General features: G+C 43.8%; 1 protein-coding gene across 1 annotated transcript; it reads left to right on the top strand.

Annotated features, from left to right (window-relative positions):
* Nucleotides 1–13,009: 13,009 nt before the first annotated feature.
* AKR1D1 (aldo-keto reductase family 1 member D1) lies at nucleotides 13,010–47,558 on the top strand. The gene is made up of 9 exons (XM_063154147.1): nucleotides 13,010–13,176; nucleotides 29,138–29,305; nucleotides 33,663–33,779; nucleotides 38,185–38,262; nucleotides 40,620–40,742; nucleotides 42,473–42,582; nucleotides 43,058–43,223; nucleotides 44,001–44,083; nucleotides 47,397–47,558. Exons 1-9 carry the CDS (start codon nucleotides 13,084–13,086, stop codon nucleotides 47,437–47,439), a joined length of 981 nt encoding a protein of 326 aa, XP_063010217.1. The 5' UTR covers nucleotides 13,010–13,083; the 3' UTR covers nucleotides 47,440–47,558.
* The last annotated feature ends 24,531 nt before the right edge of the window (nucleotides 47,559–72,089 follow it).

The raw sequence follows: 72,089 nt of genomic DNA, 5'->3' as shown, positions 1-72,089 counted from the left end.
GTTTATCAAGCCTTGTCTACCATGATTTTCTACAAATTTAAACACTGTATCACACATTTTTTTGGAGGAGGCATGAAAATGGTATATTAATTGCAGTCTTCTCTTAATTGCTTTTCTTAAGCTAAGATAACACAGAAGTCAAACAAAACAAAGCAAAACCAAACCAAAACAAATTTAAAAAACGCGCTTCATGCTGAAATAAGAGTCCAGGCACATGCTCTAGTTTACTGGAAACCTGCTTAAACACCGAGCTTCAATTAAAAGGGTGTAGCTCTTTTTTTACACAAGCCTCAAGAGACAGCCTTGTCTAGGAATGGTGATGGGGACAGTGGTTGAAGGCCAGCCCAAGGAAAACCTAGCCATGTGACCACATGACCTTTGGAGCTGTCATTTTCCTCCCAGCTAGTTGTCCATCCTCTCTGGGAACCTGGCTGCCTCCCTAAGCACACGTGAAGAGTGAGCCATGCTCCCAGCTGGTGTGCTGCAGCTTCACTGACCTCACAACAGCCTCAGTCAAACCCTCCTTATCTTTTTTCTCTCTCCCTTGAAAAAGCAAATAAAACCTCCCAAGCCTCTCCAAAGCCATTTGCCAAGCAGAAATGAGGCAGAAACCCCAAACAGAAACATTGCCACCAACTAGATTATTTACAGGCTCAGGAGAGAGAAATGCAAATACATGCATGGCAATTGCTCTATCCTTTTAGTTTCTATTTTCTCACCTTTTTGTTTTGGCACAAGAAACATCCAGCATGTGACAGTAAGGTCAGGGTATCTCTGGTTACAGCAGTGCCTCAGGAGCGTTGTTCTAGTAAAATGACACCATGCACAAGCCACATTATATAAAAAGTGAAGGAGGCACAGGCATGGGTTACAAAGCACTTCACACACTACACTGAAATGATGTGACCACTGCCCAAAAAGCAGAATCTTAGCCCATGCTGAACTTGGAACCGCCACAGCAAAATAATTAGGGATAGCTGGAGAGGCAACCCCACTTCTGCTGCTGCTGATCTCATGCAGCCTGGGTCCCTATGCAGAGCTGATCTCCCCTGCTGTATTGCAGGGTGCTCACATGCCTCACAGACCTCTAGTTTGGGCAGATAATGATAACAGAATGAGGCAGCACTGTCAACATCAGCCACAGGGTAGGGGGAGAGTGAGTAGGATGTCCTTACCCAAAAATTTGTGAGGCAACCACTCCTCCTGCTCTGCACAGCACTCCTACCAGTGCAACACAGCAAACAGCTGTTCTGGTTTTTGCAGGTGTCTGTACAAGATTTCACATCCTCAGTGTCCTTGTCTTTTCTGTTTGGTCTGAATGCTCAAACTACTGATTTTCACCTGGTTCCAAAGAATCAGTGAAAAAAAAAAAATCAGTGTAGGCTGAACAAATGTAGCAGAGGCTCCCCAGAAGGTCCATAAACTTTTAACTAAGCTGGCCAGAGCTTCAACTCTCTACCACAGTGCCTGAAAACAACTTGTCTGCTTTCCCATTTCATCAGGAGGCTCTTGCACAGTTCTTACACTGATATTGCAGCAAGGACCTTTTGAAGCTACTGATTGGCATGTCTTTTCTGTTTATTTTCTAATAAAAAAGAATCATATGCACTAAGCTTTCTAAAAAGCAACTGTGCCAGCACTCAGCCACAGAGGAAAGCACTGCAAAAGCCCCTGATGCTTTTACTTAACAATAAATTCAGACAGCTTTGTTTACAAATGGGACTGACCTTTCAGTTAACTAACTTCTTAAAGAAAATTTGGGAAAATTTATTAGTCCAGAGTCAAATATATTCTCTGAGCTACAAACAGGCCTCTGATCCCTTTTACTTACATCCAGACATTTCAAAAGCAGTTCAGCAGACATGTTCCAGTTTTCATTTAGTGAAGGCTTATCATGGTTTATACACTGATCCTGTTCCCACTAAAATTAACCACATCCCCACCAATATCACTTGGGGGAAAAGTCAAAAAAGCGCTCAGAACTATGTGTTCCTACCAAAAATCTCAGCTTTTTCCTTCACAACTTAGATTCTCCCTGGACTCACAAATCTAGTTTCCATGGTATCACCACAGTAACAAAGTGCAAGACTTTACCAAAATCCCTCCAAAAATCCCAATTTGCCTTCCCCCCCTCCTCCATTTTTAATAGAAACTTTGAACTATACTTGTGCAAAAGACCAGAAGATGTTGGTTAGAGGCATAATCAAATGAGAACCATCTTCTTCAAATACTATTTGCATTCTTGCAAGTGTTGGGAAGTACTTTATGGGACCTTTTTCCCAGAAGAAGGACTCAAGTGGCTGCAAGGTCCCAGCCCCAAGGAAAGTCTGGCTGGTGAGAAACAGGATGAGCTTTGGCAGTCACAGGGATTACAGCACTGGAGGAGAACGTGAAAGAGACAGCTTAATTACTTTTTGTCACAGATTTCAGCAAAGGCTTGAACTTCTGTCTCCTACATCACACTCAGGTGCTCTCCTCCCATGATTAAGTTAATCACCATTTGTTTTCTCATTTTTCTTCTCACTTTATACATCTTTAAACACTGGTCAGGAGGGGAGCAGCCCCAGCCAGCAATCTCACAGAGGCAGGGCTTCAGGTATACATCCAGGTCCAGCTGAGCTGAGGCTTGAAGTCAGTTGCCCCCTCACCTCCCTCCCCAGCAGACAGGCTTTCATCTCCTGAAATCTCCCCTCCTCGGGTTTCTTCCCACCATCATTTACAAAACTCTGCTTTTGCTTTGATGAAAAATGAAAACCAGACGTGCCAATCCTCACTTTTTCATGAGAAAATCTTCCATCACCATGTCCTGCCAATTCCAATCGTTGCTTTATTAACAAGCAAGCGCTTCAAGGGTACAGTCTGTCTCACCAGCACTGGAAATATATGTAGGAATTGTGGTGCAAGGACACAACATGCAACACAATGAGGATCTAGGTGAGGAGAAAATTTGGGCTTTGAAGATTTATACAAATGGGTTTCTATAGTACAGATGATTATTCCTACAGAAGATTCCTGCAGAGAATATTTCCAAAAATGAAATTGTCCTGAAAAGAACAATAAATGGAAAAGTACAAATAGGAGAAGGAGACAAAATGAAGAGATTGGTAAAGGAAAGGGACCTTTAAAATGCAATGATGGGGCAGGCTACAGTGAATTTAAATACCAGCCTGCAATAAACTCCATGTAACATGATCCCTGCACACAGCCCAGCTCTTAGGGAGGTTTCAGCTGCACTTTCCAGGCATATCTCTTCGACCTTGTCTCTGTCACATAAACGAACTGAAATGAACATATGTTTTTAAGTTTGTTTCTAAAATAACCAGACCGAAGCAGAAATACTGCACTGCCCACACTAATTCTCCCCCCACCTTCCTCAGGGGAGAGAGCAGAGAAAAACCATGCGTGTTAGTCACATCAGATGAAGTGCTACAGTGACGAAGATTTATACAAAACAGAGACAAAAAAAGCCTGTCAGGTCCCAGCTGCGGGTGAGCAATGAGCTGTGAGACCAGGAAGGTGACATTGTGCCAAGCCCCGCTGACCTCCAGCCCCGATGGACTCCCCAAGGCTCACACATCAGCCCTGCGAGTGTGCAGGAAATCAGCAGGCACGCTGCAGGGACGTGCCAGCCTTCTGCAACACACAGAGCTCAGCATGTGCACCAAGAGCACCCTGCAAATGGAGCGGGCAGGAGGGGAAGGTGTTGCTGCCCCAGCCTCTGCTGCCCTCTCACAGACAGAGGCAGACCACATCCAAGGCACAAGGGTAACAAAGAGATGCTTTTGTCGCTCAGAGAATGCTACAACAGGGCCAAGAGGTGCCCTGACAGGCTCATCTAAAGATCAAGGATTCTGAAGTTTTAATCATAGTAGCAACTGAAAAGGAATTGCCCCTGGGATGAACAAAGGCTGGTGGATGAAGGGATAGGGAGCAGCCCTGAGGAGGACTTTGGCATACTGAAGGATGAAAGGAGGGACATGACCCAGCAGTGTGAGCTTGCAGCCCAGAAACCCAAGTGCATCCTGAGCTCCATCAAAAGATTCATATTTCTCACATGAATGCAAGTACAATGCTACCTAGGGAAGCAAACTGTGACTGCATCTACATTCACCCATCTCCTTTCTACCCTGGACACTGAGGCCTGCAGATCCTTTTCCTGTCATGGGCTGCTTGCTCCTTGAAATGTAGGCTGAATGCTCTTCATTGGGAAAAAAAAAGGACATTTTACATCTTATCATAAGGGGAACTATATACCTGAAATGGAAGCTTGGTTTTTAATGAAATTCAAGAATTCAGACATATGGATTTTCTAATAATCAGTATAACACTCAGAAAATGTCTCGCTTCTCTGTTTGGAGACTTGAAGGTTTTAAGAAATGCTTATCTGAAAGGCACATCATCAAATTGGTAGGAGAACCCAAACTTTCCTGTCCAAAATGTCACTTAATGAGGCTTCAATTAAGATTTAAAATACTTCTGTAACTGAAGGAAGATAGGAAAAATTAATTTCTGCTTTAGGAGCATTTGATTCCTTGTCTGCCCACAACAGTACTGTGCGTAACTAGTTGAATAGGCTCAGCATCAGCAGAGAGTATGTAGCAATTTACTTCTTAAATGGTTAAAAATTTCAGGATCTAGCACTTCAAAGGCACTTTTACTACAACAATGGAAAAATTTACTTTGTAAAATCTTAGAAAGCTCAAATTGGCAGTGTCTCTTTAATTGGCTTTAAAACATTTAATAAAAGTTTTATGATACAATCCTACCCTACAGCCACCATTAATCCCATATGGCAGTGAGAGATACCACGCAGCCTACAAAAGCTGGAAGAGAACATTCTGTTTTGTTTCCCATCTTTTAGTGTTTACTAAACCAATTACAGGAGATTTAACAAATCTTCTCAGAAAAAGAAGCTGCTGCAAGTTCCCTTTCTTGTTATGACAGGCAGTCCCATGACTTATTCTGGGTTCTAGCCCCAGCTCTGTCCCAACAGTTCTTGCAGTTTTATGCAAACAAGGAATTGTTCACCTCTTTCTATTTCCTAATCCCAAATTGGATCACCACCATTTGATTTGCAGAGATGCTACACAATACCTTGGAGAGAGGAGGTTAACATCATGTAGCCTCATTGCACAAGATGACAAAAGGCATGGAAAAGTGGTAGGGCAGAAGGATGAGGTTCTCATAAAATGTAGATATTTGGGCACAGGCTTGAGTAGACCTTACAATAAAGTTGCAAAAGAAGGTGGCAGGGAAGGTGATATGGAAGTGATAGGCTGGTAGAGCTTGGCAGAATATGATAAGGACATCTCACAACACATGAGGAGATTTCTCAATCTGCCAAAGTACATACAAACATCAAAAATTCAGTGGCAATTTGGGAAAAGAAAAGAAGAAGATGAAAAAAAAAATATCTGTCTGCAAAGCAGACAAAAGAAATGGCCACTGCAAAACTGAGAACCTACTGAGAGGAAAAACGTGCCCTGTGGTCTGCATGCAGCACCTTGGTAGGAAATGTGGAATGAAGAGCTGCACACAGCTGTAAATCCCACCAGCCCTGATACAACCTCTGCTCATAAAGCAAGGGTGCTCAAGTGGGGCTTCACATCCTTGGCAGCATGACTCTGCTCCCACCATCACTGCCCTCCTCCTGGGCTGCCAGCTTCAGGACAAGGACTAACCCACACAAAGATGAGCTTATCTGGCCTTTAAAAACACACTGGCACAATTTTAAAAGCATGCAGGCAGGCTAAAACAAATCAGTGTGATGTTTTAAAGTCTACTCTTCTAAATTCCCTGTTCCTTTTGACACAGAGCATTGCCCACTAGCAGGTGGCACCAGCAAACCCCGCAATACCATCTGTTTTTAAAGCATCCACAGGAAATACCTGCAAGCAAAGAAACCAGCAGGAGGTCAGACTTCACCTGTGGGGTTCTCTTTACAAGCTAATAGCTTCCTCCTCCTGGCATTGGCTCCTGCCCAAGTGAGATGTACTTCAAAGGGAGAGATTCCCCAGTAGGGACTTGAAGCTGGAAGTGCTGTGACCAAAGGGGACTGGCCACTTTGGGACGCTCATCTCCAAGCCTGTGTTGCTTTTGTTCTTTTGACTAGTAAAAGATACAGAAAACAGACTTGCAAGTGCCTGCTCCCTGTTATTTCATCTTGCAGCCAATTGACATGTGGTGTGCTGCATGAAAATGATGTGTGTTTTTCATGCTGTCCTGACTGCAAGAAGGTGCTGGTGCAGCCCTGCTGCAATTAGTCACTTGTGTCTGCTTGTGGCTGGAGGCAAGGAAAGAAACAACGTGCCAGTGAGGCTCCTAAAGCAGGTAACATGGAAAACAGCTGTTTACCCAGTGCAAGGAGGTAAAACGATCATTCATCAGAGCTGAACTAAGAACGCCTGTACAGCCCCGAGATGGACCCAAGGGAGCTGTGTGAGGTTACATGTCAAGTAATCATGGGAGCTGGCAGGAATAGTGCACTGAGGTGAACCCCTGACTAAGTTCTGCGTTAAAAAGAGGCAAGAGAAAGCTCAAATTTTTGGAACATGCTAAGATCTGGTGGTGAGTGTGACTCTGGCCCAAGAGCCTGATTCAAAGTAAGGCACTCTCAGTGACTCCCTCCTCGAGAATCGGGAGTTAAAAAAACCCAAACCTCAAACTCTCAAAATACCTGAGTTGCATGATACAGGCAGTATCCTCCCACAGTAGCTATCCCTACTCTGGATGAGAAAGAGAGGTTGAACAGAGGTAGCCACCACCACTGCTCCTTTGGGATGCAGGAGGGGCTGTTGAACAGACAATCAGCTCTTCCTGAGCTGCCCCTTATGCCACTGATTACTCAGCCCTGGGTGCAACACACAGGGTATCTCCCACCAGCATCAGGTGAATGAAAATCATCAAGACAGAGCTTAGATTTGCAGGATGCCAAAGAAAAGGGGTTTATACTGGGCAGGATCAAGTAGCAGGCCAGACTAATTGAGGTGAGATATGAGGACACTTACTCAGGGCCAAAGGTTAATGCCTCCCCACATGACAAGGGTCAGTATCCAAGGATTCCAGAGGCCACCATGCAGCTACTGACCTTTGGCTGGGGGTCTGAGAGGCAGGGCTCACCAGCTCCCAGGTTGGTCACGTGCCAGAGCAGAGAGTAAGCAGCAAAAACTAAGACACTGGTGCTAGAAGAAAGTGATAAATCAGTAAAGAGAGTGTCAGGGAGAGGAAATAAAGCTGGCTTCTGGCTCAGTTTGCCACAAGCCCTGCTAACACCAAACTTCTGGGCAGGACAGCGCCCAAAAAAGAGGGCAAGCTCATGAGACAGTGCCTGTATAAATAACACTGGCAAAGGACTAGAGCATTACCTTTCCAAAGGGTTAAGAGGATTACCTTTTCAAACTGAGCATCTCTTTCCCTTTCCCAGCAGTTTCTGATCCTCCACAGGGATTTTCAGCCCATAAGTAACACTCCCTGCATGCTAATGGAGCAACTCAAGCTCCTGAAGTGGACACCAAAAGGGGAAAAGGTGCATTTTAGGGGTTGTACTGCTAGTGCTGGCCCCTCTCCTGCTGTGCCATGGGAAACATGATGGTGCTGTATAAACAGCCTAGCTAATTTGGCTCCTGTGTTGTGAGATTTTACTTCCTCTACTGTCCATGTGGCTGCTGCTTCTGGTACAGCATCCACCACAGCTTCACCCAGGGACCAAAACCCAAACCAGAGGGAGGTTCAGCTGCTGAGCAGGCTCGGGGTATTTGCACAGCCACCCCCCTTGGAGGAGCACCCCACAGCAGCCAGCACAAGGGCTGTGGCTATGGCATTCTGGGTGAGGCCACAGCCTGGTGGCCTGCACCTGTCCCAAGGTGGCACAGGGACAGACCTGGATGGCCACGGGAGGCTGGTCCCTGGGGAAGCCCCTGTGCCTTGGTGCAGTGTGAGCACATCCCCACAGCCACAGGAGTGGGGAGAGCATAATCTGGAGCAGCTGCTGGCATTCTTCTTGTACCCCAGGAGTGATCAAAGGCTTGCAGAGGCTTCACTTTTCCAGTGTTACAAGATGCAATGGAACAGCATCAAGGATACATCAGAATTTCCCTTTAATCGCAGCTGTAGCCACAGAGCATTTATAGGAAGCAGAAGGGATAAGTGACCCAGCCATCAAGTATTTTCCTAAATCTCTCCACAGGCACAAGTGGTAGGCACATTTTCTCCCTGTCCTCATGATCTCCTTAGGGATCCAGCAGAAGTGCTGTACCAGTGCTGGAAAAGACAGGTCAGGTGAGGTCTTTGGAGGACAAATACTGCTTTGCAGAACTTGCAGTGAAGAGTTTCACTAAAAGTGTACATATATCATATTCACTGCCAAGCTGTAAGTCTTGAAAATTTGAAAGCAATCTTTGGTCTTTCAAGGAGGAATTTATCAAGAATGTAATTAGTTATTGAAATAAAAAAAGAACACATCACTTAAATGTTTCATTGTTTCCACGAAATTTATATGGACCAGTGGGAGCTAGGGAAAAAAAAGGTGTTTGCATAAAAACTGCTAGGAATGCCCATTACATCACACTTCTCAACAAAGCCCAGGCTGTTATCCTGGCAGTGATCAGCCTCATTGTGCAACAAACAATACCAAAGGGAAAAGATCACAAATGCTTCCATATGAGGAATCCCTTCATCACTAAATGAAGGAATCACGCAGGCAGTGTAAAGTACCACTCATCAGCTGCCCTCGAGAAGTATATTGGGATATATGTGATGATTATTGTGATAATTTGTGAAAATAGAATAAAAAGACTCTACAAGATTTTTTTTTTTTAAACCAGAGGTGTTCTCCAGGTCAGCTTATATCACTTGTGGCAGAAGTAGCAAGAACTAAAAAAGCAATCTCACTTCATGTATAGGCCCTCTACTAAGCATACACAGACCTTATTTCTTAGAGTTTAAAATAGAAGTTTTCCTTTATATGTGTTAGTTTATTTCAGGTAATGGCAAAATAGAAAATAAATATTAGTCTTGACACATGCAATCAAAATCTCTAAGCTAAAAATTTGAAAATACATCAGTAGATATTCCACATGCAGGATGGACACATGCTATTTTATGTGAGTTATTAAAGAACTAGGCTGAAAATATGCAGACTTTAGACCGTGTTTTAAGAAATTTTAACTAAAAACACATGCAGGGTATGCATTCTAGCAGATAATTACACAGAGTGGAGCACGACTCATAGAGAAAATAGAAACTGTAGCAATATGCATTTTTTATCGAACAAATACAAGTGTTATAAAGGTACTTTCAATTTTCCTTTTTAAAAAAAGTTCATTTTTAGGCAGTACAGGTCACCCACCTCTAGAATCTCACTGATCTAATCTACAATGTGTAACACACCTAGATCAAGAAGATTCAGGAGAATTTTTTTTTAACATGTTCTCTTGTGAAAAACAATTTAAAAAAAAGGGGGGGGGGGAGGGGGGCAACCCATGAATGTCCAAGGAAACATGAAATCTGAATGATGACAAGGCCAGTCCTTCTCAATCAATGACTCTTTCTCCTTCCTTCCAAGAACTGGGGATTCTATATTTAAAGGCTTCACACATTTTCTCCTGTTCCCAGGATACTTAGCAATTTGAGATAAAATGAGTAAAAAGGTGACCTCTTTACTTCTTTAAAAGATCCTTTACCAGTTTTGCCCAGGTAAGGAGGCCGTTAAGTACTTTCTTTACCTGAGATTTCAGCAAGTTTTTAACAGCAAAAATAGCAAGAATTCTCAAATGTCTGACCTACTTTTCCTGCAAAAAACTTAGATCTAATTTTTCTTTTTATTTTTTTAATCTACCTTATTTGTGTGGAGATTCAGGGGGTGGGGAACAGAACACATATAAGATGTTGCTTTTGAAATCCCTGATCTTTACTTAGGTCTGAGATGACTAATGCAATTCTAAAATCCTGCACCACCAAGACATGAATCACAAACCTACCTTAGTTGGTTTCTGAAGGTGTTTATGTGTGATTTAAGAGCTTCACTAGAGAAGGCAAACTTGCGTTGATAGGATGGCAGCACTCATTTCTTGCTAGTCAGGCCAGGCTGAAACTTATTGTTTTTGTTTCCTAGAGAAAGAACTGAGATCACATCTGCATTTTATAAAAGCTCCTGAATTGTTACTGATCGACAACAACCAGCAGACAATGCTTTGCCTCTAGAAACTTACATTGTTTTGCAGTCAGAGTTGCTAGATACCGTGTCCTCGTAAAAAGCCTGGTTAAGTCATTTATGGTCTGAAATCGAGAACTGTGCTTCCCTGAGCAGCTAACAGAAATTATAACTAACAAGAATTACATGTGACAGGCTCCAGGCTCTATTATTCAGCTTCCTTTGTTCTTTAAAGGATATTCATATTCAACTGAAAACCTGCTAATATTTCTAGCTTCTATGCAATAAGCGTTTTTTTGAGTTAGTAGCTTGGATGTAAAGGGGGGAAAATGCATTGTCTTATCTGTTTTCTGGGGTTTCATATAAAATCTGCAAAGGCCCTAGAACAATAGGGTAGGGAGCTAGAGCAGCTATGGGACTTTAAAAGTCTCATGTGTAAGATGTGTTCACACTATTTGCTGTCAGCTATGGTGTAGGAGTGGAGGGAAGGACTTGTAAAACACTCTGCCTCTCTCCAATTTCTGGGGCAAGCACATTGGCTAGTCTTGTAAGGACCAGTCTAGCAGTGAAGCTGGAAGTGAGGTGACTTTTGCCTGTTACCCTGATGAGTGCTGGGGGCTCATGCATGTGGCAGGGCAGGAGTGCCTGGTGTGGCTGGCTTGCCTCGCCAGCGATGGACCACTTTGCCTGCCTGCTCCTAGAAGCTCCTTCTCCTGCCCAAGCTCCCCCATTCTGTGAATTATGGCAAACCCATCAATCTTTCTTTCACAGTTGCTGTTGAAGGCTATCACATATCAGGCTCGTGTACTCCTGCCAGAGAGGCTCCTTGCACTTGCTCCTCTCCCCAGGACAGGCTCCGCAGACACAGCCGTGCTTTGCTTAGCTCGGGATCACGCGCAGCTCTGGGCACGGGTTGCTCTCTTGCCAGAGCACAGGAGTAAACTGATGGGGTCTGAGCCCAAAGCAAATGAACCAAAACTGTGCCTTAAAACTCCCCAAAAGATACTGGAATAAGAGGAATGATGGAAAAGCAGATTGTGGAGTGGATTTGGAGCATAGAAGTTAAGGCATAGGAATCGGCCACTGGGCAGCAGAGCCTCTTCATGGAATGCTAGTATGGGACTGGAAATAAGTAGGTCTCAATGTCCTCTGCCACATCAGACTCTTCTCTACTCACCCCACTTCCATCTCTCCATGTGTTTCCTCCTCTGTTGGAAATACAGCAGAATGATGGCTATAGCTTAGACATGCAGCTGGCATCGACTTCTCCTCCTACAGAGTGTGCTTGGCACAGAGAGAGGAGATGGGAGCTGCTCCTGTAGCAAGGAAGGGGTAATCAGTTACATGGGAACAACAGGGGAGCATGGAGGTGGTCTCTGGTTTTCCTTCCTCCTGCAGGTACCCACAGCTCCCTGCAGCACACAGACAGGGTCTAGCAGGATGAGCCTCCCACAGTAACTACAGCCAGGCTGCAGTCTGCCTCAGCTTCCCCCCTTGAGATGGAACTCAGCCACCTTTGAGGCAGCTCTTTGCACTGCGCTGTCCATGTAAAGCACAGGCTCTCAGAAAACCACAGTCACACTCTGTCCACTTCCCAAGGAGTGTTTTACACACACCACCTTTGTCCTGCAGGACATCCTAACTAGAAATTTTTGGGTTGGGATCTAGTTAGCTTGCACTTAGTTCTGAAGTTCTTGGAACATTCCTAAATGTGGAAGTGGCACTTTTCCCATCTTCTCAGAAGACCCTTGGAGGTATCTAACCAGTAACACTGAAAGGGTCTCATGGTAGGAAATTGCCCAGGTAGTTGCCCAGCCCTAGCAGCAACTAACCCTTTCCCTGAATGCAAACTAGTACACACCTGTTGATTTCAAAAACTGCAGAGATAACTTATCATGATGGATCCATTAACCCCTCTTGGAATTGCATAACCTGATGAACTATTACCATGCACAGAAAGCCAAGTAGGGTATTAGAGGAGATAAAATAAACTGCCAGGCAAAGACCATTGTTACGGCTCAGGAATAATGTTCCCTGAGGGCTTAATTACAGGTTGATCTAGGAAGGCGTAAAAGACCATGCACTTCCAGATCAAATGGGGAGAACTTAGCTCAGATGTCACAAAGCAGGTGGCTCAGAGTGGTGTAAAAGCATGGCCCCAAGTGTTTTACGAGGACCAGAAAAGACAAGTAAGAGCTATGTGATGAATTTTATAAAGGATATTGTCTCCTTCTGGGCTATCAGCGTTAGGAAATACATACAAGACCGTGAGGAACTTGAGTCCATTCACTGTAATTCGGGACTCACACTGAGGCAGAGAAACTGCTCACCAGTCTGGGATTTCCCTCCTTCCCTGCTTGCCTCTACAGTAGTGGGTTTCAACCACTGGAGTGGAGAGGTGGAAACTGTTCTACACCTCTGTGGGGAAACTTCCAAGACCTACCACCCCGAACCACGGGAAGCCGGTGCCCTGCTGCCGGCAGCTCCGGGTAGGGCAGCCCGCGAGGGCTCTCTGGCCCCTGGGCAGCAACGCCCCACGCCGCTCAAGGGGCTGGTGGCCCCGGGCCCGCCCTGAGGCGCGCTCGGAGCAGCCCCGGCCGGAGCCCCCGCGGGGGTCGCGGCGGGGCCGGCGCGGCGCGGGGCGGTGCGCGGGGAGCCGGTGGCCGCGGGGCCGGGGCGGGGCCGGGGCGGTGCGCGGCGGGGCGCGGTGCAGGGCAGCCGCGGGCACACGTGGCTCAGCCCCCCAAAAAGGCGCTCTCCGGCGGCGGGAGAGGGCAGTTCGTCCCTCGGTCCCCCCAGAGCCACCGCCGGTCCGCTCCGTCCAGCCGTCGGTGGGCGCCGGTGCCAGGGACCGCTGTGTTGGCTGCGAAGCGGCGGCTCCCGCCCCCTGCGGAATCAGCCCCAGGTCCGGGGCGGCCCTACCTGCCGGCACGATGAACCTCACCGCCGAGAGCCACCGCATTCCGCTGAGCGACGGCAACAGCATCCCGCTGTTGGGGCTAGGCACCTACGCCGACCCGCAGAAAGTAAGTCCGGGGGCGCCGGGACGCCCCGCGCCGCGGGCGGGGGCAGGCGCCGGCTGCCCTCGCTGCAGCCCCCCGAGCCGCGGCCACCCTCCTCCTCTCCTCCCGTCCCGGCTACTTCTCTCTTTGCCCCCTTCCCCGTGCGAAGTTATACCCAGCTCTACCATGAGCAGCGCGGGCAGTGCGCGGCCCGCAGATGAGGAAAAGGTGGGAAGAAATAAGAAAAAAATCGCGCCCAGCTTGCGGCGCGCGGCGGCTGCCACTGTCGCCCACCGCCCCGCGCCGCTGGGCGCACGGGCAGGGGCGCGGGGGACCAGGAGTCGGGACGGTGCCGTGCAACGCCCGGGTCGGGAAGGGATGGGACCCCCGGAGTCAGGAGGGACGGTGCCGTCATCTTCCCTGCCTAGCCCCCTGCGACAAGCGTAGATAGGAAGAGGGATTTCGGACCGCCTTGCGGCTGCCCCCAATACTTTCCAAGTAATGTTCCTGAAACAAAGACCCAAATTCCTGCATCCTGATTCCTGCGGTTCCCACAGCTGACTGCCAGTGGCCAAACCACTCTCAGATATACTGCATCCTTCGGTTTTGCGCCGGGCAGGCATCCCGTCTGACCGTGCCGATCGGCTGCACCCGTGGAGGATGGGGAAGCACACCTGATGCTTCTTCCCTCTGCGGACCTGGGAGCGCAAAGGGCATTCAGTAGCCACTGCCTTTTAAAGCTTTCCTAAACTGCCTGATCTTTCATCAGTTCTCTTTTTTGTTTGTTTGAAGAGTTGGAAAAGAGGTATGGTGGCCAGAACCCCTCTTGTGTAATAGCTGCCATGCAATGTGTGTGTATGACTCCACATATAACAAGGTATTTAAAGGTACCTTTGTAAAGAAAACTCTTGATTAAAGCCGTTTACCAAGCACTAAATGTACACGGTGCATCAATAACGGTGTCGAATTTTCAACAAACACTTCTGCAGGCAATGCATGAGTGATGCAGAAAGGGTGTAAGACTTCCCCAGGAGTGCAGTTCTCACTGATTAACAATGCTGGTTTACATGGGGAGAATCAATAGGAATTCATGACTTCAGAGCCCGGGCATCGTCCCCCACATCTCTAAACTTTCAGGAGACATTTTCAGCTAGTGCATTCTTTGAATAATGGCTAGTGAAACAAAATTAAGGTCTCTAACAGGAGTTTTGATATAGCAAGGCAGAATGTTGCATAATTCAGTGACAAAAGAGCTCTGAGTGAACTTGAAGCATCTTTTTCCAGACGTCTACATCATGCCCCCAACCCTCAAGTTGCAATTTTTGCCCTAGTTTTGAGAAAAATGCAGCTGCCAGCACAAGAGCTCCTACCTTGCTGCACTTCCTGCCTGCAGCCTGGACAATCAGTGGCCCATTACGGTGGAATCAGGCAGGGAGTCCAGAGTAGCAAGTAACCTGACAGAGCTGAGAGGGGAGCTGGATGGGATTCCCCTTGCCAGAGGGCAGCTTCTCGGCACTGCTGTTACCCTGCTAAGAATTCATTCCGCAGGAATTCAGCTGTCCCAAAATCAACAGAGCAACAGATCTGCTTCTTCTCCCCCCGTCCTGCAAAATCCTGACGGTTCCTTCCTTTGCCCTCCCGTGGTTTGAGGTGTACAGCGAGCCTTTGCATGGAGCTCAATGAGCCAAAATGAATCATTTTTAGGGAGGGCTGGTTTTCAGCAGAATCAGCCCCAGGCAGTGGCTTTTTGCTCTTTGCATATACGTCCCTTGTTTTCTGCTAACAGAAGGTAGGGAGGACAGGGTAATGCAGGCAGGGCAGGCATTGCTACGGCAACTCCAATTTAGAGCGATCGAAGCCGCTGTGTAACTGTACCCTCAGTGGGGATGGGTGCATATATCCAACCACCCTTTCTCCTTCCCCCTGCGTTTGTAGGAGTTTGATTTTCTGAGCTTTCTCCTTCTGCACGATAAACACGTTAGAAAGTTACGGGTGGGAGGAGGAGCTGAGGAGAGGTAGAGAAAATAGCAGTGATAAGGCACTTGCCACAGTCTCATTTTGACAGAAGACCAGGTGAAACAATGTGTGTTTATCTGGCGGAGCTGGGCTGGGGCTTTACGCTAGGATTAGGAGCGCTATTTGAGTCGAAGAACTTGTCACAGAGAGCAGCTGGGGAAACGCAGCGGCAGCAGCGTGCTCTGGGATTTGTTGCAGAATTGTGCTGCCGGTCGGGGATGGGGCAGGATGTTTAAATAGGTCACGGCTTAAAATTTGCCCGTTTCAAAAAGGCTGCTTTGCTGATAAGGGGGGTGGGGAGTGGGGGCTCCTGTCAACTCCTTGCTGTGGCAGCAGAGTGCTGCTTGGCTGGGACAAGCTGCTTTGCCGAGCGCTGAGCCGTGCCTGTTGCAACTTCCAACGGGATGCCTGGCGAGGTGTCTGTCCTGCTCCTCCTGCCTCAACAGCTGAAAGGCTTTGTGGCAACCCAGGACCGTTTCAAGGTTTATCTTGAGGAGTGAGGCTATAAACTAGCGCTGACACGTTTCCCTTAAAATGCTTAGCTGTAGCCTTTTGTGGCTGAATTGCTTAAGAAGCAGCATCTGAGCCACCCATTCTCCAGCGGTGGGGGCAGGCAGCTGGTGGTAGCGACAGCTCAAGCCAGCCCCAGCACTCTATTTCTGCTCATGAGTCAGATCCCTGCAACTTCTAGCTATTTTGTGCTTTGATATAAAATACAGAGCCATTCATTTGTCAGATTATTCATCTTGCTCTTGGAGGCAGGTTTTTGATTTAAGCTGGTTTGTTTTGATTTTTTTTTTCCCCCAAAGGTTATTCACCCTGGCACCTCCATGTCAGAGCAACTTGTCCAAAACAAATCTGTTTTCTTAGTGTCAGGCTGTAGCCCAGTAGCTCGTAATGAGCCCGGAGTGTTCTTCCTGAAGTGCAGGAATGTGCTCGCTGGTTAAGCCAACCAGGCAGATCTAGCTAGCCATGGAGCAGGGAAATCTGCTTCTCCAGCAGTCGGTTAGAAGAAAACAAAGGCAGGAGGCAGCTTTCACATTTCAGGCTTTGTCTGCATAAACTGATCAGCAGTGCCTTCAAAACTGAAATGTGTCAGCAGATTGCCTTGCTCATCTTAAATAACTTAATTGTTCTCCCAAAGACAACTTTGGGAGATAAGTCATGCTTCTCTGGTTGTGAAATACTCAACAAAAAAATACATCTATTGACAGAAAGCCCCCCTATACAAGTTTACTGACTCAAAGTAGTACATCACTCAACAGGAGCAGAGCTGGACCACTGTGGAAAAGGTCTGTTTGATAATCAGACTAATTTTAATTGAATGCTCTTTCCCTCTAGATGTAAGAGAGCCTTTCTTCTGACTGGGTAGAGGTTGGGATGACAATTCAGCTAATTCTTTGAGACTGAAAAGTGCAACATTGGGGGTTTCTTTTCACCTTACTCTCCTACCACAGCAAGAAAGTACACGGAATCCATTGGCTATCAGTTCATCTGCTAACAGGAAGGAGTCTTCACTAGGTCACAGAATAGAATTAGTCATAAACTTGGGTTATTTATCAAGAGAAGCACATAAAAAAATTTACAGGTTTAATTCATGTTTCCTGTGCTTCTTTAATTTTCTTTTGCAGGCAGATTTCAGTGTGTTGAAGTTGGTTTTGCATTTTCCTTCATGCAGGGAAGGAAATGTATGATTTGTATTAGATTCTTGCCTACATAAAAAAATTAGGCTGTTTATCCTACCAAAGGATGGACACAAGTGAAAAAGTGGAAATCTCAGTCACTGACTCCTTCCACTGCTCTTTCTTCCCTTCCCCAAATATTCCTTCTCCTCATGAGTTTGGGTGGGAACCACAGTGGGAACTGTGAATCAGGACTACCAGTGCACTCCAGACAGCTTTAAAATTTGAGGCCAATTCTACCTCTGTTTGGCTGTGTGGATCCTTCTGGCACAGCCCTGCGAGTGCAGGAGTGGCTCTGCCAAGGCTCCAGCGATGCACCGTGTCCAGCTCCCCCTCCCTGCGGGCCCCCAAGCCGTTGACCCAATTCTCCAGGGTATTAAATAGATGGGTGGGAGGAGGGAGAGGGCAGTCCCACACAGGAGGGTGGTAGACAGGACAGGCCCCTGGATGAGCCCCTGGCATTGCCCTGTGCTACAGCAGAACCAGACCAGTCCATGGCAGGCTCCCACCGCCTCCCAGCACTGATTCTTAGCTTCCAGCACAGCCCATTGAGTGGTACTGGTACCCATCTGGAAGCAGATGAGGTGTGGGGACGAGCAGTCTTAGAGGGGAAAGGTGCTAAAAACACTCCTAAATCCTGGAAATCCTATGCCTCGTTAAAACTGCACTTATGCCTGCTTCACTTTATAACTCATCCCTGTCAACACAGCTAAGGTCATCAGTCCAGTGTCTCCACATAAATACTTGCTGTTTCCCTGGAAGGTCAAGGGGCCTTGGCCACAGCTCCTCTCCTGCCTTCCTGTTTTGACTGAGGGAGGACAGGGCTTGGAGAGAAGGTTGTAGCAACCGCACTGTACACAGGCGCTGCTTCTGAAACATAAGATTGGGCAAAGTGCTCAAGAATAGCACTGGGTGAGGGCTGTTGGCAAGTTGCAACTTAGCTAAAAATGAGGTTCTGAGGTAGCCAAATCCATTCATAAATTGGAAGCAGTTTTGTGGAATAGTTTCAGGCAAAACAAATGGCAAAGCATTTCATTTTGGGCACTGGCAGTACAAGCTGAGGAATCAAAGAATTATTAAAGCACTTGGAGGTAGCAGTTGCCTTTTCCTGAATAGCCCGCTGGTAAGGCAATCCACATGGGCGGTGGGAAACCAGATTCAGTCCTCCTCTCAGCCTCTGGGGATTAAACTCATATCAGACAGCTCAGGGAAATAACGTGATTGTGGGGTAGGTGATAGCTAGAGAGAGGCAAGAAGAAACAAGCACAGGCTGGAGCAGGAGGAGCACCCTGCCCATGGGAAAGCGCACTGCCCACCAGCCCCGTAGTGCTGGATGCTGAAGAACTTGGTATGGCATCCAGCCAGGAGGAAGAGAAACCCATTTCCCCAAATCTTTAACTACCACAAAGTAACCCTTGTGAGTGCCCAGACAGTCTGGGTTTTGTTTAAGAAGAAATTGCTGGTTTGAATCAGGGAGAGGAAAAGTTCATCCAGGGCTCCCAGATCCAGTCTGAGTGACCAAGTTTAAAAAAATCTGGTTTGGATAAGTAAAAACACTGTTTTGGCACTCTGAATTACTTTTTACACCCAAGCTAGAAGCTGAACAGAGTAATTTTTCATTGTACAGGTCTAACAGCTTCTAATGCTCTCATAGGATCATTTATGCCAAGTTCCTTGCACGAGGATGTGCAGGCACAAAATTTTTCAATCACTCTGAACGGTGCTGGCTGCACCCCTGCTGCAGGCTGCCTGTCTTTGGAGCTGTCATAGGCTGCTATTAAGTCAAAAGAGGTAATAAGTGATTTGTCCCCATGATGGGATCTGGATCTCTGAGCTGCAATAAGGGAGGAATTACACACAACTTAATCCCCCTGTTTTCCTCCTAGAAAGCCACCACTGGCTCCTGAAACAGGATTGTCTGGAGACAGCAATGATTTCAGGTGACTCGTAAAGAAAGTCACCTGGCCTGACCCAAAGCAACAAAATGAATCATGTATTGAACGTTCCTGGGTGAAGTAACACTGCAGACACTGTTGAGCTTAAAGGCTTCAGCTTCTTGACTTCTTACCTGTAAATTTACTCTGACTCAGACAACTGTCTTCCTCTTGAGGTAAACTTGGCTTCTGGATTTTTTTTCTTGAAAGAGATGAGAGAGGCAGCGACAAGAGCAGGAACTGTTCTAACATCCAAGTGTTCTTACAGCCTTATCTTATTTCCCATGACATGCTATTAAATACGTAAAGAAAATACCTGGGTCCTTTTAAAGTATATTACACATGATTATGTTTTTGAACTCAGCAAGTATTGAGTATGAAGTTAGCCCTCTAATGAAGTGCTCTTTATGAACCTACATGAAATTACTAGGGAATTATTTTTTTCAGATGTAAAATATTGGGAACCCGACTTGAACAGAGCAGGGGGAATCAGCTGGGATATTTGGTTATAAAACCTCTTATTTATGCCTTGAATTTAAGAAGTAAATAAAATTCCTGAAACAAAATAAATTTTTTAAAGGTTATTGGGTTATATCTCCTAACCAGCATTTCGAAAAGACATTGTGTCCCTTCATATTCCCTTTTGGTACCACCAAGAGCTTTCTCAAGCTCTTTGCTTTTTAAGCAGCAGCATTACTTCATGCAGTACTAGTTCTTCTTCTCTTCAGGGAGTTGTTTGGAGTGGCACAGCCACAGCTGGTTGACACATAGCAACATGAGGTCTCTCAGGGTTGGGATTTCTGAGGTGTTTCAGAGGGCAGCCCCATGCTCCCTCAGTCTCTGAGGATATCCTAAAATCGTAGTCCAAGTGGAGATTTGGATGCTTGAGTAGGGGTTAAAGGAAGGAGACACACATGACTGCAGCCCAGAAAGACAACTGTGCCTGATCTGCTACATGTGCTGGAGGGCTCCTTGCCTGCCTGTTAGTAAACTCTTAGCCTGGCCTTCCCACTGAACAATATTTATCCTGAAACCCAATATCTGCAGCCGGATCGCTCACAGAGTCGTGACTCAGTTAGTCTCGTGCTTGAAGGACTAAGCTATACTGAGGCAATTCTGCTTGCACAGACTGCAGATGGCATGCCTTTCCTTCAGTGGCTGGTATCCTGGTGTTGAGTGATGCCCCCATTGATTAATTGCTCAGATTTTATTCCTTAACTAAGCCAGTTACGGGCAAGACCCAGTTGCCAAGAGCAGATAAAGGCAGGATTTCTTGATATTTGCTGCCCAGATGCCTTAAGGAGGTGCATCAGCTTTTAGCAGGCAACAGACCAACTTGACTCTTGGGCAAGAGCTTGTGTGAGGAGTTAAGAAGCTGCAGTGATTGGGCTCTAGTATTGCCTTAATTCAACCTTGCTGTTTGCTACAGAGGTGGTAAATATTCCAGGTAATAAGTGGTTTCACACATGAAAGAGTGCTTTCACAGATCAAGCTCCTTACAACAAAGAGGTGAGGGTACACACCAGAAGGTTAAACTAAATCAAAAGAGTCTCAGAACAAGTTCTGATTTCATTGGTGACTTTTGCTAAAAGCTTACTGCTGTGTGACACATTTTAAAATTCCCTTTTTATATGCTCAAGTGGCAGGTTTACTACCTGTGATTATCTTGCGTTCTCCTTTTTTCCTCAACTGTACAACATTTCTGTTCTGCCACTGGCGCAGTCTTCCTCCATTTCTTTGTCTTAAACACTTCCTTCTTCATGTTTAGCCTTGACCTCTCCTCCTCTGCCTGCTTCTGCCTCTAGATGCCTCAGTTCCTGCTAGCTCCCTGTAATCTTGTGTTATACAATGGAACATTTTTTGCTTTCAAAAATGCAAGATTGCCTCTTTACCTCATTAAGAAATGAAACCTAAGTCATTTAATTAGAAAAATCATGTAATTAGAAGAGGTAGCTTTTGTATAAGAACTGTATTTAAACCAGATTTAAATTTTGGATTTGATAAAATGACTTACCACACTCTGTCAATCTGGAGGAAAGATTCTTACATGCAACTTTTTTGGAGACACGAGCTTTGCTCCTAATACTTTGATTTGCACCAAACCCATGGTTCTAAGACATTGTTGAATTTGCAAAATGCTCTTTTACCTCCATGTATCTTTGCTGATGAAATCTCTCTGGCTCTTCATTTCCATGAAACCTGAAGTTTAATAGAAAACAAATTGATAGAATTACTAATCTCTACTTTGTGCTAATGGCTTCTGTTTCCAGTTGTGAACACAATTAGTGTCTAATCATGTGTAGCAGATTAAAAGCTGTGTTTACTGAAGTGGTCAACATGTAAAATTCCTAATGAGAAAGAGCCCAGCCTTGTAGATGAGTGTGAATGAAAGACTAACTTTCTAGCTACAAAGCTCATTAACCAAGGGAGGACTTCTGAGTAAAATGGACACAAAATTGCTGGTCCTGGAAAACGCTGAATTTTTTAGTTTGCTATAAGGAGCAGATTGTCGTCAGAAAAACTTCTTCCCCTCTCCCTGGCCACTTCAGCAAGCCTAAAACAAAAACCCTTCCTCTTAAAATGAGAGGCGAGGACTTGCACTAATGAATCCATCGATAGCCAGATAATTGCCTGGCCTTGTGCAGTGATGCCTGCCTCATCCAAGCAGCGGGGCTGGCTCTTGCAGCCACCCTGGCACCGTGTCACTTGGCTCCCAAACACAGTACCAACACGTGCAGACTTGGACACGGCAGGAGCGCTCCACAGGAAAATGCTCTTGGAACAAGGGCGCCTTTAGAGGGTGACAACTTTGTCTGGGAGTCAGGACAACTTTTGAATGGCGGGTATCAGGTACCAGCATGACCCACCAAACTACATGTCTGTCTATAACACAGGGTAGAATAATGTTTAATCAGTCCAGATCCAAAACTAATAGAGGGTTAATCCAGATAAGCTTTTAGGACAGTAGCACTACTCAGAACCAGTCACCAGGGATTCTTCTTTGAAAAGTAACCAAACAGAAAACAGACCTTTTCCATAGCTGCGTGCTGCAGTGACAAGCACTAGCTGTTTCAATATACCCCTCTTCCAAAAACTACAAAGTTAGCTGTTACCAGTGCAATAATACTAAGCCAAATACTGACACCCAAAAAATAGTACTTTTATTCTTCTCTTTTCCTATGGCTTTCTAAATATGCTGGGGTTTTTTAAAGCCTGCTCAAAAGCCACAGGGAAAGCCTATCTATCTAAATAAAAGTTAAGAAGATTGTTTTACAGAAGATGAGACCGGAAATCACTGGCATTGTTGAAGAAGGGAAAAACTGAACCCCTACGAGTGAGTAATAGGGATTACCACAACTGAAAGATACGCTTTTTGGCAAGAACATTTAGGGCCCAATTTTCCAGGCAAAGCTCCATTTTTAAAATGTCCCTGACCGACTCCATACGTTAGACATGGCTGTGCACTCCTATGTGCCCCTGATTCCTCACAGTTCTCCAAAAAACAGTGTAAGCATGTTCTTGCAGCTCATGTGGGAGGCTAACATCTGGATTGTCTCTTTGGTTGACCTAGGAGGCCAGATTTGTCAAAACTTGAAAGCACTGTGCAGAAAATGCCTCTCTAGGCTTGGAAGCCAACTCATGTTGGTTCAGCTAACTAGGTGGTGGAATTCCCCAAGTTTTACATTTGCTTTTGCAAACACTTCTTCGAACTGGCGCCAGAAACCTCTCCCCTTTAACTCTAGGGAATGAAGCAGAAGAGCTACTGGCAACCTTTTCTTCTCCTTTATTGCACAAGCTGCTGCTTTATCTTCCACTTGTACCTCACGCATCCCTTTGATTGCATTGCTTGTCTGAAGGGTATTTTGATAGCACCCACCCTCCCAGATAGATCCATGCTTTCCAGGGCAGCCAGCTAGCTGCTGTGTTCTCCAGGTCTTCAGGAAACTTTCCCAGTCCACCCCCCTAGCACTGTGAGCACAGGGACCCAGGTGTGCACATCATGTTCTTGGTTTGCTTTAATCCTCTAGCTGGCAGCAGAAAGGTATGGCAGCTCTTCAGCTTCACCTTGCATTAACTGACTTTGTGTCGAGTGAAAAGTTGCAGAGTTCCTAAAACTGAGGATTCTGCCATCAAGTGTTAAAAATAACTCCAGCACCCTCTGCCAGCTACAATAATAAGGTTTTCCTGAAGACAGCTTTGGCTAAATCCTAGAATAACAATGTCACAGGAATTCTAGAAATGCTAAATCTGCAGTTATGCAATCTAATGTCTGTTGTATGGACAAACCCCACACTTCAGGCCACTGATGGCGCATCAAGTTAGAGGAGAAAGGCGCCCCTTTTCCACCTTCATTCATGGTGTGACACAAGGACACCATTCTCCTCATCTTCTCTGAGCTTATTTGCTGTCCTCCACCTCTCGAGGCAACAAACTAAATGACATAAAGCAAAGTTCTGGGCTGGCACAGCAGCCTGTGGTTCTTATCTGTGTTCTCTGCCTCCATTCCCAGCTCTACCTGTTTTTGCAGAGAACCCTTTGCTGGGTTTTGCTTCCTGGATGGTGGCTGCCAGTGCTTCCGGGGGATGAAAGCCAGATTTTCCTGTGTACAAGAGAGAGGGATGTGCTGGCGGTTGCATTTTCCAAGAAAGAGGTGTACAGTACAGCTTCTCTTTTACAAGATTAAACAATTCTAAGAATGTACCCTTGTGTGGCTCATATCCTCTGGCTTTGTAAACTCAACCTGTGCTTTCCTGCAGGGCCTTCAGTACACATGCTTTCTATGCTCTGTTCCTAACATCTTAAGCCAATCCTTTTTGCCAGTTTGTCCAGAAAACAGGCAAATGGAAATAAGCAACTGGGCTTCTAGAAACTTGCATAAGAATCTGTGTGTGAGTGCCGAGCTCTGATGAAGGAGGCTCTGAGCCCAGGAATGTACCTACTTTCTCCTTCCTGTATTTAGCTGACTAAGATTCCTAAACAGCGGCTCCACATCCTAAATTACAGGTTTGGACTGGAGCACTTGGCCCATGGCTTGGATATCTTGTGTAATTCTGCTGCAGCTAAACTCAGATTTTTCCAGAAGATGGCCCTGTGTCTCCTAACACTTCAGGCTTTTTCCCCCAGGATCATTATTCCCAGCTAAGAGACTGCAAAGCAATGCACTAAACAGGTGAGATGCTCAGAACTAAGATAAGGGGCTTCTTCCCTCAAGTGCTGCTCCCTCTGCTCTCATGTGCTGCTGATACTGGTGCAACTCTGTAGAGCTGCTCCTGTAAAACAGGGCAGAGCAGAATCTGAGAGCCTGAGTCAGAATGTTTTCCTTCACCGTACGCACTAATAAAGAATAAATGGCGATACTGGTGTTAAGACATAAAAGCAACGACCAGAGTAGCAGTTCACATGGCTTTGCAAGATTACAATCTACTGGCAGTGTGTTCTGTTAGCTTTGTCTTTGGAGATAACCCTCTTAATCAGCTGGAAAACCAATGGAAATTGCTGACTAGAGAAAGATGCTATAGAAAAAGCAAAGGAATTGGAGGGCAGCTGAACTGTGAACCTAAATAACAGTAATAAGTCAGACAACCACTAACACTGCTGAGCAAATACTGTACTTGAGTGGGAAGAGAAAAACTCATGGGTATGCCTGCAAAAAAATATTCTCCTGTGGCTTGGTCATGTGCACACACAAAAGAAATTGAAGCTGAACCATTTGCTATGGTAGTGAGAATAGTTTTTGACAAAATGGGATGTGACAGAAGATGTCTGGAATAAACATTAAAAATTAGGGAAGTTTATGGCCTCAGAGGAAAAAGAGAGCAGACCCTTTCAGACAGACGGAATTGATGAAGCACATTGCTTTTTCAGACTCACAGAAAGTGGTAACTGGCCAGTTGGCTACTTCATCTGTGGAGAAGGGGCCAAATTGCTGCTTCCTTTCTTTCAGTGAAGGTGCATATCTGAGTCTGCTCTCCCAGCCCTTCTGCTGGATTTATTTATCATGAAGCCTGAAGGAAACAGATACCAGTTAAATCTGTCAGGCATGATGGTAAATCAGCTGGTTTACAAGCTACAGATTGATAGAGGGAATAATTGTGTCTCTTGTTTCTTTAAAGTTTATGATCTTAACAATAACACAGATGCGATTGAAGAAATTTATTAGTGATTGAGCAAGTCCTCCTAGTCAAGCAGTTATTCTTTTATCATAAAATGTGCAATAAATTTAATATGGTTCTTTGGCACAAATTAGTGACTGTCTGCAAAAGCACTGAAGATAAATGTCTGACTTATAGTGCACAAGTGGTTATAAAACTCCCATTCTAAAACAAGTCTTTGATCAAAGTAGCATAGTTGCAAGGCACACTGATTAGAAACTGAAACATTAATTATGGTGAAGGATCAAGAAACCTCTCATCTATGCTTAAATAAGAAGTAATAAAGAAGCAGAGATTTGTCCTAAGGCCAAAGCTAGAGAGTCCTGAATTATTACTAACAAAGCACAAAGGTTTATGACATTTCAGTACCTCATTTAATAGTTGTACTACTCTAAAAGTGAACCCTGCTCATTCAGGAATGGTGCAAGAATAAAGCCCTGTCTTGAGTGAGCAGGCAGCACAGGCAGCTGCATTTTAAGTAATGTACTAAAGTAAGTACAACCTGCAGGAAGGAGGGGGAAGAGGTCTGAGGGTCTGAGTAGAATAAGGCCCATGGCCAAACATCCTGGGAAGTGCTGTTCCATCAGCTGCTGTGATTAGTGGTGCCAACCCTTATACAACATAGACGTATCACAAATTTCTATCTGCACTTGAATAAAAGCCGGTTTTCAGTTGGTAGCCTTTGATCTGGTCACTACTGAAAACCTATGAAAGACAGAAGAGATTAAAACACCTCAAGCTGAGCAGCGAAGTAGAGGGGAAAGATCCAGGTTTGTGCCTTCTCTGATGGAAAGATGGATGAGCAGTGGTGGTTTGAGTCACCCAACTTTGGTATGGTCTGTCAGGAAACAATGGAATAAGATACGATACCTAAAGCAACACTTCTAAAAAGTGGCAATACCACAACATGACTAGCCTGTGCAACTCATCAGCACAGTTTACCACAGCCCATTACTGCAGCATTTGGAAGGATTAAATATGTGCAATGCCAGAAATGATAGTTTCTCCATTAGAATGAAAATAAACATATGGTATAAAGTTTCCAGACTCACAGATGTCTCAGACCTTCAGCTGGGATGGTTCAATAGAGGCAATATTTTCCAAAAACTATTCCCTAGATTGCTTTGCATTTTTATATGAAGCACCTTAGACCAGAATCTGTCAGAACTAATATACCACATCAGATGAAATGGACTAGTGCAATAAAAACATACATATATAATGTAAACCCATCTCCGGCCATTGGTAATCAAGACCTGATCCAAAAAAAGCCACCCCAAGCCCCTAAAGAATAAGGTTATTCCTTGAGATGGAGGAGTCTTTCAAAAGATTATTTGTACAGATGTAAGTCCCATATAAAAAAAATTAGGAAATACACAGAAGTTCAGCTCTAACAGAAGTCAACTGATTCAGCCAAAAGCAGATGCAGTGACTGCAAGAATTTTCCTCTATCCTACCCTCCTTCCATGTCTGAAATTCTGCTGGTCCCTTACCTGTGAGACTCTACCTTTCCTCATCTATTCCTTCTGCTTTTCTTACTGACCAAACTGGCCCTGGTGACTGAGAAAAGACACAACCCAATAATCAACATTTCCTTGCCTGGTTGAGTTTAGTTTACAGCATCAGGAAACAATAGGGAGCCGTGTTTGTGCAATCTCTCAAGAGTGTAAAGAGGGGAAATTTTAGTACTGGGTTCACATCCCATTTTCAGTCTCTTCAACAAATGGAAAAAGTAAAAAAAAAAAGAATTTTTTTTTTCTCAAAATGTATATTGTGGTAATGCATCACTGTCCTCTAAAAGCTCTGGTTTCATACACTTGAATGGCAAAAGTCAAACAGGCTGAAGAAATCTAGAATACACATTGTTTACAAAATCACATTTCAGAGAGAAAAAACACTGATAACACTTTTGGAAATATACTTGTCTTTCAGATAACTAATAATCACTTAGGCTTGAGCTCCCCAGACCTTTCAGCTAAGCCCTGCTGCTCTGTGCCAGTCAGCCTGAGCTTCGCAACAGCGGCTCCAACCTCGTGCGGCGGCTCACTGCTGGGGCAGAGGTCTGAGGTTACTGTCATCAGTCACCACAGGCTTGTAATACTCGTGTCAGAGCTTTCATCCTGATGCCTCTCTCAAATCCTCTCCTGCAGGTTCAGGCAGGGACAAAGCAGAGAACATGTTGGAGGTTGTCATTGCTCCATGCCTCACGCTTCTGTAACACTGCCCAGCATGCCCCAAGTGAAAAGCAGCCATTGAGTGTGCCTGAAAAGCTGGTAGCTGCCGTGGTCTTTGTTACAGCCCACTAACAACCAGGAAAGGGCCCCGCCAGGGGCCCAGCGTGCTTTTGGGAGGCTTCCACAATGAAAGCAGCAAAGCACTGAAACAAGTGCTACATTGTCTTCCCCAATTAAGCACAGAGTATTGCACCATCACTGCTGTAAATACTCTAGAGTGCCAAATTGTGCCGTTTTGCTTCTAGGCCCTCATTCAGGTCTGTAATAAATCAGGGCAGGTGTGAGCACCTTTGTATTTTAAGTAACCTTTAGGCACTGCATGCTGGAGCAGAAAGTTCCTCCCAAGCCCAAACAGAAGTTGGTCCATTTTGTGTCCCTCAGAGTCAGCCAAGATGGGGCACTGAGCAAGCAGGCTAGAATATGGTCCCATTACCCCAGAATGATCTGCCACCAGCCCACAGCTCTGAGACTGAAAGGCAGGGATGAAGACATCCCCAGGTGTCTTCAGCAGTCCTTCAAAGACTTTTTTTTCATATGCATGGAAGGGAAGAGCAATGTCCCTAATAATTGAAGCATCCTATAGCAGCTATGAGTTTCATACCTTCTAGTTCAGCAGGTGGTGGAAGAGAAGCTGTTTCTTTCATGACAAACTCATGAACAGCCAATGGCAGCTGTAAACGTACAGCAAGGAGAGATAGGAAGGAGAGCTATTGCTATGGTGTAAAATGGTCCTTCCCAACAACACTTACTGCCAGTCCTGCTTCTCTTCTTTCTTTGGCATTGTCAAAACCAACAAATTTGACATCCTCTCTTCATACTACCTCATTTCCAGATGCCTCTGGCATCTGTTTTCTTCACAGGAGAAGCAGTGTGGTCTTGGCCCTGCACTTGCAGATAGCAGAATCCAACTCTTGCCATTTTTGTTAAAAGACAGCAGCACAGCAGAGCAGTTTGACTTGCCCTACTTCAGTTTTTCTTAAAGTGAATCAGATATCCCTGTTGCACCAGAACAAAGCTCATGAAAAGGAAGGGAGAATAGCATTGCTGCACGCCCTTCGCCACCACGACTTAGGGCTGCTCTCTCATTATAAAAAGTGTAGGAACCATAAGTTGTTTTCAGTACAATTTTAGTGACCAGACAAATAATTTCAGTAACCAGTTTTGTGCTTTTTTTGCTTAGTTTGGCCTACGTGTAATTTTGCTTGCCATATTGGCTTATGGAAAATATGGAAAATATGACTGTTCTGAAAAAACAAGCTTACTCTGAATTTTGGCAATGATGAGTAAACAGTACAAAAATGTCACTTATTAGGAGGTTTCTTGGGATCATCTTAAACTGAGGCAGTAAAATATACATTCATATACACTAAAGCAACTACAGTTTTTTAACCACACAGTAAAGCAGCTATTCAGAACTGGGAATACCAGTAGATAGTCCTGACCTTCAGATTATGATACTAACAACTGAAAGTTGATTTGAGGGGAAAGAAGTCAAATCCAAATTCCTGCACTGCTGAAAGGTCCAAGCTACTCAAGCCTCTGGTCAGCAGGTGGTTGACCAGTTCTGCTCAACCAAAAAGTCATCTTCCCCTTGAGTAAGACATTTAATCAAATGGGTGTTGTAGGTAAGCCCTTGCTCGCTAGATAAGAAATTCTGAAATTATTTTCATATCGAATGCATTAGATTCTACATCCTGAGGACACTAGTATTTTCTCTTTCATAGAGATAGACAATTTTTTACTTTGCTGCCTTTTCCAGTCTAATCCCACATGCTCAACAGTTTTGAGAAAAAGCGCACAGCCCTCTCTTATTTAGAAGTTGGAATGTGATTGCCTGGGAGGAAAGGGATGGTCACTCAGGATGAATTACACCACGAGTCTCGCACATATCTCAGGGACCCTCCATCACTGAAGGAGAGGTAAGCACTAGGCTGACGCGATGTTCATTCTTTTCCTTCTCCCACCAGACTCCCAAAGGTTCCTGTCTGGAGGCAGTGAAGATTGCCATTGATGCTGGCTACCGCCACATTGACGGAGCCTTTGTCTACTTCAATGAGCATGAAGTGGGACAAGCCATCCGCGAGAAGATTGCTGAAGGGAAGATCAAGCGAGAGGACATATTTTACTGTGGCAAGGTGAGAACCTGCACTCAGATTATTTACACTAAATTCAGGATTTCTGTGAATGGTCTTTCTTAAGAGTGACGGCAGTCAACATCTGGAATGTTTCCTTCCAGATGCAACATCCTTTATTTTTCTTTCCTAGCATTACCAGAATGCTGCAGATCTTTATGAACACTGGGTTTGCTGTGAGGCACAGGAATCACTGTTCTCTGTGTAAATCTCTGATAACAGTGGGAGCCATGCAACATCCCTTTTGCTTAGTATTCTAGGCACCTGCAAGTGAAGACCATGGCTAAGTCCAGCCTAAAGTGCTGCCTAACCTGTTACTGTGCCACACGTTGTGTTGTCACACACAGAGCCCCAGCTGGACAATGATCCTGCAACTGAGCTATTTTCTGTTAGAGCAATTCCCTGCACAGGTTTGCCATGAGGTTGCACAATGAAAGGGGTGGGAGCAAGCACGTGCATGCCAGTGTCTGTGTATGGGAGAACAGCAAGTGCCTAGATTGGTACTACTGCCAGAAAATTACTCATCAAGCTACACCCTTAGTTACTGTATCACTTGTAATTAAAAAGTTCTAGGATGATGAATCAACTTACTTGGACAGAAGATGTCATTACACTTCTGTTCTAGAGCAATGAGGCTGCAGTAATGCATGAGCTATTTTATACATTCAAGTCTTAACTCTATGACTTGACTCTCTCCTAAAATAATGAAATCCCTTGTCGAATGAAGTGTCTGACAGAAGCTGTCCCAACAACGATGAATTACCCAGGTATAAGAGAGGTCATTGCACATTGTAGTGCAATGGTGCCTGTCCAGTTTCTAAGGGAGTTTATGGCCTCAAATAGTCCTTTCTGCAGTGCTTCTTTGAACACATCAGCCTAATATTTTCCCTTTCTCCTTTCCCAAATAACACGTAATCCACAATTACTCAACAGACTTGCAAATAAACACCACTGTTCCTAGAGTGAAAGATCCCATGGGATGAGAGGTCTGGTTTACTGTGAGCAATTTAGTAAGTTCTATGATCTGGGGAAATTAAACTTCATATTGGATAGTTTGCAGACCAAGTGGATTTTCAGCAGCTATAGACCAATTTCCAAGCACAGCAATTTCCAATCTGTAAAATATGCACCTCTTTTCCAAGTTTCCTGCTTGGTTCCACTGATAACAACCTTGCCATTCTGAGAAAAGCCTCACGTTCTCAAATTCTCTGGCTTTATCAGGGGAATTTCTCAGTCTCTTATGTGCCAAATATGTTGATTTGGATCAGTGAAAATATTTGGTTTCAACAGTTTTATAGTTTCATTACTGCAAATTATCAGTAATATTACAAATCAAAACCACCAAGTTGTGCCAAAAGGTTAGAACCAGATGTCCTAATAATTTTGAGTATTTTAACTTTCTCAACTGCTTCCCCTGCAGTTTATTTGCCCATATCAACTTTTAGGCTCTATGAAAGCAGATCTCCTGGTAAAATTTCCAAACTTCCTTTATTTATTAAGCCTTTCTGTATTCAGTTGTCTGATCTCATCACCAGATGATTTTCCTAGTCGATAATCGCTACTTAAACACTGAGTCATTTGGAAAACTGCAGTTCCTGCAAGCCACAGGGCTGCAACACACGGTACCACAACAGCCAATGCCTGTGCTCCCAGCCTGCAGACACAGGTGTGTCTGTGACATGACACCCACATGGATTTCTCCTACAGTCGTGTCCTCTTTGTGCTTGACAAAATGTCAGCTGCTCAGGGTGGTGGTCCATCATAACATTCCTACGACCTTTAAAAGAGTTCAAAGGCAGAAACAGAAAATACTCTGCAACTAATTCAATCCATCACAATCAAGGATTTTCACAGGTTTCACTCAAAGCTCTCACAGCAGCTCTGAACTTCCCAGAAGGAGTGGGAGGGGATCTCCCTCACCTTATGTATCTTTAGTTTAATGCACCTCACAAACTTAGGTAGCTTACAAAGTACAGGCAAATCTCAACCCAGTAGATACTTGGGGCATTGATCAATAACTGATTGATATGAACTGTTGCATCTTCTAGGAAACATGGTAGATACACAGACCATTCTTGGAAGCACCAGGCACTACGGAAGTTAGTTATGTTTTCTTCCTTACTGACATCAGAAGTACTGGGAATTCCCAAGAGCCTTCAGACTCAAGCCCCTCGTGCAGATCTTTCCTGAAGCAAAGATGCTGCAGATGGAGGGCTGATCCATCAGCAGGGACTGACGAGAGCAGCCCTGCTGAGTGGCAGCATTGCTGGAACAGTGACCTGGTGTGATCGCGCTGCATCTGCCAGTTGAAATCATCAGCACTTGCACTTGGCTCTCGCTGCTGGCTGCCTGATCAGGCAGAGCAGCTCAGCATCCAGAAATTTTAGAGGTTTTATATCAACTGCCAACATCTCACTTGGCTTATACAGCAAGACCTTTTTGGTCTCCTCTTTCATCCCAGGATATTTCTTTCATTAAACTAGAAGTAACATTTCCAGGAAATGTGGTGTCCTAAAATGCCAAAGCCAGTTGGCAGCTTTGACTGCTCAAACATGGGTTCTACTTAGGTAGATAATACAATAACTTGTACAAATCATGAGAACAGTTATAAAACTCTCAAGTTTCCATGGCATCGATGTATTGACATAGTACAAATGTTTTTAAACATAGTACAGCTGTTTTTAAAGGCTGGTTCTTCAGAACCTCTGCAGTTTTTAGAGGGAAGTATATTCACTGGCAAATGCTGAGCTCAATAGAACTGGGCTCGAAAGGGCACTCAGAAAAACTACTTCTAGGCAATATATCTCAGGTCACCAAATTTCTAAAACACAGTAACAACCTGGACATGAAGGGTCTAGAAAGTAATTTCCTTACTTAAACACAACTTAAGCTCATTTTGCAGGTAAAATGCTTAAAAAACAGATAGACCAAAGCTTTTCAGTAAATCCAGTGGAACAACTTAAACTCTTGAGAACAGGACCTTGGTCCCTTACTGCAGCACACCTCAGCCTCTTACCACTGTCTGCTGATCATAAACTCTTCACATCTTGCAGCATACAGCTGAGAAAGGCCTAGGATGAATTTCCAGGTGTTTTGGTTTGTCACCTTAGGGCAGGGTCAGATGTCCTGCTCTCAGTACAGCTTAACATGTCCTTGCTTCTGAGGGCAGAACAGAGCAGATTGTTTTCCCAGGGAATAACTATAACATAGTTAAAAGAAAAAAACCAAGCATCTAAAATAACTTAAAACTTACACAGGCTATGCCCTTTAACACCTATAATCAACCTCTTCTCCCATAAGTCACAATTCAAGTTTTGTGTCTGTAGAACAAATTTATTCTATACCTCTGCATGTAGTGGCTGTCAGCTTTGGTGGCAGAACTGACTAGACAATGACCATACGAGCAAACAGCAGGTTTTTCCAACCAGCAAAAGTGGCAAAAACCTAAATGTGACTCCTCACGTTAGTTTTGTGAGTTGAAAAAAAAAAAAAGAAAAGAGCCCAACTTATTGTGTGCATTCAAATGGTACTCAAACCTTCTATTGTGTGTTAATTCTGCTGTAGTTAAAATCACAAAACTCAATCAGTTTACAAAGAGCTCGTGGTTACTAATTACCATGCTATGGTTTTATCCTTGCAAGAGACTTGTATCAGCACAGTTCAGTTAGAGATAGTGCTGAACACTCACCAGCTGAGCACACTCCATAGCAACCTCAGGCATGAAAGGAAGCAGTTTGCATTAAAGAGGTACAGAAGACTGTACTTTAACTACTCACACCTGCACTGCAGTGACTAATCACATACACATTTTTCTGTGAGGACTGGCGAATAAGAGAAAACTTTCCTAGGCCAGGCAGTCTCTCAGGCTCCCTGACCACAGGACAAAAACCAGAAGATTCTCTTAGTGCTGGGTGCTTGGCTGCTCAATAGCTAACTCACACGATCCAGGCTTCTGCCTTCAAGCATAAAACTGACCACAGATTCCTTGTGGGAACAAAGTTTTTCAGTGAAAGCATATGCTTGGAAAACAAAAGGAATCTAAGTTCATTGAGCAAGAGTTTGCAATATACTCAGCTCAGAATAACCTGTTTTGTAATAAAAAAATACGTAATGGCTTTACTGGGTCAACACTTCATCAGTCCTGGGCAAGAACTGCTGTCTTAACCTCTGCACCTGGCTCTGCCAGAAGGCAAGGTAAGGCACTCACCTCTGCCTTGCAGGGATGGAGCCCACGATGCCTTTGCTCTCTGCATAGTGGGCTCTGTCACGAGGACAAGAGGGAGGGAGCGTGTGCTGGGGGTCTTCAGCTGGCTCTCTGTTCCTCCTGGCACCCAAAGAAAGCCTGTGCTTGCCTCCCCAGCTGTGGAATACCTGCCACCCCCCGGAGCTGGTGCGTCCCACACTGGAGAAAACCCTGAAGATCCTGCAGCTGGACTATGTTGACCTCTACATTATTGAGCTGCCAATGGCTTTCAAGGTAAAAAGAAAAATTGCTTGGAAAAAGTGCATTAACTTAACTTGAACCAAGACCTCCATCTAGTATATTCCTTGCAGCTTCCAACCTAGGCTGTCAATAGCATTTTGAGCAGATAACATATATATTTTGATATATACTGCATACATGTATTTCTGTGCACTGCCCACCCAAAGAGAGCCATTTATCAGGTGGTGTGAGAACAGGCCAGGAGAGATGTTGCTTGGCGTGTTTCTGCTGGAAGGACAGGTCTCCCAACTGTGGTTGAGCAGTTCCTACTCTGAAAAATTGCACAGCTGGGCAGTACCTGTGTCTGAATTCCCTCTGAGCCATGAGGAGAGAGCCACTGGAGGAAAGAGCTCATACAAAGCAGCAACAGGCCAGGGGCAAAGTTCAGAGAGGGAGAGAGAAAGGTAGAAAGTCACCAAGTTTGGTTTCCTTATTCTGTCCTAAATTAAAGCTGCTGGGAAAATTGTGTTTATGATCTTAATCACTGTAACTGCAGCACTCAGCTTCACTAGATCACAAGTGGTGCCAAACATGGCACAATCTCTCATTCTTAAATGCCAGTGTAGAGTCTGATATTCCCTCATACTGCTGGCTCTGGGCAACTTGTAGGCAAAACCTTTGAATGCAGGGAGCTCACATCATAGTTGCATGCCTCCCTCTTGCAAGTCCACAAACTTTCTGTTTTCACAGCTGTTTCTACCTTGCTTTACAATTTTCCTCTACAAGTATATGATACCAAGGCAAATGAAATGAAGAGAATTATATTCAAAACATTTAAGTGGTTTTGAACTAACTAAATCTTTCTTCTAAGAGAGAATAGGGTCAGGCAATTAGTTGGTTAATTACTTCTGAACAAGATTTGAGCTCTATACTGGCCTCTTTTTGCAAGAAAGGTAGATCTCTGATTATTAAAATAATATTTTGCTGCAGACTCCAAATTATGAGAACTATCAGATAGGAAGTAATTTACCAATGAGGCTATCACATTACACTTGCAGCCCTTTTCTTCCCCCTGAGGAGGCCATATCCTATTAAGACCTGTATAGGAGTAACCAGACTCTGATATTAAAATTTTATTTATACAGTCACACGTATGGAATCCTTTTGGGTACATTTCTGAAAATTTCCCACCACTAGCAATTTCCTGTTTCCCTTTTCTTGTGTTTGTATTCTTTAGTAGTTCATTCTCCCACATAGTGAAGGTCACTGTCTCACAATATAAAGATATAGACAGCTGGCTTTAAAGTAATATACATCTGACTCCCTGAGGCTTGTATCAACAATCTTGAGTAGTTAAAGGAGTAGCAGACCTAGAGATTCATTCATGTTTCTCATGAGAGGAGAGAAAAAAATAAGTCACTTTCTTCCTGAAAAATATACACTTTTCTATGTCAAATACAAAATGAAAAAAACCCATCCTTTTGCAGTGGTGACAGGTTTCCTTTCTTTGCTCTCGCTCTCTCACAAATACACCCATCCTGCCTGTGATGCTTGCCTTTGATGAGGAGCATGCAGGTGTAACTCTAAGAAACTACTGCTCCCCTCTAGTCTGCAAGCATGGGTGCTTTCCTCCCCAAAAGTCCAGCAAAAGCAGTCTCTGGTGAGAAGCAGTGATGTACCTAAGACAGAACTTACAGCACCACCCTGAAAACAGTAAGCAACATGCCCCTGCAGAGCCCAGGCAGCAATTCGTCACAGGGCTTTCAGGCAGAGCAAGAGCACTATGGTTTCAGAGAGCACCACTCAGCAAAGCCCCTCTGCTTTTCAAGAGCTCATGAATAGCCACCACGTAGGGTGCAATTATTCACTGACCTACCAACATTAGCCTACACCTCCCTGTATTTTTTCCCCACATAGATTCCCCATTCAGGACTTCTGTCCTTCCTGCCTTTAGCCCCCTGCAGTGTTGCTCGGCCCCTCCACCCTAGCAAGGGAGTAAGCAGCTGAAACAGGTCTCTTCAGACCCCCACATGCCCTCCCTCTGCCTGGGGAGCTCATACCCCACAGGTATTTTGGGGGTAAAAAACCAGCAGGTTTTTGGGGGACTCTTCTCAGATGACTGATTTATCAGTAAGCATCAACTTGTGCACTAAATGATCTGCAAATCTCTCCCAAACTAATGATTCTGTCATCTGATAGGAAAGCAGATATTTTAGTGTTACACTGAACAAGTCTCATTTAAGTATCTTGTAAATTTAAAAGAATAACTCAAAACAGACCATTGGCATCACTATTTGACTTCCTGTTGCCCTTCTGTTTATAGGACAGGCATTCACAGGTTGTTAAAATTGCTTTCTTAAGAAAGCCTGCTTGTCAAAGACCATTTTATGAAAGCAAGGGGATGTGCAGAATTGTCTTCCTGCCTGCGTGTTGGTGATAAAATTATAATGGGAGCAGGACTTTTCCTCTCAGTGGTTAAGAGTTACTGGGTTTTAAACCAGCAAGTACGGTATCTTTTGGAGTGCCTCCAGACTTGGGACATGACATGATAAGGTGTGATCCCACACAATGGCAGTGACTGTACAGTGTTGCCACACTAATTTCAGTGCCCGTGCAGCAGCATGAAGCATGCCTTTTATCCAGTGTAAAACACAAAACTATCTCTTGCAGAGAACTGCAAGAGAAGACATCAGCATTTCTAGGATCACTGGTGCAGTGTAGTTCATGAGAACCCAGAGCTAAAACACATGACCAGCTTCCGAAAGACCTTGTCACCACTCTGTCACCATCAAAACACTGCCTTTCTCTCAGCACTTTATCCATCTGCAGGCAGTTCTTCCATTCAGAAATTCCCTTTCATAAAAAGATAGCTTGGTAGAGAAAGTTTTGCCTGGAAACTCTTGAGCAGAAACAACTGCACTTCAACACCTTGCAGAATTCTCTGCATGTAGGAGGAGGAATTGATCACTGTAGAAATCCACAGTAGCTCACACCACATCTCAGTCAAGAGAAGTTAATCTTCAAGCACCATTCCTCCTGACTTGGTTCATTTTTAAAACACAAAAGATAGAGGAAAATAGGAGGATGGTAAATTAACTGATATAATTGGTGCCTATTGACTACTATTAAAAAAAACTCAGAAGTGAGTAAATTAAAAGTGGGGCAGAGTAAAAAGGTCCGGAATTCAGACTCATTTACTAAAATTAAACAGGTCCAACTGTTTAATATGTTGAACTTGCATTCCTTGGAAAGTGTGCTGGGGTATCATGGGATGAATGGTTTGTTCCAAAATACCACAGAGTGGTTTTGCAAGTTAAGTTTTTCCACCTCACGCTATGATGGCAAACACTTTGCCTTCTAATAGAAAAAGAATGTACCCAACAGCCATCTACCTCCTTCTAGTCAAGGTATTCTCTTTTTCCAGCAAGACAGAGCAACAAAAGCAACAAGTTGTCTTTGTGGAATTCTCTGAGGAAAATCAGCACATTTGGAGGAGAGAGGCTTATGCCTGTAACTGAGACCTTGGCCCTCTGAAACCTGACTCTGTGTTTTCCTTAGGCTCACTTTTCCCATTAAATGCCTTGGATTTGAACTCAACTGAATTGGGAGGTGATAGTTACTGATCATATTAGTCACAGCTGCATGTTCCCAAGGAGTTACCACATCAACATCTTGTACCCAGGCCTATGAAATGTAGCGGCTTGAAGTCAGATCAAATGTCAAACATCAGTGAAGGGTTTTGCTCAAAAAAAAAAAAAAAGAAAAACCAAACTCCAGCAAAACACAAAAGTGAAATTGTGATCAGACACGAGGGAGGGAGGTGTTAATGCATTGCCTGCAACAGCAGTGAAACAACCAGCAAATAAGAGAAAGCTGTGCTTGTGAGATACCAGCTCATAAATCATCTCTGAAGCCTACAGAGTACAGAGACTGGAGGAAAGAGTTTCTAGTGCCCGAAGAAAGGTGGATAATGTACTTAAGAGGTTAGCTATGCCAATAGCCCATTACTGCCAGCAGCTCCTGGACCCTCCAGCTGTTGGGGACAGTACCAGCTCAGTCCAGTTCCCAGGTGACACAAGCAGGAAGCAAGGGAAGGGCCAAAGCGAAGAGGAAAGAAGTAGAAGAGAACACAAGCTGGTACTCTAACCCAGCCCTTTGGAAGGAGTTGAGTCTTCTGGATGCCATAACATAAAGGTCAAAAGTTTGCTGCAAAACAAGGCCATCCAGGAACTCCTGAGTGCACTCTCATGTGACAGTTCAGGAGTGTGTCCAAGGACGATCTAGCAGACGAGGATGTGGTAAGCCCAGCATGAGTGACCTGCTGAACTTAGGGTGTTTCAGAAAACTACTCAATTTTTTTTTGTTGTTTACTAGTAGAAACAGAGTCCATGAAAAAAATTTTGCTCTAAGGACTGAAAAATTTTTCTTTAAAGCACAGCAGTATGGTTTTACTTTTCAGCCTGGAGATGCACTCTACCCAAAAGATGAAAATGGAAAATTTATCTACCATGAGACAGATTTATGTGCCACTTGGGAGGTAAGCAAACACAACATCCATCCATATATGCTTTAAACCCACAGATATTCATTCTCATTTTTACTTGTGGTTTTCATAAACATAACTGAAGCAAATTGCCAGGGCAAATGGATCGAATTCTACTAGCTCCATGCATAAATTTCACTTCTGTCCTTAAGCATTCTTTAAGCATGCTTCTTTTTGCTGTCATTTAATTATTTTTATAACAAAACACTGTTGAAACATCAGACATCCACATTCCCTCTTTAAGAAAGTGCACTCTACATTCACTACTTGAAGCTTTTATCATTAGGTTTTTACCAATCCTTCCTCTTTATCAGATCTTCACAGAAAGAGAAAGTTGGAGCCCTCAGGAGAGACTAGGTCATCTTGAAAAAAATAAAATCTTTTTCACTTGCAGGAAAAAAACAGATTTTGCCCTAAAGTTTACCATAAAAAACAAAAGCAAAAACAAACAAAAAACCCCAACAAAAAACACCCCACAAAACCCCACCAAACAATCAACCCAAAAATCCTATTAAAAAAAAAAGAACCAACATCTCCCCACTCAAACCCCAACACGCCCCCCCCCCCCAAAAAACCAAAACCCAAGACCTTGCCATCACTTGCCATGAGAACAAGTTCACTCACTTCTAAATTTACTTATCAGATGGGAACAGAAGATTTTTGTGGTAAGAAAACTTGGAGGGAAGTAGCATTTGCCTGAAAGATCGCACCCTAGATTTGTTTGTGATGTGCTCTACCCCTTTAGGCAGATGTCTCACTAAGCCTAGTGTCACTTGGCTTCAGGATCTCGGGTGAGAGAGAAAATGAGACTAGCAATCTCCTCACATTTCTGCCTCTCAAAGCCATGGACACCTCTTTAGTTCTCAGCTCTCCCTCTGCACCAGGCCTGATGAAATAGCATCACTAACTACATCCAGTTCACACCAAGAGAGATAAGAGGTGCTACTATGTGCTCCACTTCAGCTTGCACTGTCCAGATCTGGACAGTCATGTCCCAGTTTAGCTCTACTTGAGGTACAGCAGATAAAGATGAAGAATGGTGAAATTCTGAGTGAAATTTTGAAGGGGGAGAGAGCCCAGAGGGGGCCTGAACTTTCCCTTGGCAGCTGAGCCATCCAGGCTGGGTCTCAGAGGGAAGGGGGACTTCCATGTTGGCTGTTTATGTTACATTTGAATTTGGCTGATGCAGTTCATTCCCCTCTTTCCACAGAATGGTTGCTCGGATATTAAAAGCAATAGCTCACCCAGCACTGCTATATTTTTATCTTTGAGTGGTGTTTAATATAAAGGTTATTCTATAGCAGGCCACTCTCTTCAGCTAATAAGCCAAGAGAAAAATAGGTGCAGGGGAACGCCTGCAAATAGCAGCATTAATCTGAATTAAAATGGCTCAACTCAATCCAGATAATTTCACTCTCTCAGTGAAATAAAGCTAGCTGGCAAAAATTAATTCAGATGACTGTATTTGCTGACTTGTCACTGAGTGATAGAAGGCATATGAGGCCAACTAGAGGTCATCAAACAGAGTGCCTCTTACCTCCCTGCTTTCAGCTCCTGTAAGACAGAAAGAATAACAAAACCCAGAAGGGCATCCAGCTCCATGGTGGGGTCTGCTCTGCCTCAAACAGTCACTGAATTGTTTGTGTGCAGAGTTTCAGGCAGAGAAGGGGAAGACTATAGGAAAGGACCCCCTTTCCCCTTAACAACCCAGCAGATGAAGCAAATGAAGCAAATGAAGCAAATATATTAATGCCCAGTATTCATAAGAGTTTCTCAGGTACTAGGGTTTGTCTAAAGCACAAAATATCCAGAATGCCTCTCTCCCATCCACAATTTTTTTTCCTGCTTGATATTGTACTGAAGTTTTCTGTGCATGTTTTGTGATGTGCCTTGCCAGATATTTAGGGGATTTCACTGGATAAAGACTTCATATGAAAAACTGTCTTAAAATCAAAAGGAGTGAATTGACTTATCAGGAAAGGAATCTGTTTTGTTCACTTTGCCCTCTCCAGCTTTGAGGTACTGCTAAAGCAGCATAAAGTAAGCAAAACTCTCTAAAAGCAGTTCCCTGGCACTTAAGTATCTATATCTCAGGTTAAATCTTCCTGCTCTCCAGACAATCTCTACCCTCACAGGAGGTAAAAACATTAGGGCTTGGTCTGGAAAGCAGGTCGACACAGGAATAGAGTTTGGTTTGTCTGGACAACACCAGCCCTCATGCTAATAGAGCTGTTAGCTCTGCTGCAGCAAAGGTTCTCAATAATGGTCTATCTTCCACCTCTCTCTAAAATGCATGCTCCAAGAAATCAAGCCAACCTGTGGGATTCCTCTTGTCTTTGCTTTCTTTACAGGCTCTGGAGGCATGCAAAGATGCTGGCTTGGCAAAGTCTATTGGAGTATCCAATTTCAACCGCAGGCAACTGGAGATGATCATGAACAAGCCAGGACTTAAGTACAAACCTGTCAGCAACCAGGTATGACTGCAAGCCAAGGGCAGTGCCTGCCACGGTGCCACTGCCCTTTGGGGAATGCAAACACACAGCCTAAGCCTCCATGTACACAAAGGTGATGTGTTTTTTGCCACAGATGCTGCCCTCCATGCTTCCCTTTCTAGCTTGAAAACATTACTCTTCCTATCTAGGCTAAAGATCAATATTTGAAGGCTCTGGAGCAATCACTTTCCTCAGTTTCTGCTCCAGGACTATAAAACCGGTGCCTCTGTGCCAAAGCTCCATAACAAGATTGAATGCTGAGTCAAAGCAGATCTTAGATTTCTGCCATGTACCTTACTTCAAGTCCAAAAATTCCCAAGAAAGCCATTCAGAGCTAACCAGTGCTCAGTGAAGCCGTGTCTACCTTAGTTAACACCAGCACAACCCTACAGACCCTGTGTCACTCCAGGCTTCTCAAGGGTAAAAGCCATTAGAAGCAACTCCTGAATTCCCTGTACTTGCCTCTCTTGTACTTTTCCTATAAGACATTTGTAAGAGATAGAGAAAATGTTCAATTAAAGGAGACCCTGTTACGTGACTGGCCCTAGTGGAACAATCCCGTGAAGATGACAGGCACATCCGAGTTAAATTACAGCAGCGGGGCTCTGAGAAGGTGACAAGTGGCAGCGACCCATCTGAGTGCCCAGTACCTTTGGCTCTCGCATTTGGCAGGTCTCTGCATTTCCTAGAAATCTCTGGGAAGCCCTTCTGACTAGTCTGGCACAAATATCCACATTAGCAGTAATCGAGATGAGGCCAGGGACCAACCAGGACCAACTTCCCACTCCCAGCACGTGGCCTGGAGGGCTGGAATGGCCATGAGGCAGGGCAAAGAGGCAGACCACAGCTTTCATTTCTGTATTTGGCCTGGAGGGAAAGGCTGCCTGCGAGAATAGGAAATTCCAGCACCCTTCCCTGGTATTAACATGCCCAGCGGGTGCAAAATGCAATTGCTGTTTCTGGCTTGCCCCTAAGACTGCACTGAGCATTGCTGATGCTTCCTGGGGTCGAGGAAAACCAGGCAAAAGATTAAGCTCAGCTTAGGGCAGCTGGCCAGCAAGCAGAGAAGTGCCAGATAGCTTCAGACTTGCCAGATAGCAACCACTGCAAACAGTGGCTGCTCTGTCACCTTTGAGACAACCATTTCCCAGAGTCTGAGATCACAGCCAGAATATCCATGCCTGTGAGGGAACAGTGTTTGCAACGTGGGAGGGCACAGCTCGCAACAAGGTCATAATCTCACCTTTTGAATACTCCCCCTACCTTTCTAACTGGAACACTTTATGCCAACACTTCCCTAAAAACAACATCAGATTAGTCATCCTGAATGCAAGAGGCAGAGAAAGGGAGAGCTGACCCACATGAGATGGGTTTTCTTCTCGGTCTACTTGTCTAGTGAGCTTGCCTCACCTCCATAATCCCCACTTATTGCCACCTTTCCACTGCAGGCCAATAAAAGTTCCCTGCAGCCAAATTATGGTTCCAGATGTTAATCTGCTGTCCACCAAAAAAAAAAAAAAAATAAAAAAAATCAATCACCCAGCAATGTACAATTAGAATAGTAGCCGCAGATGGTGTTTCTCCCTATTCCTTTATTTACATCTATCCCCTCCTGAAAGCATCACCTGGTCTGTAGCTCTCACAAATATTGGAATATCTGCCTCTGTGTCTGGTCCTGTTGATTAGTCATCCTTTCTGTGCTACTCTTGCAGGTAGAATGCCATCCCTACTTCACCCAACCCAAACTCCTAGAATTTTGCAGACAACATGACATCGTTATTGTTGGGTACAGCCCATTGGGAACCTCAAGGGATGAATCATGGTAAGTCCCCATATTACTTTCAAATAGAGGGGTAATATTCAGGGAAACACAGTTCTCCACTGCTGGGTCTCTGTGCAAAATACCTCTGCCCCCATTTTTTGAAGTGGTTTTGAACCTCAGTGTCTAAATATTACTGTTGTGAGTGTAAACTTTCAACACTCCTGCTGCATGCTGTCATAAACAGAACGCTAGGTGTCTGCATAGGAGGTTGCCTAAGGTCTCCTCTAACAGCAGGCAAGTGTTTGGAATGGGGAAGGTGTGGGGCTTAGGTGAGGAAGGAGAAACGAAGTCAAGGTTAGGACATCACACAGGAAGTTGCCTTTGACAATGCGCCAACCTAAGAGCCAAAGCTTTTCTCCTGTCTTTCACCCTATTTGTCAAAAAGTGCAGTGTTCTGTCCACAAACAAGTAGATGCCCCTATGTTTTGACATTAAAGATGAGGAGGTTTTCTTTTTTTTCCCACTTTTTTTCCAGGGTAAATGTGTCCTCCCCTCCTTTACTGAAGGATCCTGTGCTGAATGCCATTGGCAAGAAGTACAACAAGACTGCGGCACAGATCGCTTTGCGTTTCAATGTCCAGCGAGGGGTGGTGGTGATTCCAAAAAGTTTCAATCCACAACGCATCAGAGAGAATTTCCAGGTACATTCATACCCCAGTAGTACATGGGCAAATCCACTTACATTGGCTTAGCCCCTGTAGAAGGTAATATTCCCATTTTTTCTGTAGACATATGTAAGGCTTGATCAGTGGCAAACTTTGCCACATTTGATGCTTCTTGTCCCCACCACTAAATGGTAACAAGGGGTATGACAATAACAGGGCATAGAGGAAATTTTGGTGCCTCTTTACTCTCTGGAGCAGCTAAAACTCCAGCTGGTGGTGTGTCCCAGAGCAGCTGCTGCTGCAGTGAGCAGGACAAGCGAGATGAGGTAACTCAGTAGCTGAGCAGCCCAAGGCTGCAAGAACTCAGGAAGGACTGATTGTTCTGCCCAGTCTTCAGGTATGGGACAGCTCTGCTAGGGAAGGGTAGCTGCACACAAGTGTGACAGAAAGGTTCACAACCATGCCACCAGAAAACATTTGGTTTGACTACCACCCAAAAATAAGATTACTTCGTTCTTGCATCCCTTGCAGCACTCAGTACTCACACTGCTCCCTGCTTCCCCTGGAAATACATTGCTTTCAAAGCTGGTGTCTCAGTATTGCCAGACTACCTTCCACTTTTTGCAAAAAAGGTGTAGGCAAATGTGACTGGGCTTATTCATGTCCTCGAGACTCCTGAAAATGCAAGCAAGCATGGGTTTGTGGGAGAGATACAGGGAGAAGGAGGGATTGTATTTCTGGAATCTGTAACATATGAAGGTTGATCATGAGAAGAAATGCTAACTAACACATTCCTAACATCTCTTCCATTAGATCTTTGACTTCTCCCTCACTGAGCAAGAGATGAAAGAAATTGAAGCCCTGAACAAAAATGTTCGTTATGTGGAACTGTTAATGTAAGTACAGGAGAAATCCTAGATCCTCATAGGGCATTCCTGTTCTTTCAGAGAATCATAAAGGAAAAAAAATCACTTCCTTTTAATATTAATTTTTGCATAAACAACCCTATTCTAAGGTAAGGCTTGAACATGAGAGACTTTTAATGCAGCCTGAATATGCTCCTGGACCCATTGCAAAAATAAGTGTACAATATTTGCCTGCAGCTCAGGTTCTCAAAGCCCACCCAGTAGAAAGTGAGTGTATGTTAATATTCCATCTCTCCTCCATTTCTTTAACTCCTTCTGCTATGTGGTGAATGGCGGTCTCAGACACTGATAAGGCATAGCATCATCCCTGTCTAGAGGCGTGGATATTGGAGCTGAAATTCAAATAAAATTGAATTTTATCTTTTTCTAAGAAAAACAGAAGAACAGAAAGCTTGTTTGACTGCTAGACCACTTCCTAACTATCTCTTCTGAGACCTATCCTGGCTTGATCTCTTGCTGCTTGTCACCACCCAGTATAGTCTTGCTTCACCCGAAAGCTCCAACCTAGCCAAAAACACCTCTCTTCCAGAGGATGAGGCTGTTTGTTTATCCTTCACCTCAAAAGCATCTACACCTTATGGCCAAACTTTGTTTTCCCCTTTTCAGGGCACTCAGTAAGTAGCCAAATGCTAGAGATTAATTTCCATGCATTTCTCCTTTTACCTTAGATTATCTGTGTCCTGCTAAATTGTAGCGTGAAATGAAAAGCATTGATAACAGCATCAATAGCACTCTAAAATGTTGACCATTGCTCAAAAGATACAGGGAAATGTTGCAAAGAAACAAACAAACCACTTACTGTGCTGCATAAATATGATCAAAAATATGCACTAAGTTAAAAGCATCATAATGGAGTTCATTTTTCACATTTAAGCTCAGCCAGGTGCTCTTGTTTCTTAAAACTTAAAATAGCCTTCCATCAATTAGCAGTACTTAGATCCAGAAGGCTTCTCGCAAATGGCCTCAGAGATTCTTAAGTGTGTTTTGGTATCTGACACAGTTTGGTTTTATATAGCAAAATTGAGTTATAGCATCATTTAAATCTTGAAGATTATATACACCAAATGCAACCTTAGTGCAAAGTCAAGAGCCTTTCCCAGAATCAAAGTCAAAGGCTGCAAATGCCCACAGGGGAAGAACTTTCTAAGCTACCAATCTAAAAAACTAATAAGTTAAATGCTTTGCTTTATTAGACGGAATTTGGTCATAGGAGGCCACCAAGGATATAAGGAAAACAGGATGCATAGGAGGGGCATTGCAGCTCTAGTTTTCACAAGAGCTCTGTGTTTGGGGAAAAATGTTTAAGTACAATCTGATCTCAGCTATGAAAAAAGCCTTATTGGAAAAGTGATGTTGCCACGTAAGGAGCAGATATATAGATTGATATATATAGATATATATGCCTACTCTGCGTTACCACACTGAAGTGTCTGGAATTGACACTGCATCAGACAAATTACCAGCCTAAATGCATTTCTTATTTCATCCAGCAATCTGTAGCTGAAAAAGTCAAACCACGCTACAGAAAGACTTTTGGTTAGTCAACTTCATGCAAAACCTTTGACTGCTGTGATACACATGCCAGCAGGAATGGAAAAATCCAGCTTTTCTCTGGTTTTTCCCCTTATCAGCTACCATAAAGAGTACTGTGTGCAAACCTGTTGTTCCAATGGTATGAGTAAGCCCATGCAAACAGGATAACGCAATCAGCGGAATGAATTAGCAAGTTGAGCATCTGAGAAGAAAATGGAGGTTTTATAAAAACATGAGTACTTCAGGAAATCTTAATCTGAAGTTGTTTCTTCTCCTCTTGGAGAAATCTGGAAGCATTGTGCAGGGCAAGTTTTACATTAATGTATCTGCTTGATTTATCTTATGCTCCCATTCTCTGCTATGGATGTTTTTCCCTACCAGCTATGCCAAGCTGCACTGACTTCTCCAAGTGAATCATTTTCACTCAAAGGACTCAGACTTTTGAATATGTGAGATCTGATTAGCAAGCATGCTTAATAGATGAAAAGTAGAGATAATGACACTGGCAACTCAGACATCATTAAATTATACTGAAGTCAAACAAGCCAAAGTGTTGTGGCTTGTTTTGTTTTTTGGGATTTTTTTTCAACCAACTCAATCTGTTAATGTGTAAACACTTGATCTTGGCTGAATATCGGAATGAAATGTTTTGACACAACCAATTCAAAATGTTTGATGCCTTCCAGTTAGTTACCTTCAATATTGTGAAATGTGTCCTTCCCAGACTGGAACGGTTCACAGCTGGGTAAATGCCAGTATTTTTTGTGCTGTGCTGTAAGGCAAGGCAGCCAGCTGTCATGGTGCACCTGAGAATGCTCTTCAGAAATTTTTCATTTAGCTAATGGAAAGTGTTTGTCAAGCCAGGGCTTGTGATTTAGCATCAGCTTCTCAAACAAACAAGAAAACCCACAACAGAAAACAGCTACCTCTCTCTCAAGTCTGCCAATAATGGGCAAACACAGCGTTATTTTTTTCACCTGAAGTTGACCCTGGGAATTTTCTTCTTGCCTTTTACAATGATCCTGAATTGTGCATCTTCCCTGAGCATGCAGTTTCTAAAACAAAGCCTGAAATGTCTCTTTGTTAGGGTGCACCCATGACCATCCCTTTCTCCCCTGAACAGGTCATTCCCAAAGCTTATTTGTAAATTCTCTGCCACAGTAGATACTGGCAGAATATCTATGTGTAGGCAGAGCTACAGGACAGCCAGACCTAGTTTAGGTATGGCAGCTGCTTGGGGAAAGCACCACCCTAGACCCAGACCTGTTCATGCCAGCTCTAAGGGCATAAAGCAAAGCAGAACAGTCTGGTGTCTCTACCTCTTCTTCACACATAGCCCTTATTTCTAGGTGTCTTTCTAGACATCTGAACAAAGATTTCCCCTTCCACAGTACAGCACACATGCTGAAACCAGCCCCCTTTCCTAAAACACTTCTACTCACCTGAGTTAAATAGTGGGAATAGTTGACATCCAGAGTCCTGTTGATTTCCCTCATCTCTCCTTAAGATATGCAGTCTGTAGGCCTGAAAAATGGTCCTTCACTGTCCTCTCCTTAAATACACAGGCTTGCTTCCAACTCTGCAGGGTCAGTCATTCAGAGCACAACAGCTTGTGGATAAGCAGGAGAGCCTTCCATGAAGGCCACACATATATTGCAAGGAAGAGGTTTGCTGGGCACAGGTCGATTGCAGTGATTTGATGTCTTGCTTCACCCAAGGAGCTCACTTGTCCAATTTGACCTTTCCACAGGTGGCGTGACCATCCAGAGTACCCCTTCAATGATGAGTACTGAAAAAGAGGTGGCTCTGGACAGCCAACCAATGCTGTCAGGCTTTGCTGAGAGACACTCAACGTCTGGTGCTTTGTCTTCATGTAAGGCTGTTCAAACCAGCATTAAAAACATGACATTTATTTCTTTTTGTCTTGTCAGTCTCTTCTTGTTATTGGTGACCAAATCTATTTAATTCATTGAATTTCTGGTTTTGGCATATCAGGCTTTAACGCTGAACACAGAGCATTCAAGACTGACTGCTGATGAAACTGAAGATTTCTCCTAAAAACAACCTCACTAGTTCAAGCCAAATCACTTTCACTTAATGGAATATTCTCCACTTAATCTGAAATAAAACCTTCCACTTCAGTAGGTATGAGGCAGAATCAGAATTACAGAATGGGCAAAGTTTGAAGAGGCTACAGAGGGGTCATGTAGTCCAAACCAGTACCATTTTCTCTTGCAGCTTGAGTAAGAGAAAGTCAGGAGTGGTGAACTAACTGAATCTGATATATATGCACATATTTTTGCTGATATGACCTAGATATGTGCACTGCTTCACATTTAACTCTGACCAGAGTGTTCTGCAGCCGCACATTAAAGCTCACAATGCAGCTCACAAAGTGAGCTTTATTCCATAGGTACATCCCAGCTGGTTCCACATGGAACTAGTTCAAGCCCTAGAGCATTACAAGCACGTTTGCATTCCCACACACACACACCCCCCTCAGCTGAGGACCTCAGTAAAACACAAGTCAGTGTATGACACTTGTATTGCACTGTACTCATTATTCAAGGGTGGCATTAGCTAGCATTGCATACATAACCTGCAGCTACAACTAGGGAGGTCCTCATCTCATGAGATTAAAAATCCCTTAAACTTCTTTCATGCTCCCCTAACTGATACTAAACCAAGAAAATTTCTGTTCACTTAAAAATTCTTACAAGCATGAAGGCAGAAGCATGTACAACAGGGTAAGGAAGACCAACTCCTTCAGCATGAACTTCTTCAGACCACTTGTTTGCAGCCTATAGGTGCACCTGCCCTTACCCACACCTGCAGAGGGCTGCTTTGCCTCCCTCCTGAGCCCAAGAACCCCAGTTTTCTGCCACTGAAGGAGTACACTGGGGAGGTATCAGAGAAGAAATGAAACCATACACTCATAGAGAGAGAGTACTTCATGTACCAGAATGTATGTACATTGGAAAATGTGTCATACATTTATTACCATTGCTATTTATTATCCCTGGAGTGACTGGAGCAGGAAAATGCCAGAGCGTACATTTCATGGAAACTCTTCTGTATGGTCATGGTGGGCTCCTCAGAGCTGAGACAAACAGGGACAGGGATGAGCACTTCACAGGAGCAGCAGGGAAGGCTCCCAACAGGGTCAAGTGCAAATGCATCCCTGGATGAACTCAGTGGGCACCACTGGAAAAGTCAGGCCCCTTCAGCAGGGGTGGCCTTCATGTAGCATTTATAAATCCATTCATAAATCTATGCCAACAAAGAAGAATTCTGCTTCCTGGCAGTTACCCAAGGGCAATTCCCATTTTATTCTATTACCCACTGAGACCAGAGGGGAATATAAAAACCAGAAGTGGGGCAGATGTCTCTTCTTTCTCCTCAGATACATTAGAAATCTCCTGGTGTAGATCTAAGGACAATCCCAAGGTCAGGTGGAACTCTGCACCCAGGGGTGTTCAGAACCACTGTCACAAGTCCTGCTTTGCCCCTTTGCAAACAGCTGAGGTCCTGGTCAAAAAACTGAATAAAATCCAAGTCTAAATTCAAGTGCCAGAGAAGAGGAGTTACCACCATACCCAACATGTTATTCCAGTTGCTTCATAAGTACAAGCCCTAAATAGAGCTCACAAGGCTCAACTGCTTAACAGTAGCACTGTACAAATTTTTGCACTGTAACTTGACCAGGTGCCATTCTCCAATCACAGCCAACATTCAGGCCAGGTTTGGCAAAGCTCTTGTTGTCTACAACTGCAAATGTCAACTAGTGCTTAGCTTAAATGCTCACACCAGTCCCTTTTACAGCTCACTGCTCTTTCCAGGCATCCTCCTCCCTGAGGTCAGGCAGCACTGGCGATTCTAGTTAAGCAGGTGACCTTGAACTTTGTAAGGAAGACAATACAGTGAAACCTCTCTAACAGGGAATACCATATAATCAAATACTCAACCTATACTGATTAAATAACGCAGGACAGATTGTGAGAGTTCATCCTGCCCAAGTCATGCCATCAAATTCCTCCCCCCTCTCATTTTAATAGAATCCTCCTCCTCCTCCTTTGCATTGCCTCATTTGTATCTGATGAAAAAAGATTCAGTCTCTTCCCAGGGGCAAATGCTCCCATACTAGTTTCCATCAGTTATGAAACTGCTACTGACATATAGCCTACTTTTCCCCCCAACTCTGCTCACTTTCAGACCATTGCTTTCAGGCCATTGCTCCCCAACTTGCCCAATAAAGGTTTAGATGAGGAATATAAATGGGCCTGCCGGTGGGAGCTTGGGAAACCCATTCTACCAGCAGCTGGACAAGGAGAGAGGAAAGCCCAAACTGCAGCTCCAAGTATGATTTGCTTCCATCTAGCACATTCTAGAGTCTTACTGGCCCCACTGCCTGGTATGAAACACATCACTTGGAATGGTCACATACATGCTCCAACGGAATGCTCCAACTGGAAGGGTCCAGCGTGGACAGAGGGGCCTTCAGCACCTCCTGCTCTGACAGGACTGACACATGACAAGAATAGACCAAATCATGTACTGGAAAATTTACTCACTTTTTTGGTAAATAACCTGAATTGCTTGTGACTTCTTGTATAGCTGTAAAGCAAACTGAAATCCAAAAAATATTTGCATCAGCTATGCACAAGTTACTTTACAGCAAAGAGAACAAACTATGCAGCACTTCAGATACTTTCAACAGGCTAAGAGCTGGTGGGGTCAGCAGGAACCCAGGTGATGTGCTAACATCCCTAGCAGCATAGCAGCTGCCACAGCAGTTGATTAGAGCCCGGGCTTACCTGGCATTCCCTGCTGTTACACAAGCTCAGGGCTTTGGATGCAGCATGTGCGCGCTCACGTTCAGCAGGTGAAGCAACAGGAAAGCACTGGCACAGCCATCGTGCAGCCACCCCACCCTGCACTGCACAGGGACAGGAATTTGTTCCCCCACAGGCAGGCAGAGCTTCCTCTCCCCCAAGACTAAGCATGTGGAATAGGAGTCTGTTTCAGAAAGGACATGCAACCAATTTTCCCTAAAGTTGTGCGAGAGAAATGGGGAAAACAGTAAGAGGCAAAGTGGGATGGGCGCCGTACATTTTGACAGTCTTACATTGAAGAATGCCCCTTGGATTTATATCATATTTTCATACCACAAAGCTGCCAAGAGACTTACAAGAGTGTGGAGGAAAATGCAAATGGCCATATCAAGCCATGAGCCACAATTAGGATGCAATTTTGGGTAGACAGAAATGGACACAGGGAAAGGAAGGAAGTACCTGTAGTACTGTATTTTTTCACCTGTTGCCTGCCAGTAAGGCCTGGGTGCAAAAATGAGATCTCTTCTCCTGGTCAAAGTGTAATGATAACTGAGGGCAGATAGTGAGTTTGGCAAACAGTCAGAGAGGATAGGTGATCACAAAAGGTCATACCTTTGGCTGCATGCAGGAGGGTCCTCATTTAATAACACTTCATTTCATTCTTTTCTGGTATCAAACAAAGCCCAAAAGCTGCTCACCACCAGACTGGCAGAATATTTAACCATTACCACTTTCTTGGGAAGTGCAAAGGTATTCAACAGCAGAGAGGCTGGTACATTCCTTAACTAATTAAGATCATCTTGGAACTAGAATCAGAGTTGATGCGTCAATTTGGTGTGTGAATTGTTTAAGTGTGGAAGCAAAGCCAGTGTTACAGGGAGTCTTGAAGGAAAAGAAATCACATGCCTGGGATGTGCAAGACATATCTCAAATCCCCACAGCAAGCAGTGAGGACAAACTCAGATCCCTTGTGTAGAGCAAGTCAAATTTGAAGGTTTAAGATGAGATGACAACCTTTCTACTCTGACTAAAACAAGTGTCTCTTTGATGCTATCTGCCAGACCAAAACACTTTGAAATAAATCAGTTTCGTATTTGCAAGATGATTTCCTTATTTTCTGGGGGGAGAAGAAGGAAGGGATCTGCTGTTCCAGAACATTTTTCCCAGCCCTCAACAAGAAAATTCACATGTCTAGAGGTAAGCACTGGGGTGGAAAAGAAAGTCCATAAGAGAGTGACATGTTAGAATGAGATTCAGCAGGCTTATTTCACTTGTGAGCTAAACTGCAAACACATTTGCCTTTGGGGGCAGAGTAATCAGCACGTAGTTGGGTACTAGAGCAGTTTTTACACTAATTGATTCTCAGCAGTGCCATATTTCAGCTCTTCCCAACATCCTACTACCCCAGAGCAAAACCCCCAGCTTATAATAAAGGGCTTTGAGAGTGCAAAAGCCAAAAAATTAGTTAATTTTCCAATGCCAGACAGACTCCTTGGGGAACCCTAACTCAACATGCATGAGCAATACTCACAACAGGACAACACATTGCAAATAAAATGCAAAGCAGAACCAAATGGAAAAAGAGGACAGAGAGAAGGAGCTGGAAAGGAAGACAACACGTGTGTATAAACACTTACACATGGACACCAGGGGCACCACTGCTCAATTCCTGCTCTGTAGACTGCAAAGCTACCTGGGTGGAGGGCTCAGATCAGTCCAAGGTCACTGAATGCAGCAAAGACAAAATTTTGCATCAGGACAAATGTACACTCAATTAAAGATAAATGAGAGCTCATGCTGACCCAGAATATGTCTCAGAGAACCCCTGCACATAACAAAAGTCCGTGCTAGGGCAGGGTGCCGAGGACTTTGGGTAGGATCCTGCTGACATTGGAGCACATAAAGATCAGGAGTGACTCTGCTGACACAAGGTAGATGCACAAACCAGAGGCCCCATGTCCGCACTGCAAGGAAACTCATCCCAAGTTTTCTCTTCCCCCAATTAACCAGACCAGGGTTGTTCTGCCAAGCCAGGACAGCCCCTTGGGAAAGCTAGCCAAGGGTATTTTGCTTTGTGACCTCTTCAGAAAACTATTTTGCTCCTCATGCCACTACCACAGCTTCCATCTATAGGGTGACACCCTGCCCTGTGTGTGAAACAGGGAGGTTTCCCAGAAAAGTGATCCCACCATCCCACACGTTCAGCAGTGATGGATTCAGACAGTCCAGAACAGCCCAAACCAGCTGTTTGGCAGCATCCCTTGCAGTCAATCCCTGCCTTTCTACTGTGGGGAGACTGCAGTCCTGCTTTTTTCTTTCTACAGGATTATGAGAAGATTGCCTTTACCAGGTGTTAGCCATATTGATTTCTGCTTGAGGCACTTCAAAGAGGAACCTCCAACATTGAGAAAGGTTCTTCTCTGTGGATCAGAAATCCAACATACTATCTCTCTGGTCTCCTGTGAAGCACAGTCCTTCCAGAACAAAGCGGGAGAGAAAAGCAGAAAAGTTAAGCACTGATTTAGGATTTCTACTAGTTTTTTTCTAATCATGGCATTTAGAGCACACCACGAGTCATGAATTTCCTCAGCAATCTACACCTCTCCAGGCCCAAGCCCACCAAGTTTCTTGGCTCACAGCCCTGTGCTTCCACAATTGGTCTTTGAGTGTGCAAGAGTTTGAGGCTGTAAGAGCAATTTCAGAGTGCATGGTAGGAGAAAGGGGGGCACTGCAGTTCCCTTTCCTCAGCACTCAGAACACTGAGAAGTGCCACAGGAAGTCAGCTTCAAATCCTTATGGGGGTTTTAACCAACATACCTCACCTTATCCAGTTACCAAGCCCTACAGTCTCATGGAAGGCATCTGGCTCCACCTACACTGAACTTTTCAACTTTGCATGAGCCACTCATCAGGGTAAAAGGGGGAAATAGCTGAGAAACATAATGTACTTTCTTGGGAAGGAGGGCACTCACAGTCCAGACCTCACCCTGGTCACTGGTGATGGGAAAACACAAAACAGGGACCAAACCTTTCCCCCTTTGTACTATGGCTCATCCCAGTACTATGCAAGTTGCTCTCTTTGCTGTTTCTTTTGGACTCAACACCAGTTATGTCATCAGAGAGGATCCTCTGAGCTGGAACGGGTGATATGAGTATCAATTCCATCACAATATGAGTAAATGTGAATTTCACTGCAAATTTTCTGGCATTTATTACCACAGTGACAGCAAGCCCTGCAGCATCCCTCAAGCAAATACATGCCCTAGCAGGCTGCAGAGATACTACAGAAACAACTGAATTGATTTGCACCTCTTTCTCACCCAATAGCTCCAGCACTCCACAGGCATTAGTGATTGACCTTCTGTGACTTTCTTTGCTGCCTCCAAATCTTATTCCTTGACCTTCTTTGCAGCTAAACGCATCCATTCTTGTTCTCTCCCCTTTCACAAGTTTCTTTTTGCCACATGAATGAACAACTAAATCAAACTTGGCTGCTGAGTGAGGGTTCCCTTCACACACTCTCACTCCCTGCAAAGATTACTCGGATGCTTGCCTTCATTTTTCTGGATTCTTCCTTTCATTGAGGAAAGAGGCCTTGACATGGCCCACCTCCAGGGAAAGGTTACTTACCTAAGGTATTTCCCAGGTCTAGCAAAACCCAGCATTTAAAAACAGCATTGAGTGTGAAGTACATCTTTCCAGCAGCATTTATGATGGAAGTGTGGACATGCTGTGCTAACCATGAGAAATTACAAACCAAAAGTAATCAGGAGAGAAAAAGCGCAAGGAAACACATGGAAAAGACTACTTTTTAGTAATTTTGACCCTGTGAAGGTTTATGAACTGTGTGTGGAATAAAAGTCTGACATACCCAACAGAACTCATTCTCTGGCAGAATCAAGACAGGAAAAGGGTTAAAATGGTGGTGAGGAAGCCAGCTGATTGTGGAGACTGACCTGTTTAGTGTGGTATGGAGAGCAACAAATATTCTCCTTTTGCAAAGGGAGCTGCACTAGCCTCTACATTTATAGACTATATCATGGTATAGGAATGAGAAAGTATTCATATATTTGACAAAATATTCAAAAAAATTGAAGAAATCAAAGGTGATAGTATTTTCATATTTTCATAAATATTCATCTTTTGAATTAATTTTTAACCATGCAGGGCCACTTTCTGGAAATCATGGCTGCACTTATTAAAGAGTATGGGGGTTTGAGGTAGTGGCTCCTGTAATGGCCAGTGCACAACATCTCCATGTCAGACTCTGCCTAGTCACCTGGACAGAGGAACATGATGACAAGAGAATAACTTTCCCATCTTGCCCTGCATGCTGCACACAGGATTACATGACTGAGGACTCTAAAGGGATTTCTGCAGTGCTAGGGTCATGTGCTGCTTGGGGCTTAATACTTTCAAGTTGTATTTTATTTAAGTACCTTTAAAAAAAAAGCTAGTGTTCCAAAAGGAAGACCAGAAAACAGATATATTTGGAGATTTTCAGCCAAGAGTTTCAATGTATTTATGATTGCAGGCTCCTACAGTTATGCACACACACAGGTTGGCAATCCTGCCCTCTACAGAGTCCTGCCACATGTTCCCACAAGCAGGTGCTGGGATGAGGCACATCAGGTTCCATAGGCACCCAGAGCACCCCAAGAAGTACAACGCTTCTCTGGCACTAAGGAATCACAGGTTGAGAGCAACCCAACAGCCCAAACCCAGCAGTGGCACCAGAGACAACCTCCCAGGGAATATCACTGCCGTCAAAAGAAATGTAAAAATTCAAACAAAATACTTAAGCCCTTTGCATTATCTCAGCACGAGGTTGATATTAGGCATGGTTTAACCAGTTTGTCTGCAGTAGACTGTTTCACACCCACTTTGCAGAGTAGCTTGATGCTTTCTGTTTGCAGAAAGGTCTTTCACAAACAGACATCTGAAGCAAAAACAGGAAGCACTTTTCCCCCTAAATTTATCCTGTCTATCTTCAATTCCTCAGAAATCTCACAGACCCATGCTTTGATAAGGCAGAGACAGGTTCCTGCCTCCCCAGCAGGAGCTCAGCAGCCCAAGCTACCAGAACAGATTTATTACACTTGACACTCTTCCTTCTCCTTTCCACCTGCCCTGCAAGGAAAAATGTCTTACCTAAGGGAAAGAAAAGGTGCAGTAAACCCAGCAGCCCCTATCCCAGCAGCTTGAACTTCAACAAAAAAGGAAATAGGCCACCCCAACCCTCCCATCTGAGAGACTCAACAGCTGTGGTGAGCTTATGTGCTGCTAATTCAAAAATCACAGGTGTAGGTAACCTCAGATAGCCCAGATTCCTGAGATGAGGAAGAGGTAGAAAAAAAGAGAAAAGCCCCTGAGCAAATTTCTGTGTTGTATCTTTGGTGTAGGCCAGGGCTTGTACTGGGAGGTAAACCACTGAAAGTAGGAAGATAACAGTCTGTATATGGCTTTTAACTCACTTTGCCTTTCCACCACATGTGAAATTTAGCTCGACTGTTTCTAGGTCAGCAGATCTGCCTTAGTCATCTGGCTAAGGTGTTCGTAGAAGAACAAATAACTGAATCACAGTCTTGCAGGAATCGCTGTGAACTCCCTCCCTCCCCCCTTGCCTTTCTGGTATTTCCCAAGCAGAGGAAGCTGAAGCCCATAGCTGTGAGTGTACCGGGGTCAGGGACTGGCTCACCAAGGCAGCTTTGCAGGAAAGCAAACTGTGCTCAGCTCCGCTGCCCCTGCCTTCGGGAGCAGCTCGTGCTCATGGGCAGTGGCACCCCCAACACCTGGGCAGGGGCCTGGATATGCCCACACTGAAACAGGAGACAGTGGGAGAATTCATCCTGTAAGGGCTGCACACTACAGGAGCACCTCACACAGATCCCCTGCCTCTGGGCTGGGATGTCTACATATACAGTTTCCTCATACCTTGAAAATTAAAGCAGGCAGGCAAGGAAAAGCAAAAAGAGAAGCTTGAGATAAATGACATTTAACACTCCAAATTCCTCCTACATGTGGGTCCCAGGGGGCTCAAATCCATGCTCTGCGCTGGGCTGTTCACACACAGTTTTGTGAGTTATCCTCCCCAATGCAGGAGAGCAGTAGGTTCAAGGAGATCTGTTACAATCTCTATTTGCAGGGTGAGGGCCTTGGATGTTGTAGAACCAACCATTGCAGGGCTGACATTTGATCCCACAGGTTTGTGACTGTCTAAGATTGCATCTGGGACTGTGGTGGGCAGCAGGACCTCAAAGAGTCCTCAAAGGGCACAGCTGTCAGAAGAAAGTTCAGAGAGCTGTAAGGCTCAGCCGACTTTCAGAGTGAATTAAACATTCATGTTTTGGTTGTAGGAAGGCTCCTATTTCCAATTTACTTTGCTTCTTGAGAAAAACATTAAGGTTTTCCCTCTAAAAATCCACAGGCTAAGTATTTGACCTTTCAGAACCTCAGTGAGAAGAACAAAAAGAAATTCCACCGCCTTTTAACCAAATCACTTCTCTAGTCAATAAGCAGAGCAGAGCATTAAGCAAGACTCTAGAACGTCTCAGTTTCCACCCTTTTTTAAACTTAAAATATCTGCTCTCCTTGACATTTTTGGAGGAGGTGTCCTAGCACAAGGTTTCAGGAGCTCTGTTCAACCAGTGCTTTCACAGCTTTTTCACTTTATACAGTTCAGACAAATGACAACAGCCTCTGCCAGAGAACTCTTGCAGCCTTCAGTTTATGAGGAAAGTTAAACTTTGCTTGTCTTTATTGCCTACTGTTTATAGCACAAGACCCCAAGAACACTCCCAGGATCCCACAAGCATGGCTCTCACCTATTTGGAGCTACTATTACGCATTAAGATGGAACTTTCCACCCATCTGGGAAACACTCCACTTTGCTGTAATTTCCAGAAGATTGCTTTCCTGCTGGGATCAGTCTACCCACAAAGGTTTTGACAGAAGGAGCTACACAAAACAGATTTTGCAAAGCAACATTTTTTTTTTACTGGTTTCTTTTTCTATGCCATAAGTGATCACCATTAAACAATGTATTTTGCTGGTTACTGAGGTTGATGTTCAATGTGAACTGTCTGTGAATAAATTTCTCTAAAGAAGTTCAGAGACAAGTAATTCCTTAGGATTTGCCCACAGTTAATTGTTTTCTGGATTTCTAGTAGTTCACAAAATAAAATTACTTGGCCTTTCATGTTTTAATAAAATTTTCCTCTTCCAAACAATATGTAGAAATTGTCACTATGTTCCTACAGCTTCACAGAATTTTCTCCTCCAGTGGAAAACTACTCCTCTGGAAATATTTTGGCTTTGGTAATAAATCATCATAAAGTTATGAAATTTTATTTATGTATGTGTCTATGCGTAAATTTGTCACTGATTAACACATTATTTACCCACATTTCTCCTCTGTGAATTTGTGCTGTCTTTTAAGATAAGGAAACATTTTACTAGCACAATGTAGAGAGCAGTGCATTTACCCAGTGCCTTGATACTTACTGCTATCTTCATTCAGAACAGTCACAGAAATTTAATTAATACTCACTGTAATTCTAGCAAGTTTTTTTTTTAAAAAAAGCATAACTGAAAGTTCATGAATCCTTATGTATAACAAACATGCCTAATAGCCTAAAGTAAGCAGTCATCTGTCTTTTCAAATGATCAAACAGAACGAAAGACAGCTAGCCATAACACATCCAGTCTTATTTACTTGCTCCTCTTCCTGTTCCCAGCAATAGGCACAAATGGATCTCAAACTTTACCACAGTGATTTATTTTGCTGGTGTCAGAAGAGCAAAATACTCTAATGTCCCTCTCAGAGCTGCAGCCAATGTTGTGGCCCTGCCTGCACTGACCTCCACCACCACGTGGATGTCCAAATCCTCTTGGAGTCACTTCTGTGTCACTGGCACTCATGAGTCCCTGCGCATTGACCTGATGCCCACCAGCAAACTCCTGGATCAAGCATCACAGGGAGTTTCCAACTTCATGAGAATTACTAATCAATGAAAGGTTCGGGAGACTCTGTGTGTGGATAGTGGGATCGGTTTGAGCATGGCTGGAACAGATGTGCTCCCAGAAATGGAAAAGGTGGCGCACAGGCTAATTTGGGATGGTTACAAAGAGGTGTGAAGACATGGTTCTGCTAAACTCTTTGAAAGCCATAGTTTCAGGAGATCCCCAAGGTGCTTATTACTTCTGAGGATTTCCTCTGCCTGTGGATATGACCTTCGATAGGTAATTTTCCAGCTGTTATTTTTTCCTCTCATTAGGGGCTTAGAGTGCTAACAGGCAGGGAATGCTGTTTCCAAAGAAATAGTGGAAAATTGCTTCAGAAGTGAATCTGAATTTTACCACTGTAGATAAGTCATGGCAGAAGAGAACAAAACAGCCAACAAATATTTTATGAATCATAGAAAAAATAGAGAGAACAATCTGGACAGGACCAGAGAAAGACATCCAACCCCAGGATGAAGCAGCCATACCATTTTGACAGGTATTCATAAGGACTTTTCTGAATGGGATCCTCACTCCCCAGCAATCTGTAGCAAGGCTGAATTGTCCTTATTAGCACAAAACATTTCACCCAAGTGTAAAGCAAGTCTTCTTTTACTGCCCATCACAGTCTCAGCCTCCTGCTCTGACCAACAGGGACACGACTCTCCAAGTCAGGATGCACTCACTCTCTCCTCTTCCCATCAAATAACACACAAAGGTACCAAGTGTTTTACCACAGACCTCCAGGTTTTCTTGGGGCCATTGGGAAGCTTTCTGAGCTGTTGGAGTGCAGATTCTTGAACTGGACATTTACACCTTACTAGCACAGGGGGGTTAGGTCTCAAGGGGATGCCCATTCTCCGACCAGCATCATGTTTTGGCACTGAGCAGCTTAAGTTTGGCATCATTTCCATTTCATGCCACCTGAGTACTTGAGAAAGTTGTAATTCTAAAGCATACAAACTGCCACATCAGGGTATTTAGCAAAAATAATAAGAGAACTATTATGGAAAATCTACTTTTTTAAGTAACCAGCAAGTACTGGGCTGAAATGGTGAGGGAGTCATACTGAAAGGTGGGTGATGAACATCAGGGGGGAAAATTATGTTTTGGATTAGCCAAAAAAAATTAATTCTTTCCAGCAAAAGGAAAAAAAATCATAGGATGAGTTGTCAGCCTTCTCCAACTTAAAATGAAAGGACATTCCTTAAGGGAAAATTGTTTCAAAATAAAATAAAAATTGTTGTACTTAGGAAATCTAAGCCATTATAACTTTCCCCAGCTTGCTTTGTTTGCTTTAGCTTAAGGCAGTCTGGGTTTGTAGAACATATGCTTCATCACCTACCCAGGCTGTCTGTTCTTTCTCTGCACTTTTAGCTTGGTTTAGGCCATCTGCACATGGTTTCCAAGGATCTCCCTTCTTTTACATATAGCAAGCACTCTGGACAGGGTTTGTGGAAGATGTCCTAGAGAAAAAGCCTCCAAAGACATAGGAGAAAATGGAGCTAAAACCTCTTCCCCAACTCAGGACCTTCACAGTGCATCCTACCTTTGCTGCCAACACAGGGACCCTGGGCAAACCTCATACAGACTGAAGGAGAAAAGTTGTGTTAGGTCATTTGCCTTATTCTTAACAATGCTATTAAAATTCAATGCCTGGGCAATATTCCCTATTTTCTGATCAAGTCCTGGAGTCCAGCAACAAGATCAACACCGAGTTACATGACACAGTAACTTTTACAGAAGGAAAGAGGCTTTAACAATCCAGGCCACTAGGCTGGGTGGTTCCTCATTACTGCAAGATGGATGCATCTCCAAGTCTTGAGTGCATTTATCCCCAGAGCATTCATCTGGGTCAAAACAGCAACCCCACTTTATGACACACCTTCCCATTAGTTTTTTAAATTGTTGTTACTTACTAGAAGCACACAGTTGTGGATAGGCAATGAGTTGTCAGTGCTGACTTTTAGCTGGCATAGCAACAAAACACGTACTCCTCTGTCCCTGGGGTGGCTGGAGGACACAACACACACTATTGCTGGGTTGCTTCATCCCTGGTATTCTAACACTGATTTTCACTGCAGCAAGCAAATATTGTGCAAATATTGAAATTTTCCATGTAGGAGAGCTGCTTCCTTGTGGTTATTGTTGTTATTTAACAACACTAATATCCAAGGAACACTATAACATCAATTCCATGAGGAAAACTACACTTTGTAGCAGAACATCAGGTCTGGCAGAGCAGTGGTTTTCATGGCAAGACCATGTTTTTTCCTAATCCCAGGAAAACCTGCCCAGTGTGGTCAGTTTATAAGTCTTTTGCAAAATTGCACTTCACAAATGTGCTGTTGAAATGCCTTTAGAGTTCTTGGCAGCTGGGCTCCCCTATGGTTTCTCTGTATCACTCAGGAATTTGAACAACCAGTCCTCGAGACTGCAGATGGTGCCATCTTCACTACCTTCATTTCTGGCCTTCCCTCCCTAAGTTTTTGAAGAAATTTCTTTTGTCCCCATGATATTTTCTTTAATCTTCCTATTTTGTGCATATGTAATCGAGTACAGGCAGGCTATCTCACAGCAACAGTCTGAAGTGATTTAAAATGATTAGAGGACCTTGGCAGTAGATGTTAGAGGAGTATGAAGTGTTTATACTGTGTCTGTTTGCTTATAGAGCATGCTTGCCAGAGCCATAATTCAATTTATGCATACAGATCAACTTTTTAATACCTTCCAGGAATAATTGTTGTCATCATTTTATGTTTCAGTTTGTGTATTCAAATAAAACGTGTTGCAATTGGATTGAAAAGGTTTAATCCTGTTTTGAAAAGTCTCATTTAAAGTTTATAGGGTTTAGCACTTTCAGAATAAAAGTAATTTAAAAAGCTGTGATGTATCAAGCTCACAAACACATATTTTCAAAGACATATATTCCTCTGTATTCTCAGAGAATTTGCCTAATGGAGTGTGATTACATTTAATAGTTTTAAAAATACATATCTAGATCTACATACAAGGAAACATAAAAGTCCACAGCTCCCTATGTTCCAAATTCTTTTTAGTGGTCTTACGCGGGAACATTTGAAATCTGTAATTACTATTTCTAGACTTCCATTTAGGAGCATGCTCTGGTGCATTTGCAATAAGCTGCTGGAGCTGGGTGCTAAGATGCACACACTGGCAACCATGTGAGAGCCACACACTGCAGTTTCATTTTCATACCATTCCTCCTGCTTCAGGAAGTGCAGTCCCTTGCTTTTCTGGATGTCCAAACACTAAATAACCATCCCTTAATAAATGAATGCAAAAAATTTTCTGTAATAACTACTTTGTTGATGGTCAAGGAGTGCAGAATCAATAGACTCATTTTCTGTGGTAAAATTTGCCAACACTGCTATGAACCATAGAATTAGCTGTTTTCCCTAGATGCATGTGCTTATTTAAACTTTTCAACTGTCAGCTGAAAATTGACCTTTCAGTTGGCCACGAAAAGAATGTTCATTTACACAGGCAAACACCTGTGTGAGATGGCAGACACCACCCAGCCCCTTGATATGCTGACAGAAAGGAGTCCTCTTCACACAGCAGCCATCCCCCAACTACAGCAGCAACAGCTACGACTAAAGATTTTGCTCCGGAGTGGGAAATAGCTTGTGGTTTTGTACAGCAGACGTTTTTTGTGGCACACAGTCAGGACCACGTCCTCTTCTAAGAAGCCAGACAATTTTAGTCCTTGGCACTGGCAGGGCAGTGACAGCCCCTGGAGGAAGAGTGGCTGTGGCCACCCTCCGGTGCCCCGCTGCTTCAGCATGCCTCAAAAAATGAATCCTCACATACTTGTTTTCCAGAGAACAGCAATGGGCTTGTTTCACAACAGCTTTTTCTCTATCTTGCTTTTGTTTCTTTCTCTCATTCCCTTCAAGGAAGGAAAGACATGAATCAAGCCTTTGTTCAAAGTGGTTTAACCCTCTCTGCCCCAGAGACACAGCCTGGGCACACCACCTGTCAGGGACAGGGCAAGCTTTGTCACTCCCTGTTCATGAAGAGTATGGAATCCCACCAATACATGGCAACTCACACCTTTGCTGTTTAGCAGTCTCAAAGTCATACTTTACCAAAGCTCAATCTTAAAATTAAGGTGTGTCCTGCTTGTGGCAGAAAATTATGAAGCACAGTAACATCACTGAAGTTTTGCTTAGTGTGCCTTACTGCTTGGAGCACAGTAACAGTGCTGGCTGCTGCCATCAGCAATAACACAGTCACACAGAGCAACCTGAAAGAATGTCACTGCCTCAGTTATACCAACTTCAGCTTTTTCACCTGAGCTACTTAATCCCTGAGTTCTGTCCAAACTGGTGCTGCCCAGGTATTTTATGAGGAAGATAAGGCCAAGCAAACACTGATATGCATCTAATTGCTTAATTGGTGACTTGAATGTTCTCAAACACCAAGAGAAGAATAATGGAACGTACAGGTGTCCTCATCCATTTGTGCACCTCAACCAGTCTCAGCACGCCACTGCTACTGCTTGCCAGTCTGCCCAGGCTTGTGGCAGGATAGCACCATCTGAGATTGTTACTGGTACAACTTAGAAAGGAAAGAACTCACTAAATCTAACAAACTCACACTTCAGAAAATGCACTGATGAACCACAGAAAGAAAGAAATCAGGACGAGATCTATGAACATGAACATCCGTAATTTTGCAGTAGACTGTTTCCAAGAGAGATTGCCTCACAGTTATATTAGACAACAGTTTTTCCACTGGATACAAATCTGTTATTTTTAAAAGTGACTGAAACATTTAATAGAAAATGCATTTAATTTGGAACTATAAAAACAAACTTAAAATACACTTTTTAAAGTACTATACTTTTATTCTGCGGGTTTTTTGGAATTCCATTATTTTACTACAAATGGGATGGAACCCACAAGAGAATCATTAAGGTTGGAAACAACCTCTGAGACCACTGAGTCCAACTTTTAAAGCAGCAGTGCTAAGTCTACCTCTAAACCACATCCCTGAGTGCCAGATCTACACAACTCTTAAATGCCTCCACTTCCCCAGGCAGCCTGTTGCAGTGCTTGACCACCCTTTCAGCGAAGAAATTTTTCCTAATATCCAATTTAAACCTCCCCTGGTACAACTTGTCCTTTCCTCTAGTGCTATTGCTTACCACCTGGGAGGAGAGACTGACCCCCATCTTGATGGAGTGGGTGACACCAGCCAACTCCAAGGATCCAAACATCTCACCCATGTGTTCCAGTCTGCTTCTGGCTGCAGCTGGAGAGAATAGAACTAGCAGCTCTTACACTTCTGTGACAGCTTAAATTGTATTATTTGTTATTTAACAACAAAATCTATGAGTCTGGAAGAAAACCTGAAATTAGGGATGACCTCAAAGCCTAACAGACAGCCTGTCAAAGGATTGCTGTGGGTTCCAGCTTGGAGCTGAGCTGCAGTATCAAGACACACTCTAGAAAATGAATGCATTCAAAGTGCATAAAATGAAGAGTACAGCTGTTGACAGACAGACACAGAAACAAGTTGTTTAAAAATTTAAAAAACTCAAGAAAACATACTAGCAACTTCAGTGACTTCACAGAAGCAGATGCAAAATGTTACAAAGCGATAATTAGAGTGAACCGCCTGAACGCATACTGCTGTTGTGCAAGAGAGATGGCTTTAGAAATGTACAGGAGGAAATATTTGCTTGTGAGGAAATATTTACTTGTTCCAAGCCATAAGAATACAGAACACTGAGTTTTCTGTTCAGAGGGCGTGGGGATGTTTAATGGAGCTGAAGTCCTGCTTTTCAGAGGGCACCCTGTGTTCTGGCAAGTATCACCTTCTGATAACAATTCCTTTCCTCCTGCATGGGAAGGCAGAACCAGGGAAGAGTAACTAATTACTCAAAGCAAACAGATTGTGCTGAATTCTACTAAATTTCAAGTTTGCACTGTTTGGTGGTGGTTATGATAGAAATGATGTTGACACTGATTGAGTGGCACATACTTGATTTCTAAAGGCTGCTGGGCAAGAGCAGCAGGGAGCAGAATGTATATGAATTGTGGGCCTATACAGCCTGGACTCTGAAAGGAAGCTGTTTATGTGGGACAGCTGAATCTCCAGATATTTTTTTTTTTTTTTTTTTTGCATAAGAGCACTCTGGCACTTTGCCTCATTTCAGAGTGAGGATATTTTGCAATTATTGTTGTCTGTTTTGTCTTATCCTTCTTTTCCTACAAAACACACTACAGCAGGACAATCCCTTGGTGTATGTACCCTTTTCTGCTGCTTCCAGGATGCCAGCCCTGGGGGGGTAGTACAGAAAGAAGCACTGAGGAAGGTGTTTTCTGTATGCCCTCCTTGGCTATTTCATTAATACAGCCCCCAGGCCTGAAGGGTTGGTTCCCTGCACCCAGCTCCACACCTCATGGCTGGGCTGCCTTGTTTGCACTTGGACAGCCCTGCTTGCACCACAGAGGTTTCCCCGGAAAAATGTTGCTACTACCAGACTGCTACGGATAGGGATGGCAGCAAACAGAGTTCCTGCCCCACTGAGGAAGGGAGCAATGGGTTTGGCTCTGGCTCTGATTATGAAAATTAGATGATGTAGCTGCACTGTAGGAGCTGGTCCCCAGTTACAAATGCAAATTTCTTCCCCCACCATTCTCTGGGAAAGATGATGGAGCACAAGGAAGGCTTGGGTGGAAAATCTGCTTTTGATGATCCTGAGATATAAGCAAAACCCACCTGTTTCCCAAACCAGGCCAAGTATGTCACAGTCCCCTTACTCATTGTTAGGATATTCATCCACCCCTTCTAGGCTTTAAAGGAAATATGCTCTGACTTATGCCTGCATCTCAAGATTTATCCTAAGTTCTAATGTACTCTCAGGTTCATTCACACAGAAAGGTAAAATCATAACAGCCTATCAGTAAATGTATTTTTCACTGATAAAACTGCAAATCAAAATTGATCAGGCTTCATTTGGAGAAAAGTTTGTGTTAATATATACTAACATTCACATCACATGTGTACTTACCTAATACAAGTTTACTCAAAACTGTTCAGAAAGAAAAGTACCTATCATTGCACACAAAGTCTTAGAATTAATCTAATATAATTGACATTTTCAGTGGTCATAAAATATAGAAAATAAAACAGTGGTGAGCGGAAGGGAGGGAGGACAACAGGTAAGAAGGTGACAAATTGTAGAGATTAGAGAGGAGCTAAAATAAAAGGAAGAGTTCTCTGCTAAGATGCTAAAATCCAAAACATGCCTATGGAAGACAGACTAGGTGCACTACAGGCTAGGCTTTTGGAAACACAAAAACAGTGTTCTTTTAAAGGATATTAAACTAGAAAGACCAGCAGGTACTAAAGCATGTCTGGTACGGCTGACAGGCATGAACCACTACGGTTTCAAAACCCTTCAGAGACACCAAGGATCTAATGGACCATGGTCACAGTTGCTAAGCAGCTGAAACAACTGGCAAGTGAAGTGGCCAGAGCCATCACTTCAATGGCACACAGAATTCAGATCAGTAGTATCACTTTAGAAAGCCTTGTTCAAACTAAGAAACCCAAATCAAACATAGACTTTAATTCAATAAATGCATAGTGAACTGGGAATCCTCGTTAATTCGCTTGCTAGGGGGGCACTCCCTAATTTTTTTGTCAGAAGCATTAGGAAATAATATCCAGATGAGTGTGACCTAAGCCACAGGACTTGTTCTCACTCAACATTGCAAAATAAGAGCAATTAAAGAGGCATAGAACATACATCCTCCTAAAAAGGGATTGAGTATTTAAAAATACTATTAAAAAAAATTACAAGACCTGATCAGCTGGAGAAAGGACATTGTGTTCTTTCTGTGTTTTGAGCACACCCCCCACCCCAGCCCTACTATTATTAGGACTCATTTTGTGGCAGGAGCAGAAAACCAGATGGCAATCCCCAGCCTCAATAAATGGGGGTCTCTCTGTGGGCTGTCTTCTGCTTGCCCAGCCCTTGTGTTGCCAACTCATGGCTCAATGCAGGGGAAGAAAACCAATTTTACTGGCAGAAGAAATTGCTGCTATTTAAGGACAGATGTTTGTCTCTGTCATTTATTAAGGTCTGCATGTTGTTAAATGCTTAGTAAGAAGAGTGGGGAAAAAAATAAAAATTGAATGATCAATTTCTTCAGCTAAAGGGGTTGTCCTGTCAGGGCTGAAGAATTTCACATGGTTATGTACTCAGTGTTCATAGTATGCTACTATAAAACTAAAGTAGTTCCAGAATTTCTTCAAATTTTTTTTTTTTTTAGAATTAACTCCTAGTAATTTAGTAAATTGCAGTGTCTTTGCAATATGTTCAAATTTGAAAAAAACCCAACTCTTTTTTTAGTGTGTGTTGAAATATCCTTCCCTTTCCTTCTCATAACAACTCTGATGCAGTAAAAGTTGTGTAAAGAAATAAACAGGGTACAGAGAATATTCACACCAAGAACAGAGAGGAATACTGGAACCAGTGAGATGGGAAAGAAAATTTCCAGTATGTACTAAAGGAAACAAAGCATGATTAGATCCTTGCTATATTAAAAGCATTTGAGATTTATCTAGACCCTGCACTCCTTTCTGTGCAATGGTCAGTTGAATCTCAGCCTCTGGTCTGTGGAATATTCAAGGATTTCTGAACAATGAACCAAGCTGAACAACAGTAGAGACTGAGGGGTGCACTTTAAAGAACAATATTATGTTGGTGTATTTGATGGACGTGCATTTTCTAAATATTGACATTTAGATTGTCTTGCTTATCTTAGGTGCTTGCCTTCACACACCCTGTACCTTCTGAATATAAGTGGTGGTTTGTGATCATATTACAGTACCTGATGGTGAAACAAACTCATAGAAAACAGTCACAATGACATAATTATGAATGTGCTTGATGTACCTCAGAGCCCAGCTCACATTTAGGTATCTGCTGTCTCCAAGCTGCTTTGGAGGGGACCAGCTGTAAATAATAAGTGTCAAGGAGCCACACAAATAAATGCTCCTGGCTGCTTCATAAGAACTTTTTTCCTACTAAATTTCAGCTTTAAAAAACTTGATTCCTTATTTCCTGAAAACTAGGGAGGGTTGTTGGAAATCTAAAATTTGCTGCTGTAAATTCCAATTTTGCAGATCCAGCCTTTATATTCAATGATCTTCCCACACTGGTGGTATCAGTGATAGCCATCTCCACATCTACATTTTAATACCAGCAAATGAGTTGAGTAATTCACACAAGACAGAACATCTAATTGGTGCTGTTCATGCAGGTGGCATCCTGGCAAAGGCTTTGACCTTCAGCAATTCCACCTGAGTCAGCTTTCTGGATCAAACTCAACATTTGAGTCAGCTTTCTAACCTGCCAGCAATTTTGAGAGGGCAAAAGTTTGAGGGGATTTAGTGATGCTTTTTCCTGTTGTAATGTAAAGTACAAAACTATCAACCAGTGGGGCTTAACTTCACCCTGAACAGTTAACCCCATTCAAGAGAAAAATATGTATCAGAGCTACCATTCTGTTTTAAACAACAGAATATTTGATAATGAATAGTGATCAAATTAAAAAGGGATAATATAAACTACCTTAATCTTGCTATGACTGACACTTCACTATAAAAGATGATGGAGGACTGTTGATTGTGTGGCTTTGAGATCAAGGCATGCTTTAGAAAAAAAAAATTAAGTCAATTCAAAAAATGAAAAGGGGATTTTGAAATCCACATAAAGGCCACTGGTTTTCTTTCTCTTTCTGCTTTGCTTTCTGGTTAAGTATCATTCTTTTCTTCTTTTTCTTTTTTTTTTTCCCAGAAATATTTCAAGGGAAATTTTAATTGTTCAAAGGTGTTTTTTGAATTTCCAACCCATACTTGATGCCAGAGAAGGAGCACCATGATATGAGACCCCAGTACTAAACTGGAGCATTTTCTATGAACGTTACCTAAACCTGAAGAAATCTTACTTAGACTCACAGGAACCAACTCTTATTTTTTCCCATAAGAGTTGCAAATCCCATGCAGTGAGAACAGTTACATTTATCACAGTAATTTCTTTGTGTATAGGGACACTGTGAGTTAATTGTGGGCTGGGTAAATAAGTAATCATTGTAGGACACATGGAGCTTTCCTGGTAGTTAAACATCTTACCTACTTGTCAGACACCAAATCCTCTCTCAGTAAATACACTGCAGCCAGCTGTGCCATCTATGCATTCCCCTCTTATGGTCCATGTCCACCTCCTTCACTTCCTTCTCCACCACAAAGAACAGAAGTCACTTTTAATCTTTGTCACACAATAATTGAATCAATACACAACAGTAAATTTATAACAGTGCCTTTGGGGCTTGACCATGTGAAGGGACAGTGTGCTCTAGTGGTGTGATACCCCTGATGTGAAAGTTTATCAGACAGCAAGGAAGATGCAAACAGCAAGATTCAGTCCTCCAGCACTTCATTAGCAAAGAAGTGTTCAAACATTCAAAGATGCAAAATGCTCTACACAATAGCATTTGGGGAAATTAAAGTACAGTCACCTCCCTCCTCACCTTCAGAAAAGCATGAAATGAGGGGGCTGGATTTTGAGTTACCAGGTTTAACAACGGAGCAGGAAGGAAGGGAGTTGTTTGCATACATGTGCTTTCACTAACAGTGTTTGCCCTGTTACAAGCCTGTCAAAGTTGGGTGTTTCTGTTAAACTGGAAATCTGAAAAGTTACTTCCATGAAAAACTTACCAGCAGACCCTCATGTGTGTGTGTGCACAGTCAGTGACAGGAAGCAGTTAACTAAAACCCTTAGGGGTGTTCTATGTTGCAGAGAAAATATTTGTACCCAATAATGGCATGAGTCCATCTCAGACACCCACACAGGCAGCTCCAGCCCTTGGTCAGAAACTACTCAGTGACATGGGGTGCTCAGGCTGTCACTGCACAGAACTGAAATCCTGGCTAGCCAAACAGACAGGAGAACTTCATGGGGAGGAACAGGAGGTTTGATAACAGTGCAACACAAAGCACCTACATGCCAGCAAACCCCAACATCACCAAGCAGGACAGGTGGGCTAGAGGAGCAAGAACAGATTTGGATTTGGCATGATAACTATTGGAAAGTTAAAAGAACAATCCTACCAACAACTGGAAGAGTTGTCTAGTAAATATCACCCCTTCCAATGCATCTTTACCTACAGATTTCAAAAAAGCCCTGTCCTTAAGCATGGCAAACAAGATCCACATCCATTCTGTACACAAAGCTCCCAATGAGCTCACAAGTTTGCATAAGAAAAACTTTCAGTTTCTGCTCAAATCTCCCCAACTCCCCTCAAAAATATAAGACAACGGAATTAAACAAAATGCAACAGTGCAGTCCAGGGGCTAACTGACTTTGGGGATTTCCTACAGAATACCCGAAAAGAGCTTAAAGTTCAGATGGCAGAAAAACCTCTCATCCAACCCAGTTGCAGCCCACACCACTGGGGCACTTCGCCATCCCCCAGAGAAGTTTTAGGCAGCAGCAGCAGGGTAATCCAGAACAGCCACCACCAGTGCCAGCCTGCAGGATGGCAAGGAGGTGCCCATGCCCTCACAAAGCCCCTGTGTCTCACTGCTCACTGCTACAGGAGCTGGCTCTGCAGCCCTGGTGGGACAATGCTGTGGGCCATTATTCAGCTCACCATGGACTTCCCAAATGGCATGGTGGGGATCTGACTTCAGCAGCTGCCATCTCTGCTTTTCCTGACCTAAGCCCAGGGAAGCTCTGTTCTGGGACTGAGTGTCACCACTGGGACAAGGCAGACTTCATACAGAAAAACAGGGTGAGAAGTCCTGAGAGCAATCAGGAAATAAAGCCAACTCCATCCCCAGCATTAGTTATGGGCTTCCCATGATGTTTTCTAGTATCAATTTCCTATATTCCCAGGGTTTCCCACTGGCAGAGGCTGCAGAACTCCTCAGTGTTTCCCAGTGGCCAGCCACGATGGGGCCACCAACACTCAGGTTTTTCCAGCATTATGACCCCAAACTCAGCTCTGGGAGACCTCATTCCCAGCAGGGATATGGCAGCTGCTGAAGTCAAAGTGATCATGACCCAAAGCAGCTGCGGTGCCCTGCTGAAGTGCTCCTACACCCACAGGGCCAGGGCTGCCCATGGGGGATGGCTGAGCATACAGGCTGGCACCAGGGCAGAACTTTAGGGAGCTGCTTCCAACTGGCCCATGACCAATCCTCAGGCAAGCACAGGAGAACTCCCTCTTACCTCAGTCCTAAATTATTTCCTCTTCCCTCACTGTGAGCAAAAGCTGAGCAGCAGTTGCCTGCAATGCCACACCCCTGCTCCCCAGCAGATCCACTTTAACATCCCAACACTGCCCACTACATGGGAGGGCCAGGCACACAGCAGCTGCTGCACACCTGTGTGGCAACACCAGGCAGAACTCCACTTGAATACCCTGCTGTGAATCCAAGGAAGGTTTTGCAGTCATCCTTCAAATATTGAGAGGGAGCTTGTCTAAGCACCTTAAGGCATGATCCCAGCCCAGCCCGGGATCAGGAGGGCACTGACAGCTCAAAATAACTTTACTCTTTCCTAGAAGAGCAGGAGATGACTGTTGTTTTGATTTGTGGTATGACTGGACTGCATTACAGTCTGTGGCATCTCCCTGTTCTCTCAGACATGTTATGTGAAGATGGATCTCATCATTCTGGCTTCAGGACACAATCAATAGCCAAGGTAAACTGAGGAAGACCAAGGAGTCATTTGCTTCTTTGTTATCCAGGAATAATTTTTTTTCCATATGAATTAAAGCCCTTATGATTCTTGTTGCAAGATAACCAAATGGGACCAGCAGAGAAATTAGGGAAACATGATGTAACAGTCCTTTAGGATATGATCTAAAAGCCTTTTCTTGCCACAAAATTCAAGGCAGCCAAACCACAGGACAAAAACAGCTCAGAGCCTATTGTCTACTTTTCTTACACTGACAAATGCTGATGGATCTTCTCTCCATGGAAAAACAAGTCCAGAGAGTCACCCCTCAAACATGCTTTTTGTACTCTATTTCCCCCATTTCTATATAAATTTCCCCAAGTATGTCCTAAAAAACATCTACTTATGTACCATACCTTACATGGAAGCAATTAGCTTTAGAAATTAACCACAAGGCACATTTAAATTTATATTGCACTTGTAGCCAAATCATCACCACGTTGTGATGGTTACATTATTTATTATGATTTAACTGCTACCAGCCTGTTTAGAAAGAAAACAACTCTCATAGTGGACCCAGCCATTCCATAAGTTATACTTAAGTTTCCTTCATGTAAGTGAAACAGCTGCAGTATAGCTGAATGTGAGGTTCTTATATGCAAGAGAGTGCCAGAAACGTGAACCTTGAAGTGCTATTTTCAGGCAAGACATTGTTACCTCTGGCATCATTTTTATCAGGATGAATGTGCAATTCCCAAAAATATATGCCAGGTAAATCTGGTTCTTCTCAAGGATGACAAAGATGGAAGGATTTCTTCCATTATCTACACAGCTGTTCAAAAGTCTGAAGTTTCAGGTCTGATTGGAAGGCAATAGTTGTCAT

This window comes from Melospiza melodia, chromosome 4 (genome assembly GCF_035770615.1).
Source record: "Melospiza melodia melodia isolate bMelMel2 chromosome 4, bMelMel2.pri, whole genome shotgun sequence".
In the NCBI taxonomy this organism is placed as follows: Eukaryota; Metazoa; Chordata; class Aves; order Passeriformes; family Passerellidae; genus Melospiza; species Melospiza melodia.
The sequence above is the reverse complement of the archived record's forward strand: the minus strand, read 5'-3'. Positions and strand labels throughout refer to the sequence as shown.

Excerpts from the sequence above, each read along its gene's own strand:
- AKR1D1 (XM_063154147.1), top strand. The coding sequence starts at position 13,084 with ATGAACCTCACCGCCGAGAGCCACCGCATTCCGCTGAGCGACGGCAAC. Across the intron at positions 13,177-29,137 it reads CCTACGCCGACCCGCAGAAA|ACTCCCAAAGGTTCCTGTCT; the intron begins GTAAGTCCGGGG and ends TTCTCCCACCAG. Across the intron at positions 40,743-42,472 it reads ACAAACCTGTCAGCAACCAG|GTAGAATGCCATCCCTACTT; the intron begins GTATGACTGCAA and ends CTACTCTTGCAG.